This window comes from Engraulis encrasicolus, chromosome 10 (assembly GCF_034702125.1).
Source record: "Engraulis encrasicolus isolate BLACKSEA-1 chromosome 10, IST_EnEncr_1.0, whole genome shotgun sequence".
NCBI lineage: Eukaryota > Metazoa > Chordata > Actinopteri > Clupeiformes > Engraulidae > Engraulis > Engraulis encrasicolus.
Window position 1 is genome coordinate 21666273 of NC_085866.1, and position 72089 is coordinate 21738361.

The 72089-nt window shown below is 43.4% G+C and overlaps 2 protein-coding genes across 2 annotated transcripts; both read right to left on the reverse strand.

Annotated features, from left to right (window-relative positions):
* Positions 1–2917: 2917 nt before the first annotated feature.
* On the reverse strand, positions 2918–22556 carry LOC134457415 (delta-type opioid receptor-like). The gene is made up of 6 exons (XM_063209430.1): positions 22547–22556; positions 19422–19506; positions 15894–15982; positions 14857–15123; positions 4583–4851; positions 2918–3244 (listed from the first exon to the last, which is right to left on the reverse strand). Exons 2-6 carry the CDS (start codon positions 19487–19489, stop codon positions 2918–2920), a joined length of 1020 nt encoding a protein of 339 aa, XP_063065500.1. The 5' UTR covers positions 19490–19506; positions 22547–22556.
* A 10668-nt stretch (positions 22557–33224) lies between these two features.
* LOC134457416 (neuropeptides B/W receptor type 1-like) lies at positions 33225–34235 on the reverse strand. Its single transcript, XM_063209431.1, has one exon. It carries the CDS (start codon positions 34233–34235, stop codon positions 33225–33227), a length of 1011 nt encoding a protein of 336 aa, XP_063065501.1.
* Positions 34236–72089: the final 37854 nt, after the last annotated feature.

Genomic DNA, 72089 nt, shown 5'->3' on the forward strand with positions numbered 1-72089 from the left:
CCAGTTGGGGCAATTTGTTTTCACCAAAGCCCCATGTAAAACATTGCTTATGCATAATACAGTAGAGTTTGTTTGTTTGTGTGTGTGTGTGTGTGTGTGTGTGTGTGTGTGTGTGTGTGTGTGTGTGTGTGTGTGTGTGTGTGTGTGTGTGTGTGTGTGTGTGTGTGTGTGTGTGTGTGTGTGTGTGTGTGTGTGTGTGTGTCTGTCTGTCTGTCTGTGCAATTGCAATACTTAAAGCTTTAATACAACACACACACACACACACACCACAAGGCTAAAAGCAAAGCCAAAGCAGATTACACTTCATTATATCCTCATGCATTTATTAACGCTTCAAAACAATAAGCTCTCATTCAGACACGCGTCCATTGTCTTCCCATTCACTTCACATTGGTTAATGACTGCCACGCCTCCATAAAAAAACTTGAAAATGCGTTCAACTTTTCACGGATTACGCTCTCTCTTTCTATGGTCCTGCAAGACGTGTTGTGTGACAGCACGTCTGGATGAAACACTGTCATACTTCGAAGCATGCACACATGTGTGATCCACCTGTAACATTCACCCTCTCTCTCCACAGCGCTGTGAAGGTGAATTAAGAGGCTTTTTTTGTTCCATCCTGCAGGCCTCTTGAGAATTAAGAATTATTTGTTGCAATGAAAATCCATTCATTGATGACATGGCAGATCCACATGGCTGAGGTGCTTTGTACAGCAACAACGACAACAAAAACATTTTAGAGAAACAAGGGGCCTTCAAGAAAATGAGGACTCCAGGCTCTTCTATGAGATGATTTAACCCTTTAACTTAACCTGGTTTCCTTCTGAGCCAGCTTCTTAGTGTAGGCCCAGGGAGTGGCATGGGCAAAAACAAACAAATCCAGTATGTGAAATATACGAGAGTGTCCTTGCCTCCAAAGCCAAAATTCAATCCAGATACTGTCAGGCTGAATCAGTGGGTTGAAAATCATAAAATCAGTATCAGATCTCATGAGATGATGTATCAAATGTGTTTGTCACATACACTGTACATTTGTCGCAAACTGACTCACTCGAGAGATTCAATAGCTTATAGTAACATTTTCTGCACTCTTCAAAGGAACTATTGTCATTTATAGTGACAGGGCATTACTGTCCTTGTTTGTTAAGGTGCCATACATTGACACTTCCATGTACGTATATTGTTTGCTGTGAAGATGGAAATAACCTCTTCAGGTTTGTGATTTTTTAACATTTGTACGAGTGTAAGAAGCTTATTCTCTCTGTTGTCTAAGCTACAATGTGTTCCACTGTGGAAAAGCTGTTGTCTGAAGTGGCCTCTAAGAGCAACCTCTGCTCTGCTGTCCTTCCACCAACTCCAACCCTCTGTGTCGCACCAAGAGCAACCCATTTATTCTCCTGCGTTCCCCATTCATTTCTTTTTGAGTAAGAAGAACACAGGTGGGGGCACTGTGGCGCAGCGCGCTAAGCCCCCCACATTTTCATGCATTTCGTCTGATCGAGTCCGGATGGGGTCATTTCCCAATCCTCCCCCATCTCTCTCTCCCACTCATTTATTGTTACCATCTCAGACTATCCTGTCAATAAAGGCATAAAAAGCCCCTGATATATATATGTATAAAGAATACATGTTGTCATGTTGCTGCATGAAAAAAACAAAACAGTATGTTCTTCTGCAGAACAGATTTCCTTTGTTGTCTTAGCTTAGCTACAATATACTCTCACTGTTGTTCTCTTAGTTCTTACTGCTGCCTAAAATGCATGTCCCTCTGCCATCTCCGATCCATGGAGGCGAACCAGGAGGAATGCCATTGTCCCTCCTTCCGACTGTATGTGCTAAGGGCTTAGATTGAGAGTACAACAGGAGGCCCATTAAAACCTTACTGGCAGGCAGGGACGCCGACAAGGTTGGACAAAGGGGTCAGCTGTCCCAGGTCCAGTAAGATGGAGAGGCCCAAAATTGAGTCCTCATTACATTAACATTTTGTTTTTGCGGGGGGGGGCTTCTCAGATGACTTTGTCCTGGGCCCAGCCAAAGCTGTCAGTGGCCCTGATGGCAGAAATAACTTGGGGGTGGGAGAGGTTATCTGGTGGTGGTATGGCCATGGAACCAGAGGAGACAGAGTAATCGGTGCTTGGTCAGGGATCTGCCCTCCAATCACAACATGTCCTCGCAACACAAATGTTTTTCTGTCTGTGTAGCAAGTCATTGGAGCTTTAGCATGGTGACAAGAGGGCTGTGCTGGCCTATTATGTTAAATTAAACAGATTGAACACCAACCATTCTTCTTCAGCCCACATCCTTCTGGTTTGCTTATGGTGTGACCCCAAGCTATTAATTTGATGTTATAGTATGGCAAGCTAAAATTACATTATGTACTATATGTTCTCACTGCTGTCTGAAATGTCACTACATACAGTACAACCTCCATTACTCTGTGACAAGAAACCCCATTGCTCTGCTCTTCCTTTTGTGTTAAAGTTAGAGCAGAGATTCAGGTTGACAGTGTCTCTGAAGGTACAATATGTATGCTCTCACTGCTCACTGGTCCACAATGCCGTTTGAAAGTCCCCCCACCATCTCCGTGCCATTGTGACAAACATTGATGAGGAACCCTCATTGTTCTCCTGTTCCTCATTCATTTGTGTTTCAGTAAGAAGGTAACAGGTTCTCCATGCTGTCTGAAAAGGTTCCTCCACTACATCCATGCCACTGTGACTAACCTTGATGAGGAACCCCCATTGTTCTTCTTTTAATCATTCTTGTTCATTCAATAAGAAGGAAACAGGTTCTCACTGCTGTCTAAAAGGTTCCTCCATAATTCCCGTGCCACTGTGACTAACCTTGAGGTGAGGAACCCCCATTGTTCTCCTGCTAATCATTCTTGTCCATTCAAGAAGAAGGCAACAGGTTCTTCTCACTGCTGTCTGAAATGTCCCTCCACCATCTCCATCCCCCCGTGGTGACGGGGAGCCGCCCCGTTGTTCTCGGGCTCGTCCGGCACGTCCATCCACTTGCTCCTCCTGGATGACTTCCTCCTCCCGTCCGGCCCGTCCAGTCCGTCCACCCAGTTCCCGCCGCCGGGTCCATGCGGGCAGGACGCCCGGAAGCAGCGCTTGAAGTTCTCGTCCAGGAAAGCGTAGAGCAGCGGGTTGAGGCTGCTGTTGGCGTAGCCCAGCGCGATGCAGAAGTGCATGGACACCATGCTGGTCTCGCTACCGCCCAGGTCCACACCACCCAGCGCCTGAGAACACAATATGATATAGAGCAGAGTACAGTAGAGTAGAGTAGAATACAGTAAAGTATCCATCCCGAGGGAAATTAAGGTGTCAAGCATACACACATACAGTTCAAGACACAAGGACATTACACACAACATTGCACATATTGTAATATGTAATGTAATAATAATAAAAGTTAGTAATATACCGGTAATGTAATAATAAATAATATATTCCAGCGCGATGCAAAGGTGCATGGACACCATGCTGGCCTCACTACCGCCCAGGTCCACACCATCAAGCGACTGGACATGCAGTGATAATATAATTTATTATATGGTTGTGACGTCATCTGTCGAATGCTCCATTCATTTCAACGGGGCTCCCCAACGTTCGGACGTCTGTTATTTTTCGATAACGGACGGGTTGGTCTATAACAGACCGCTGTCAATGGCAACAAGACTTTTCACTGCTAAAGCGACTTTTCAACAAGACTCTAATCAGCTGCTGTGATAGACAGCACCCGTTGTCCTGGCTACCGCTGTCAATGGCAACAAGACGTTCACTGCTAAAGCCACTGGCTTGTATACAAGTCAGTGGCTAAAGCGAATGTTTCATATCACTCCGTAGGGGGTCCGGTCTTTTGTCACTCTAATCAGCTGCTGTGATAGACAACACCTGTTGTCCTGGCTAGCCTACCTAGCTGTTGCCTAGCGGTGTTCCACAACGGCACTGTTTTGTTTTGCGCAGCAATAATCTTAACATTAAATAGGTCTAAAGAAATGTCCCCGCATGTGTGAATCATTTAAGTATGTCCATATAATAAGCGGGTTAACTTTCGGCGAGTCGGTCGCTTTGTGGAATAGCAGCACTTCAGAGAGAACAAGACCCCTCCGCTCCGCGTCGGGGTCTAAAGATTCTCTCTGTCGTGCTGCTATTCCACGGTAGCGACCTTCTCGCCGAACGTTAACCCTTACATAATATAATATAATATAATATAATATAATATAATATAATATAATATAATATAATTTAATATAATATTCTGGTGCAATGCAGAAGTGCATAGACACTATGCCGGCCACACTGCCTAATATAATATATTCCGGCCAGATCAAGAAGTGCATGGATACCATGTTGGTCTTTAAGAACCACTGCATTATATTATATTGTATTGATATAATAATAATATACTTCACCTGCACCAAGGCCAGCACCTGGACAGAAGGCCAACACCACGGCCAGCACCATGTGGCTGTTATTATATTGTATTGTATTATATTATATTATATTATATTATATTATATTATATTATATTATATTATATTATATTATATTGACATAATAATAATATGCTTCACCTGCACCAGGGCCAGCACCTGCACAGGGGCCCAGCACACCACGAAGGCCAGCACCACGGCCAGCACCATGCGGCTGATGCGGCGCAGGTAGCGATCCTTGTCCCGCGAGCCCGACAGTAGACGCACGCTGTGGAGCCGCCGCAGCATCAGGCCGTAGCAGACGCTGATGATGGCCACGGGGATCAGGAAGGAGAACAGGAACACACACACGCCAAACACCGGGCCCCAGTACTCACGAGGACGCGGGAGAACCACCATGCACTCGATACCTGAGAGAGAGAGAGAGAGAGAGAGAGAGAGAGAGAGAGAGAGAGAGAGAGAGAGAGAGAGGGATAGGGAGAGAGAGGGGGGGGGAGAAGGGAGCAATAGATGTCTGTCATTTTAAAAGGTACACACATGCCAAACACTGGGCCCCAGTACTCACAAGGCCGCGGGAGAACCACCATGCACTCGATACCTGAGAGAGAGAGAGAGAGAGAGAGAGAGAGAGAGAGAGAGAGAGAGAGAGAGAGAGAGAGAGAGGGGGATAGGGAGAGAGGGGGATAGGGAGAGAGAGAGGGGGGGGAGAAGGGAACAATGAATGTCTGTCATTTTAAAAGGTACACACATGCCAAACACCGGGCCCCAGTACTCATGAGGCTGCGGGAGAACCACCATGCACTCGATACCTGAGAGAGAGAGAGACAGAGAGAGAGACAGAGACAGAGACAGAGACAGAGACAGATGAGGGATGGATAGGTGTCTGTCCTAAAAAAGAAACATGCACATCATGGAACATTGGCCCCCAGTACTCAAAATAGTGGAGCGGCTACAGGAAAAATCGTGCAAATTATGATACAAGCGTGAAATTCGGCAGGTATGTGCTTAAGATCAATACAATCAAATCTACCCGATTTGCCACATGAAATGGCGGCCATTTTCCAAGATGGCCGCCAAAAAATACCCCAAAAATTGATTTATTGCATAGAATTGACATATAAAATTATGATACATGCATGATATTGAACATGTATGTGCTCAGGACCAACACAATTAAATCTACCTGATTTGCCACTTAAAATGGTGGCCATTTTCCAAGATGGCCGCCAAAGAAGATCTCAGAAATTGATTTATTGCACAGAATTGACAAAGCAAACCATAATACAAGCATGACATTCAACATGTATGTGCTCAAGACCAATTAAATCAAATCCACCTGATTTGCCACTTTAAATGGTGGCCATTTTCCAATATGGCCGCCAAAAATACCTCAGTAATTGATGAATTGCATAGAATTGGCTTAGCAAATTATGATACAAGCATGAAATTCGACATGCATGAGCTCAAGACCAATGTAATTAAAGCTACCTGATTTGCACTTGAAATTGCGGCCATTTTTCCAAGATGGCCGCCAAGATCTCAGAAATTGATTTTATTGCACACAATTGATCAATCAAATTACGATGTAGGCATGAAGTTCGACATAAATGTGCACAAGTTCAATGTAATCAAATCCACCGGATTTGCCTCTTGAAATGGTGGCCAAAAATACCGTAGATTACCATACCATAGATATTGAATTTTGCACACAGTTGACCAAGTAACTTAAGTTATTATATAAGTATGAAATGTTGTGTAAATGTGCTAACAAACAATACAATAAAATTTACCTGATTTACCACTTGAAATGGTAGCCATTTCACAATATGGGCTCCAAAAAGATTGAATTTAGCGTGGAATCCAGCAAGAAAATTACGCTAAAAGCTTCTAATTTTGTTTGTTTGTGCTATAGAGCAATATAATCAAATCTTCCTGACTTGCTTTGCCACTTGGAAATTTTAACGGTAATATGGCAGGAGGTGTTAGTGTATTTCAGGGGGCATTATCCTACAAAGAGAAGAAGTTGATAAAAGCACTATACACTATTGGGGGCTAGAATAGCTATAGCAGTGGTTCTCAACCTTTTGTGAACAAATGCCCCCTTGACCTCATAACAAGCCTCCCAACTCCCCCCCCCCCTTATTATCAAATAATAGAATAGACAATTGACAACTAGGGGTGAATCCCATTACACCCCTTAGCCCTACGCCGATCCCCTTTGCCTCCGTTTTGCGCGTCCACGTGTAAGCGTAGTGGCATCCCGATTCACGTTCAGACAGATGGGTAGGGGTTCAGCGAAGGGCTTTCACCCCCTCCGTGCGGAGATTTTCCAACACCTCACTCCACGGACGGAGGGCTTCGACAGATTTACCTGAATGCATTGCACGTACTACCTCCTCTCAGCTTTATCCTTCTCAATACCCCCTGGGGGGCTGTAGAGCCCCCATTGAGAAGCAGTAACCAATAGAAAATGAATTTTGGACACAAATGCCTAGATGCACTGTCTGTCATTGAATTCCTTCTAAAGTTAAACTGTGCACTGTCATTTGTACAACACTCATTTTGCACACTGTGAAGTTTGAACAACCCTATGCCTTCCCCTTGCCCCTCGTCCCTTCAAACCTTGAAACGCAACCCCTACGAATTGAGACACCCCTTCAACAATCCCGACATGACAACCCATAGCATTCAAAAAACAGCCTCTCGATGGTTAAACCAACAATATTACTTGTAATCACTCGGACAACAATTTTAAAAAAGGACAACGGTGCCCCTTACCCCTACCCCTCTGTCTTAACGTGAATTCGGACAGCCCTACGCCTATGAACGTGCAAAACGGAGGGTAAGGGGAAAGGCGTAGGGCTCACAGTTATTTTTACCACCTCTGCCGTCACTTGGTGTGCACCTGAAAATGTGACTGCCCGCAGACAGCTACGCGGTTAACGGCAGCAAGAGCCGCTGAGATTGGTTTGTTTCATTTATTTACACGAACCAAAGACAACATGTGCACTTGCAAGTTACGATGCTGAAGTTATATCGGGACAGTAGTGTTTCCATAGTTCATTCTGCTTTGTGCGACCTGTTCTCGACAATGACCCACTTCCTTGTTCCAAACTACGCGGTGGATAGTGCAATCAAAAAAAAAAGGTTGACATTTATTGCATGTTTCATTTCCATTGTCGTTGAGTCTGTGTAGCTACAAGGCAACAGACATGTATAGTTTACTCCTTGTATTGAAGGCAGTTTGAATCCTCTCACAGCGCAGACCAGATCAAAACGGTCTGCGTTGACCTCTGTGCGACAGGCGGCAAAGAGAGTATACACAGCCCTCAAGGGGGTGAAATGAGATTCAGCCATAGACTCCTAACTAACCTCCTCAAAAAGACAGTCACACTTTGCTGGAAAGACTCAACTACATCATAACAGCATTGCTAAGACATTAAAGAGAGCCTTAAGTAACAGATAAAGACTTCAAGATAAAGATCACTGCAATTTTGAAGACAATACGGGTCTAATATAGGGTCTTTGCAAAGGGGTTATAACTGTATAAATGTCCATAAGACAGTATCAAGTATAAGTCAAATCCACCTGATTTGCCACTTTAAATGGTGGCCATTTTCCAAGATGGTCGCCAAAAATACCTCAGTAATTGATGAATTGCATAGAATTGGCTTAGCAAATTGTGATACAAGCATGAAATTCGACATGCATGAGCTCAAGACCAATGTAATTAAAGCTACCTGATTTGCCACTTGAAATTGCGGCCATTTTCCAAGATGGCCGCCAAGATCTCAGAAATTGATTTATTGCACACAATTGATCAATCAAATTACGATGTAGGCATGAAGTTCGACATAAATGTGCACAAGATCAATGTAATCAAATCCACCGGATTTGCCTCTTGAAATGGTGGCCAAAAATACCGTAGATTACCATACCATAGATATTGAATTTTGCACACAGTTGACCAAGTAACTTAAGTTATTATACAAGTATGAAATGTTGTGTAAATGTGCTAACAAACAATACAATAAAATGTACCTGATTTACCACTTGAAATGGTAGCCATTTCACAATATGGGCTCCAAAAAGATTGAATTTAGCGTGGAATCCAGCAAGAAAATTACGCTAAAAGCTTCTAATTTTGTTTTGTTTGTTTGTGCTATAGAGCAATATAATCAAATCTACCTGACTTGCTTGCCACTTGGAAATTTACGGTAATATGGCAGGAGGTGTTAGTGTATTTCAGGGGGCATTATCCTACACAGAGAAGAAGTTGATAAAAGCACTATACACTATTGGGGGCTAGAATAGCTATAGCAGTGGTTCTCAACCTTTTGTGAACAAATGCCCCCTTGACCTCATAACAAGCCTCCCAACTCCCCCCCCCCCTTATTATCAAATAATAGAATAGACAATTGACAACTAGGGGTGAATCCCATTACACCCCTTAGCCCTACGCCGATCCCCTTTGCCTCCGTTTTGCGCGTCCACGTGTAAGCGTAGTGGCATCCCGATTCACGTTCAGACAGATGGGTAGGGGTTCAGCGAAGGGCTTTCATCCCCTCCGCGCGGAGATTTTCCAACACCTCACTCCATGGACGGAGGGCTTTGACAGATTTCCCTGAATGCATTGCGAGTACTACCTCCTCTCAGCTTTATCCTTCTCAACACCCCCCAGGACTCCCCAATACCCCCTGGGGGGCTGTAGAGCCCCCATTGAGAAGCAGTAACCAATAGAAAATGAATATTGGACACAAAATGCCTAGATGCACTGTCTGTCATTGAATTCCTTCTAAAGTTAAACTGTGCACTGTCATTTGTACAACACTCATTTTGCACACTGTGAAGTTTGAACAACCCTATGCCTTCCCCTTGCCCCTCGTCCCTTCAAACCTTGAAACGCAACCCCTACGAATTGAGACACCCCTTCAACAATCCCGACATGACACCCATAGCATTCAAAAAACAGCCTCTCGATGGTTAAACCAACAATATTACTTGTAATCACTCGGACAACAAATTTTAAAAAAGGACAACGGTGCCCCTTTACCCCTACCCCTCTGTCTTAACGTGAATTCGGACAGCCCTACGCCTATGAACGTGCAAAACGGAGGGTAAGGGGAAAGGCGTAGGGCTCACAGTTATTTTTACCACCTCTGCCGTCACTTGGTGTGCACCTGAAAATGTGACTGCCCGCAGACAGCTACGCGGTTAACGGCAGCAAGAGCCGCTGAGATTGGTTTGTTTCATTTATTTACACGAACCAAAGACAACATGTGCACTTGCAAGTTACGATGCTGAAGTTATATCGGGACAGTAGTGTTTCCATAGTTCATTCTGCTTTGTGCGACCTGTTCTCGACAATGACCCACTTCTTTGTTCCAAACTACCGCGGTGGCTAGTGCAATCAAAAAAAAAAAAGGTTGACGTTTATTACATGTTTCATTTCCATTGTCGTTGAGTCTGTGTAGCTGTGTAGCTGTGTAGCTACAAGGCAACAGACATGTATAGTTTACTCCTTGTATTGAAGGCAGTTTGAATCCTCTCACAGCGCAGACCAGATCAAAACGGTCTGCGTTGACCTCTGTGCGACAGGCGGCAAAGAGAGTATACACAGCCCTCAAGGGGGTGAAATGAGATTCAGCCATAGACTCCTAACTAACCTCCTCAAAAAGACAGTCACACTTTGCTGGAAAGACTCAACTACATCATAACAGCATTGCTAAGACATTAAAGAGAGCCTTAAGTAACAGATAAAGACTTCAAGATAAAGATCACTGCAATTTTGAAGACAATACGGGTCTAATATAGGGTCTTTGCAAAGGGGTTATAACTGTATAAATGTCCATAAGACAGTATCAAGTATAAGTCAAATCCACCTGATTTGCCACTTTAAATGGCGGCCATTTTCCAAGATGGCCGCCAAAAATACATCAGTAATTTATGAATTACATAGAATTGGCTTAGCAAATTGTGATACAAGCATGAAATTCGACAAGCATGAGCTCAAGACCAATGTAATTAAAGCTACCTGATTTGCCACTTGAAATTGCGGCCATTTTCCAAGATGGCCGCCAAGATCTCAGAAATTGATTTATTGCACACAATTGATCAATCAAATTACGATGTAGGCATGAAGTTCGACATAAATGTGCACAAGATCAATGTAATCAAATCCACCGGATTTGCCTCTTGAAATGGTGGCCAAAAATACCGTAGATTACCATACCATAGATATTGAATTTTGCACACAGTTGACCAAGTAACTTAAGTTATTATACAAGTATGAAATGTTGTGTAAATGTGCTAACAAACAATACAATAAAATTTACCTGATTTACCACTTGAAATGGTAGCCATTTCACAATATGGGCTCCAAAAAGATTGAATTTAGCGTGGAATCCAGCAAGAAAATTACGCTAAAAGCTTCTAATTTTGTTTGTTTGTGCTATAGAGCAATATAATCAAATCTTCCTGACTTGCTTGCCACTTGGAAATTTACGGTAATATGGCAGGAGGTGTTAGTGTATTTCAGGGGGCATTATCCTACACAGAGAAGAAGTTGATAAAAGCACTATACACTATTGGGGGGCTAGAATAGCTATAGCTGTGGTTCTCAACCTTTTGTGAACAAATGCCCCCTTGACCTCATAACAAGCCTCCCAACTCCCCCCCCCCCTTATTATCAAATAATAGAATAGACAATTGACAACTAGGGGTGAATCCCATTACACCCCTTAGCCCTACGCCGATCCCCTTTGCCTCCGTTTTGCGCGTCCACGTGTAAGCGTAGTGGCATCCCGATTCACGTTCAGACAGATGGGTAGGGGTTCAGCGAAGGGCTTTCATCCCCTCCGCGCGGAGATTTTCCAACACCTCACTCCATGGACGGAGGGCTTTGACAGATTTCCCTGAATGCATTGCGAGTACTACCTCCTCTCAGCTTTATCCTTCTCAACACCCCCCAGGACTCCCCAATACCCCCTGGGGGGCTGTAGAGCCCCCATTGAGAAGCAGTAACCAATAGAAAATGAATATTGGACACAAATGCCTAGATGCACTGTCTGTCATTGAATTCCTTCTAAAGTTAAACTGTGCACTGTCATTTGTACAACACTCATTTTGCACACTGTGAAGTTTGAACAACCCTATGCCTTCCCCTTGCCCCTCGTCCCTTCAAACCTTGAAACGCAACCCCTACGAATTAAGACACCCTTCAACAATCCCGGCATGACACCCATAGCATTCAAAAAACAGCCTCGATGATTAAACCAACAATATTACTTGTAATCACTCGGACAACAATTTTTAAAAAAGGACAACGGTGCCCCTTACCCCTACCCCTCTGTCTTAACGTGAATTCGGACAGCCCTACGCCTATGAACGTGCAAAACGGAGGGTAAGGGGAAAGGCGTAGGGCTCACAGTTATTTTTACCACTTGGTGTGCACCTGAAAATGTGACTGCCCGCAGACAGCTACGCGGTTAACGGCAGCAAGAGCCGCTGAGATTGGTTTGTTTCATTTATTTACACGAACCAAAGACAACATGTGCACTTGCAAGTTACGATGCTGAAGTTATATCGGGACAGTAGTGTTTCCATAGTTCATTCTGCTTTGTGCGACCTGTTCTCGACAATGACCCACTTCCTTATTCCAAACTACCGCGGTGGATAGTGCAATCAAAAAAAAAAAGGTTGACGTTTATTGCATGTTTCATTTCCATTGTCGTTGAGTCTGTGTAGCTGTGTAGCTACAAGGCAACAGACATGTATAGTTTACTCCTTGTATTGAAGGCAGTTTGAATCCTCTCACAGCGCAGACCAGATCAAAACGGTCTGCGTTGACCTCTGTGCGACAGGCGGCAAAGAGAGTATACACAGCCCTCAAGGGGGTGAAATGAGATTCAGCCATAGACTCCTAACTAACCTCCTCAAAAAGACAGTCACACTTTGCTGGAAAGACTCAACTACATCATAACAGCATTGCTAAGACATTAAAGAGAGCCTTAAGTAACAGATAAAGACTTCAAGATAAAGATCACTGCAATTTTGAAGACAATACGGGTCTAATATAGGGTCTTTGCAAAGGGGTTATAACTGTATAAATGTCCATAAAACAGTATCAAGTATAAGTCCTCATAAGTTATTCCATTAGGCCATTGGGTAAAACTGCACTGATGAATAAACCAGTGTTGTTGTGTTCATGAATCTGGGATTCTATGTGATTGTTCACTTAGGCTGTTGTTTCTCATCAGGATGTAGCTATGTTGATGCTGCTGATGAAGCTTTCTTCACATTTTAATTATTTTGGATTTTTCTAGTAGCATCATCACGCACCACCCTCCCTCGGCATCAAGAACTGGCATTATTAGCTATTACCATGCTACCGCCACGTTAGAGCAACATCGCCACATTATGTAAGAGCAACATCGATAAAACCATGAATTAGCATATTATTACCACATTGTCATTGCATTATTAGCATGTCATTAGCAGTCATTTTTTGTTGGGGGGTGGGGGTGCATAACTGGCGTTATTGGAATGTTATCAACATTTTAGGCCTATTATAAGGGCTTATTTGTCATTGGAGGACACTCTGTATCACCTCATCATCTGAATTAAGGATAATGAACAATTTAGACCACATTTGCAATTCTATACAACAGACGCCATCTTGGAAAATGGCCACCATTTCAAGTAGCAAATCAGGTGGATTTGATTGTATTGGTCTTGATCACATATATGCTGAATTTCATGTGTGTATCATAATTTGCTTGGTCAATTTGGAGCAATAAATCAATTTCTGGGGTCTGTTTGGTGGCCATCTTGAAAAATGGCCACCATTTCAAGTGGCAAATCAGGTGGATTTGATTGTATTGGTCTTGATCACATATATGCCGAATTTCATGTGTGTATCATAATTTGCTTGGTCGATTTGGTGCAATAAACCAATTTCTGGGGTCTGTTTGGCGGCCATCTTGGAAAATGGCCGCCATTTCAAGTGGCAAATCAGGTGGATTTGATTGTATTGGTCTTGATCACATATATGCCAAATTTCATGTGTGTATCATAATTTGCTTGGTCAATTTGGTGAAATAAATCAATTTCTGGGGTCTTTTTGGCGGCCATCTAGGAAAATGGCCGCCATTTCGAGTGGAAAATCAGGTGGATTTAATTTCATTGGTCTTGTGTACAAACATGTCGAATTTCATGCCTGTATCACAATTTGTTTTGTCATTTCTGTGCAAAAAATCAATTTCTGAGGTTTTCTTTGGTGGCCATCTTGGAAAATGGCCGCCATTTCAAGCGGCAAATCAGGTACGTTTATTTATGCTGGTCTTGAGCACAAACGTGTTGAATTTCATGCTTGTATCAGAATTTTATATGTCAATTCTTTGCAATAAATCAACTTTTGGGGTATTTTTTGGCAGCCATCTTGGAAAATGGCCGCCATTTCAAGTGGCAAATCGGGTAGATTTGATTGTAAGGGTCTTTGGCACATACCTGCCAAATTTCATGCTTGTATCATAATTTGCACGATTCTTGCCATATTGGCCTTGTAGCTGCTCCACTAAAAGGCCTCGGGAGAACCAATATGCACTCAATACCTGACAGAGAGAGAGAGAGAGACAAAGAGATACACAGAGAGGGAGGAGGGATGGGTGTCATTTTAAAAGAGGAAGAGAAGCCTTCATACTAACAAGAACCACCATGACTCAATACCTGAGAAAAATGGAGGAAGAGGGAGGGACACCTGTCACTAGATGGATGGGCATCTGTCATTGACAGCAGTGGAGAAAAAGGACCTGGCTGGGCCAATTTCAAAAGTATGACATGTAGCAACACCATTGCAGAACAGTGCACAATTTGGCCAATCGATGACGAAAAAGTAGCCAACTCCAGCTGTAGCCAACCAGTGCAGTGGCTGAACCCACTGATTGGTTGATTGATTGATTGATTGATTGATTGATTGATTGATTGATTGATTGATTGATTGATTGATTGATTGATTGATTGATTGATTGTTTGAGTGCACTTGATGACAGGAATAGGGAGAGAGGGAGGAGAGAGGGAGGTGTGAGGGATGTCCGCTACTGGGCAAGAAGAAGAAAGACCTGAACTGGCCAGTGCATGTAAAGAAATTGACAATAAAGCCGACTTGACTTGACTTGACTTGATATTATTGAGAATCTTTAATCTCCCCATCCATCACAAAAACGTATCACGTACGTACCGCTGGCGCAAATGGTAGGGCACTCGCTTGCTGTGCAGCCAACCCGGATTCGATTCCCAGTCCGGGTCCTTTGCTGACCTTTCCCTGTCTCTCTCTCCCCACTCACTTCCCGTCCCTACCTTCACTGTCCTGTCAAATAAAGGCAATTTGAAAAAAAAAAAAGTATCACTTCACGTACCACTGGGCTCCACCTCCAGGTTGCCCATGACCATGACGGGCACCCCGACGGCCGATGACAGCAGCCACACGCCCACGTTCACCACCTTGGCCTTGGAGGTGGTGCGCACGGCCAGCGAGCGCACGGGGTGGCACACGGCGATGTAGCGGTCCACGCTCATGACGGTCAGCGTGAAGACGCTGGTGAACATGTTGTAGTAGTCGATGGCCATCACCGTCTTGCACAGGCCCAGGTCGAACGGCCACGAGTCCAGCAGCACGTCCGCACCTTATAACAATAACAACAATAACAATCATCATCATCATCATCATCATCATCATCATCATCATCGTCATCATCACACAGGCTCTAGATGAACGGCCGGGAGTCCAGTAGCACGTCGGCACCATAGGAGGAGCTATCAATAGGCTAGGGGAAGCTTAGCTTCCCCAAAGTTGTCATAAGAAAGAATTAAAAGGAACATTTAAAAAGTTTTGGATATGGATATAAAATGGATATGTTTTTTTATATCCAGGGATGAAGTGTGGCAGGCACACACAAGGGGTCAGTTATCCCGGGCCGAGGGAGAGAGAGGGTCCATATTGGGTCCACACTACATTCTATGTATTGATGGGAGGCCCTTTCATTTGACTTTGTCCAGGGCCCAGTCAAAGCTGTCGATCCTGATCATCATCATCATCATCATCATCATCATCATCATCATCATCATCTGTGTACATGAATCATACAGGAAATGTTTTAGAGAGTAACAGTCAGTCTCGTTTTAAATAGGCCTGACTGCTTTAGCTGCTTTTCAACAGCCTCCTGTTTAACAGTAACGGTACAAGACAAAAAATAATGATGATAAAAATAAAATATTAAAACTAAACCTTGGTCTGCCATTTTCATTTCAACTGTATGTACTATATGTGTTATGTGTACCCTTGGGTGGGTGGGATCTGGGTTGCTGTTTGTATAATTGTGAAAATATAAATAAATTCACAATACAATACAATACAATACAATAAATAAATACATAGATAAGTAAATAAATAAACCTTGGAAGGGCAGAGTGGTCAGCACCAGGAAGTCAGCCAGGGCCAAGTTGAAGATGTAGATGTAGGTGGCCGTGTTCATCTTGGTGTACCTGTTGGGGACACAGTTATCATATTATGATTAGTGGACATAACCTTCAATATCAACAGAGAGAGTAGAGGTCCACACACAGCAACTCAGATTTAAAGATTTATATAAGACATACAGTTACAGCACTGATGAAGACCCTGAAGGGTTGAAACATTGTGCTGTATGTCTTACATAAATCTTCAGATCGGAGCTGCAGCGTGTGGACTTCTGTCCTCTCTGTTGATAGAGACGCCTTTGTCCTGCACCTGGCCACAGCGAGGTGGGATGTGCATACTTTTACTCGGCAACCAGAGGGTTGCAGGTTTGAGACTCACTCTGCCTGACCCCATCGATGTGCCCTTGAGCATGATACTTGACCCCAAAATTGCTCCTGGTGGCAAGATGGTACCCTGTGTGGCAGTCAATTCCACTGGTGTGTGAATGTGAGTCTATATGGAAGAATTTGAGGCATGCAATGGGTGTCATGGGTGTCATGGGTGAGCGGTTAGGGCGTCAGACTTGCATCCCAGAGGTTGCCGGTTTGACTCCCGACCCCCCAGGTTGGTGGGGGGAGTAATCAACCAGTGCTCTCCCCCATCCTCCTCCATGACTGAGGTAACCTGAGCATGGTACCGTCCCACCGCACTGCTCCCCATGGGGCGCCACTGAGGGCTGCCCCCTTGCACGGATGAGGCATAAATGCAATTTTGTTGTGTGCAGTGTTCACTTGTGTGCTGTGGAGTGCTGTGTCACAATGACAATGGGAGTTGGAGTTTCCCAATGGGCTTTAAAAAAAGCTTTAAAGCGATTTGAGTGCTCGAAGGAGTGGAAAGACGCTATATAAATGCAGTCCATTTACCAATTACCATGTATGGATGAAAAATCTGTGGATGGTGGTAACTTTCCATTTTTCCAGGTTTAAGATGTAGGCTATGTAAGTGTTAGAGCACCTGTGTAGCTACTTGTATGGAGACATGTACTGTACTGTAGATAACTGCCTTTTACAGTATGTAAATGCATAATGCATAGAGTCGGTACTGCACACAGTAAGTATAACAGTAGGTGTAGACTACCGGTACTATTGCGGGGCCTGTGTGCAAGTCTGTGGAGGGAATGTAATGCAATTTCATTTATTGCAGGGTAACTTGGGCCTCTTGACAGCTCTGATAAAAATGAAATGTGGGAAATAGTTTGTGCTGTGTATGATCTGTGGGCGCTGTGAAGGCGTATGACGTATAGCTCCATGTAATGTTCTTGCCCCCGCGCCCGTCGCCTTTTTACAACACAGACCGGGTGTCGGGAGTCTTAAGACTTTTTCCCGGTCCAAAAATGCCCTCTGATCACAGACTGCTCTCTCTCTCTCTCTCTCTCTCTCTCTCTCTCTCTCTCTCTCTCTCTCTCTCTCTCTCTCATTCGCCCCCCGTCTCTCTCTCTCTCTCACACACACACACACACACACACACACACACACACACACACACACACACACACACACACACACACACACACACACACACACGTTCAACACCCTCCATCTATTTTTCTCCACATCCACCCACACATAATTGCAGCCGTCATTTCAGCCGAGCATTACCGTATATCAAACAAGTAACCAATCAGCATGGCCCTCTTAAGTAATTATAGGCCTAAATGTGCATGCACACACACACACACACAACACACACACACACACACACACACACACACACAACACACACACACACACACACACAAACACGCACACACATGCACATACACAAACGCGCGCACACACACACACAGAGTCTCTCTCTCTCTTTCTCCCTCTCAAACACACACACAAACACACACACACACACGCTCTGTGTCTGTCACACACGCGTCGCACACACACACGCGTCGCACACACGCACACACGCACGAATGCACGCACGCACGAACGCACACACACACTTGCGCGCAGGACACATGCACACACACACACACACACACACACACACACACACACACACACACACACACACACACACACACACACACACACACACACACACACACACACACACACACACCCCAATGCACCCACAGGCGTGTGGACGGGGGCTGTAGGCTAGTCTAGCCTCTATGACAGGCTGTCAGGCTGGTTTGCCACAGGAGGTGTACAAAAGCCTTCATTTGCATCTGGTAACTGTGCTGCTGGACTTGGCACAGTCTCCACAGAGCTTCTAATGGGCGTCAGCAGAATTTCGCAGGACTGGACTGGCCATCTAGCATAGCGGGTATTTCCTGGTGGGCCCCACACCCTCGTGGGCCCCTATTCTCTTTTACATTTCTGAAAATGGGGGCCCACAAGGGTGTGAGTCAGTTCTGTGCCGCTAATTATAAGGGGCACCTTTAAGCCAAAAGTGCCCGGGCCCTGTTTCCCCCCCGGTCCAGGCTAGGGTATGGGCCTGGGAGTGGAGTTGCAGAGAAATCAAGGGAAATGTCACACTCTCCATAAATCCACAAAGAAATGCTAAGGGATGCAGTGCAATGGCAGTGCAATGGCAGTGCAATGGCAGTATTGCGAAAAAGCTAAGCTGTAGACTACTGCTTGCAGTAAAAGACCTGTCATGTACTTAAAGGAGCACTTCTGCCAATTTCAATACTCTGTCGTATTGCTCACACTACCCTTGACTTGTCAGTACCCGGTGATGCTACATTTTTCAGCTCAGCCCTTTCTGAGATCTGAGCTATTCTAATGGGGGTAGACTTTGTTTGTACATTTAAAAAAAAAAAGAAAACATAGACCAACTCCAAATATTATCCCAAAAGTTATGGCTGTTGGATGTTATTGAGAATAATGCAAGATCTTTTTTAAAAATGTAAACAATACTCTGACTCAATTACAATGACCAGGATCTCGGAAAAGGCTGGGAAAAAAATCTCAGGTACTGACAAGTCCAGGGTAGTGTGAGCATTACAACTGCATGTCAGAATTGGCAGAAGTTATCCTTTAATGATGCCACGTCTTAAGACTTAGCACATGCATGCATTAAAGACAAGTAAAGGTGTGATGGGCATCTCCAAATGAATTATTTTCTTAATGGAACATTTTCAAATATACAGTATGCATATTATACAGGATATGTTAATTACAGGTGCCATTTTTTCGAAGCACATTTTGCAAAGTGTATTCAACAATTAGAAAGTATGACCAATTAAAATATAGAGGAGTTACCACTGCAAAATGTACTGTGTATTTTTGTTGTCTTAAATGGAATTTCTACACGTGCTGTGCGTCATTTATGGTGGCACGCGCTTTTAACTCCCCGGTGGCAGCGTATTAGTGGAGACAAATGGAGACACTTTATCCTGTCCTGTGGCCACATTAATGATGATATCTAGTAATGTCTAGTCAGAAATTGCAAATTGTCAATAAGAGAGTTCAGCTTGCCAGCCTGCGGGGCGTGTTTTCTAATTTGCCCATAAGAGAAGCTTACCTTATGATCACGTACATCACCAAACTATTGCCGAGGAGACCAACGATGCAAACTACCATGTACACCATTGCTATGGTGATCTTAACTCCGGTAGGTAGAACTCCAACATCGTCGAAGTCGGTCAAGTTGGTATATGATTCGTTGTACAAACTTGGGCTCGAATCGAAATAATCCATGTTGATTGCGTGCAGTAAAACAAAGCCGACTAATACGCAACTACGAGCCTAAAAATAGCATGAGGGAAACAATTCCTCAAAAGCAATTACTGATAGTCTACGTGCCCATAGTGCATTCTCTTTTAAAGATTTAAACTGGTCTCTTCAAAAACGCAAAAAGTCGAAGATGACCAGATTAAGATTAAGTTGTTTTGAACAGAAATTGCCCATGTCCATCTCTATCGTCAGACAAGTAAAAACTGTCATTGGTGAAGTATTGGGAGGATGGACACGTGCCCTGCACCTGAAGAACCCTCTCGGCAGACTGCATGATTTTATTACGCGAGGAGGGGGAGCAATCCTAGATGTCTTCATTGCCCCAAGACAGAGCCCGACGACATCTCTCTCTCTCTCTTTCTCTCTTTCTCTCTCTCTCTCTCTCTCTCTCTCTCTCTCTGAGACAGTCGCCCACCCCACTCGCTCGCGTCCACGCGTTGTAGTGTATTCCTGGAGACAAGGTTAAACTGTGTGGAGTATACACTGAATACAAATGAGGTGTGTACTGTTTTATGGCTAATTTGTCATCTGAGCCTCTGTACTTGCTGACATAGTGCCGTATGCCTATGGCCATAGCAGGCTATCTTTATTCTCTTGCCTGTGCTCCCTTTTTCATTAGAAATGTGCTGTCAAGAAAGAAATGTTTTTTTTTATAGAAAAAAAAACATAACAAATAGCAACAGATAAAAAAAATCAAGTCTAGATTCGTGTGTAGCTTCCAAACCTTAAACGATTGCCATTTATCCACTTGGCTTAGTTTCAAGTAATTGAGCTGTGGGTTTGTAGATGATTGTGTACAAAGTGGTCATATCCATTTGTGTGTGTGTGTGTGTGTGTGCACGCGGCGCAAGCGTTTGTGTGTGTGTGTGTGTGTGTGTGTGTGTGTGTGTGTGTGTGTGTGTGTGTGTGTGTGTGTGTGTGTGTGTGTGTGTGTGTGCGCGCATCAGGGATTATGCTGATGACTTTACATGTATATACTTACATGTGTGTGCATGCAAATGTGATTCACATGTGTACATGACTGTGTATGCTTCATTGTTTGCCACAATAACCTTGTGTCTCTTTCAAGGTCTCACTCTGTGTGTGTGTGTGTGTGTGTGTGTGTGTGTGTGTGTGTGTGTGTGTGTGTGTGTGTGTGTGTGTGTGTGTGTGTGTGTGTGTGTGTGTGTGTGTGTGTGTATGAGTGTGTGTTTACATCCATTTCTGTTTACGCTGTGTCAGTGTGTGTGTGTGTTTATGCATGGTAATATGTAGACATTACGTTTAGTGTGTGTGTGTGTGTGTATGTGCACCTATTGGTTTGTTTGTCTTTATTTAAATGTATGTTTGTGACAGAGCACTTTTCTCAAGGGCAATGCTTGATGGATGAATTCACGTCCCACTGTCCCACCCTACTGTCTGATGTGGTACATTACAACACAACAGAAACAACGAACGGAACACTAAAATACCCAACTCAAGGTTCGTACCCAACACAATGTATTACAGCACACATACGTATACAGGACAGCACAAATACACAACATATAAACATGACACAGCAAACAACTGTGATTTTACAACACAGCTACACATGACACAATTCAAATATCAAGCCTCATACACACAACATACTGCTGGACAAATATACAAACCACAGACATACGTAGGCCTATACAACAATACTCCACCTGTAATACACAACACTATGTGACAGAAATATAAATGAAAACACAACAAGACATACAACAGAAATATGCATATTATTACAACACAGTACAACAATACACACATATTTTCAACACAAAAACAACATAAAATACACAATACATCAATGTACACAATACAGCACCCAAGCACAAGACAACAACACACACAACACAGATACTGTATGCGCAACACCATATTTCTGTTGTATGTCTTGTTGTGTTTTCATTTATATTTCTGTCACATAGTGTTGTGTATTACAGGTGGAGAATTGTTGTATAGGCCTACGTATGTCTGTGGTTTGTATATTTGTCCAGCAGTGTATTGTGTGTATGAGGCTTGATACAAACAAAACAAACAAACAAAGCTAATGCTATATTATATACCGCAGTGAAGTCTGACTAACGACTAACAGCTTGTGCCCCGGCTGCTCCGCCTCCAGTGGCCTGCCAGGCAGTAAAGCATATCTGCTGCCCTGCCCTGCCCTCAGCAGCCAGGAGCTCAGTTCGGTTTTAACACAGCCGTTAAATGGAGAGACTGATATTTAAGTACCCGCAGTGCAGAACAGAGCAGAGCAGAGGAGAGAAGAGAAGAGCAGCAGGGTTGTGACGTGACCGACTGCTTGCACTCTAGTCACAGATGAACTGTTGCTTTAATATCAACTCAAGTGGTGCGATGGGAGTGTTTTTTGCCATGCAGAGTGAATTGAAAAAAGCTACAATACGTGTGTGTGTGTGTGTGTGTGTGTGTGTGTGTGTGTGTGTGTGTGTGTGTGTGTGTGTGTGTGTGTGTGTGTGTGTGTGAGAGAGAGAGAGAGAGAGAGAGAGAGAGAGAGAGAGAGAGAGAGAGAGAGAGAGAGAGAGAGAGAGAGACACACACAGACAGAGAGAGACAGAGAGAAAGATTAGTATGTTTGAGTTTTCTGTGTGGCGAGTCTGTGTCTGTGCCTGTGTGCATGCACTGTATGCGTGTGTGTGTGTGTGTTTATCAGACCCTGAACAGACATGTGAACTGTCATGCTTCCCATTTCTATGGTTTCGTATTGGTACACTTCTCATTCTTTCCACTGTAAGTCCATAGCCGCTGCCGTATAGGTGGTGATGTCAGTGGGGCTGAGAGAGTGGGTTTTGGGATCCTTAAGTCTTTGGTAAATCAAAATACCATCATGCCTAGCCATTCTAAACCCACATTGAAATGGGGTAGGGTCCAGAAAAGAATGTTGGTCACGGAGTGGGCTTAAAGGTTGTCTTTCGTCAGCACGAAATGGGATTGTACTACAAACAATCTATGGAAAAACAACTTTATTTAACACTTTATTTCAGTGGCATCATACGCCTGACATAACGTTGTCATAAGAGTGTCAAAACAGTGTCATGACACAGTCATAAACATTATGTCAGTGTCATAAACTTGTATTTATAGTCATGAAAAGTTGACATTGTTTGGGTTGTCTTTACCATAACCAAATGCCACTTAAGGATATTTATGACATTGACATAATGTCTATGACACGTGCATGACTGTGTTACGACATTGTTATGACACTGTCTTGTCATAAGTATGACACTGGTGTCAGGTAAAGTGTTACCCAAAGAATTCTACTCAGTTAAACCCAGGGCTAGGCTGGGTGAGAAATAGGGCCCGGGCACTTTTGGTTTAAAGGGGCCCCTCATAATAAGCGTTGCAGAACTGATTCACAAATTTTCTTTACATTTCTGAAAATAGGGGCCCACGAGGGTGCGGGCTAGGGGTGTGCAAAATAATCGTCATATCGATGCATCGCAATACTTACTTTCACGATACAATGCATCGATTCATGACAAGGTATCGTGATACTTATTTTCTCAATATACTGCATGGATTCATGACAATTGATTATTTGATAACAATAAAATTCTATTTGCCACAGGTTGATTTTGTTCAGTAGAGAGTAGGTAATATTTCTGTTGTGATGTAAGCTCTCTCCCAGATGATAAAATGCTTAAATAGAATGAACTGTCTTATGAAAGCTACACAGCAACTGACAAATAAGCTGTATTTTACACATTTACTGAAGTAAATATCGCAATGCATCACAGTAGTACATGAATCGCAATGCATCGTGATAGAATCACATCTTGGCATGTGTATCGTGATGCGCATCGAATCGTGAACCCTTTGCCAATACCCACCCGAAGTGCGGGCCCACCAGGAAATGCACGGAATGCCAGATGGCCAGTCCAGCCCTGGTTACACCTGCCTTTTGACTCTGCAGTGGCTAGTCAGTCTTTTAGGCAGTCACTCGCAAGCCATGTGGGGCTCTTTCCATTATCCAAACTCCCGTCCTCCCTTGTGCTTGTGGCCTTGTGATGACGTCACAAGACGTCATTGACGACAGAAGTTTAATTCAATATCTTGCAAAAGCGCAATTCAAAGGTCATTTTCTCATTTGCAATCGGGAAGTTGAATGAGGAAAAGTCCCCCTGAAGTTGTGGCTATAGGCTGACTAAGTCACGCCCTCTACTTCCTGGTTCATGGGACAGAGGGAGTCAAAAAATGATTACCGGGCTTGAAAATTTGTGATTTTTGGATTTGTGGTGCATAGGTGGAGGTCCAAGGTTTGGATTGGTGTCAAAAAAACACTCATTTTCAAGCCCAGTAATTATTTTTTGACTTCCCCTGCCCCATGAAGCAGGAAGTAGAGGGCGTGACTTAGGTGCCCCATAGGCTGTCTAGTGGGGAAACGTTATTGTTTTCTCCACGGAGGCCGAGGAGGCGTCAGCAAAGCGCAGGGCCACATAAGCACAGGTTGAGGACGGGAGGTGAGGAGAATGGAAAGAAGCCACGGACTGCACCTAGACACCTCTGGCAATGAATTACTGTTGCTGCCACCAGGGGCAGGGCCGTATTAATGCACACAGGCTATATGGCTGCAGCCTAGGGGCCCCCACCTGCCAGGGGGGGCCCTGATTGGCCAAAAGTGAAAAATTGCAGAATTGTGACAAGATTGTAGGCCTACTCTGTGGTGCTGAGTACTGTCAGCAGACATGTTATCCTTAATTCCTATCTTGTAATTATGACACTGTCTATGTAAATTTGGCACGAAATTTGTTCTCCGTGGGGCCCCACAACGGCCTGTAGCCTAGGGGCCCCAGGCCATCTTAATCCGGCCCTGACCAGGGGCGTGTAGATTTCTTGGCCAGACAGTCGATGATGGCTTTATTCCCCTTCTCAGCACTCTGCAGAGTGGAGACATATGTCTCATCCTTTCACCACCGGCTCTGACGGGCGTCTGGAAATGAATAAACCTGAACACAGTGTTGGCATCGGGATGGTGACACAGGAGAGAATGACACACATACACACACATGCACACGTACAGTACAGTACACACATACAATACACACACATGCACACAGTACACACATACAGTAGGCCTACACAGTAAATGTTGCGGTGTTAATTCAACACTTAGAGAGTTCATTTGAGTCCAAATGATGTCAAATCAACTCTCTAAGTGTTAACTGAACACTGCAGAATTTACTGTGTACATATACGCACCCACACATGCAGCACACACACACATGCACACCAGTGGTGGACGAAGTACACCAGTTATGTACTTGAGTAAAAGTACAGTTACCTTGCATTGAAAACTACTCAAGTAAAAGTGAAAGTATTCACCTCACTTTTTTACTTGAGTAGAAGTACAAAAGTATTTGCCGTCAAAAATACTTAAGTACTAAAAGTAAAAAGTAAAAACTTAAAAATGAAGCCTTTGGTGCAATTTTAATATTTAAGTGTTGTAGGCCTAGTTTGGTCATATCTAATTAAATATCCTCTGATTTGCATAGGCTATAGGCTACCAACATGTTAGAACTAGGCCATAACAGGCCTCAGAAACACTGTGGAGTAAGTCCATGGATGTTGTAGCATCAGAAGTTCCTTTTCACCTCTCTAAACATTTAATACATGCCCAAAAGAACACATGAAAGGGCCATTAATATTAAGAATGATTAGGCTGAAATTGATTATATGCCTATTAGAACAACTACAATAATACCCCCCAGCCGTAGGCCTACAGTCCAGTATAGGCCTACTTTTTTGTGACAGCAAGGAGTTAGAGTAGTAGCCAATAAAGTACTTTATGTTTATTTTTTGTTATAATTATGGTTTCGGTAGACCTCTTCTTCTTCTTATTATTATTATTATGTAGTGTTTGGTTATGTTAAGGTTGGCTTAGGCCTATGTATGAACAAACAGACGTCTTGCGACTAAGCTACCTTTAAAGATAGGAACATCTTCATATACTTGTAATGGTCTCTATTTGCTAGATGCCAATGATTTGCAATAGCCTACTTGATACAACTTAATTGGAACACTTATCTGTCTGATCATGAAAAAGCCTTTTGTGCCTGTGCACATCACTGGGCCAATATTTAGCCAAAGTCCACTTTTTTCCTTTTTTTAAAAACTTTGTTACTGTTGTTTTTTACAACCTCACTTTGGTGGTATTGCCAGTGCATTTCATATCCACTGTAGCCTACTGACCTGACTTAAGGATAAATGTTGCAAGGATACATGTAGCCTCACTTTGCAACAGGTGGGCATGGCAATGCTCATGTAAAGATACAAACCCTTTACACAAGCCTCTTATCCATAACGTTGAAGCAAATATTTTTTTTCTATTAGACAAGTAATTGATATCCCCAACTACTTCAGAAAATACTGCAATGTATTGAGGGGAAAGAATGCTATCACGGAGTTGTGTGCCTGGATGGTTTGGAATAAGCAGCATGTTTAGGCATCATGTGTAGGCCTACTTGACTCAAGAAACCAACACGCTACAAAAGCGGCAATTATGTGACTCTATTGTAAGCCATTACACAGATATAGCACAGCAAGTCAAATAAGCAGTAGGGCCTACATTAAGTATCAATTCGCTGATTATTCAGTTCAAACGCGAAGTCTATCTGACAAATTTCGTCTTGTCAGGCGAGTGCAGCCTGCGAGCTAAACCTCTCCCCCCTCACACAACGAATGCGCTAATATGCCGCCTAATATGCCTACACTCTAACAACGTTATTGTCGCCTGCTTTATTGTTTTGCTGTGCTTTCCGCGTGTTACTAGAAAGTATCGTTTCTTCTTATTTCAATTCGTCTCGCAAGTCACAACAGTGGACACATCAGTGGTCTTGCTCTGCTCATTTTCCTTCTAAATCTAATTCTGTACAGTAAAGCTTGTTGTCACGTGACACATTACAACCAATCACAATGGCGAATCTCTGAGTCTGCCAATCGGATTCAGTTTCACTTTCTTCACACAAGCGTGAAATCTCAGATTTCATTTGATCAGGGCATTAAAAGTGAATTAATTCACCTGCCTTGTGTCGCCTTAAATTAAATAAAAAAGGAACGAGTGTTTCTGTAAATGTAACGAAGTGAAAGTACTAAATTTCGCTTTGAAATGTAGTGAAGTAAAAGTATAAAGTCTTACCAAATAAAAATACTTGAGTAAAGTATGAAAGTATGAAAATGTTACTTAAGTACAGTAACGAATTACATTTACTTCGTTACTGTCCACCACTGATGCACACATACAGTGCAGACATACAGTACACACACATGCACACATATAGTACACACACACAAGCACACATACAGTACACACACATGCACACATACAGTACACACACATGCACACATACAGCACACACACATGCACACATACAGTGCAGACATACAGTACACACACATGCACACATACAGTACACACACATGCACACATACAGCACACACACATGCACACATACAGTACACACAAGCACACATGCAGTACACACACATGCACACATACAGTGCAGACATACAGTACACACAAGCACACATACAGTACACACACATGCACACATACAGTACACACACATGCACACATACAGCACACACAGTACACAGATGTGCGCACACACTCACATGCATGCACACACAGATGTGTGCATACACACGCACACACACACAGACACACACACACATAGTGATGGAGAATGTTAGAGAGAGAGACAAAAACAGAAAGTATGAAAACAATAGAGAAACTCAGACATGCATGCACACATAGGCCTATGTAAGTACTCGACCACCACCAAAAACACACAAACACACAAACACACATACACACACACACAAACACACACACACACACACACACACACACACACACACACACACACACACACACGAGAAAAGAAACAGAACAGAAGGGCAGAAGGTCTAGCATAAGGTGTGAAGAGAGAGAGGGGGGGTGTGTGTGTGCAGGACCCAGGAGTAGCAGCAGGTAGCAGGCAGCGGAGGAATATTTATTGCTGACTTTTACGGTAAAGCCAAGGGGTGTTTACAAGGCAACGCACGCAGCTCACAGAGCAGCATCTCCACACAGAGATTAATGGAGCGCATCCACATCCCATCCCACCCCCTATCGCAGACCACACCACTATTCTCTTCTTCTGTTGGACCGCGCTTGAGGTTTAGTACTAGTGTTGTCTACTAAAGTTGGTATGGCTGGTACGCTTCTGTTTTTGTGAAGCACTTCAAACTGTTTACTAGTTTACTATGAAATGCATAATAAACCAACAATACATTTGCCTTGTCTTGATTGAGACACATTTGTTTGTAGTGACATGCTCCAGTTGCAAGTCTACATCCCCCCCACCCCACATCGCACCCCAGACCACTATTCTCTTCTCCTGTACCATAGGACTGATCTCAAGTTTTAGCTCTAGCGTTGTGAAGCGCTTCAAACTGCCTCTTTCTATGAAATGCATAACAAACGTACGTACAATAAATGTATCTTGCCTTCATAGTGACACATTTGTTTGTAATGAAATGTTCGGGATGCAAGTCTTTGTTGGTAACATAGCCTAGTGTAGTGTGATTTAGCAGGCTGACCTCATAGATGGACAATTGTGGGACTTGTGACACATATTTTTCCCTTAATATGGATACTGTACATGCATTGTGTGTGAGTGTGAGATAGTCAGACAGGCATACAGACATATAGATAGGCAGAGACACACAAGCAGGCAGACAGACAGAGGGAATCAGATAGATAGGTAGCCAGTCAGTCAGTCAGGCAGGCAGGCAAGGAGACAGACAGACAGACATTAATAGGCCACATTGCATCCCTTATTACAGAGAGCACCCGTGTGTGTGTGTGTGTGTGTGTGTGTGTGTGTGTGTGTGTGCGCGCGTGTGTGTGTAAAGGAAGAAGGCAGGTGAATCGACAGAAACAGAGAGAGAGCAAGAGAGAGAGAGAGAGAGAGAGATTTATGGATCTGTGCTGTAGCTTGTTGTTCTCTTCTATTCCTCTTGTGTGTGTTCTCTTCTACTCCAACTGTGTGTGTGTGTGCGTGTGCGCAGAGGCGGACTTTCCATTAGGCAAACCTAGGCAATTGCCTAGGGCCCCGACCAAATCTGTCCTCCATAGGGGCCCCAACTGTCACACCAGTCGCAGTAAACACGCAAAAATGCAGGCTTGATCTTAAAGTGTCACATTAATGTGTCACATTACTTTACTTATGTAAAGTAATCAAAGATCTGTATGAGACAAAACGTTTGAATGGCACCAAAACACAGAATGTTGTGTCTACATAATGACTTTTGAGGGCCCCTTGTTAATATTTGCCTAGGGCCCCAAAACGACTAGATCCGCCCCTGCATGTGCATGTGCGTGCGTGTATTACGCAAAAAGAGTGCAAAGTCACTTGCCAAATTCTGTTCAATTTCTGCCATAATACGAAGCTTGTCCATTTGGAGACGGAGATGCCATATCTATCCATAGAGACTAATGGACTTATTATTCTGATTTCATCATACTTGCCAATCTGCAGAATATTTCCTTTAATGTTTGGATCTGTAATCCTTCCTTCCCTCTGTGATCCAAATAAAAGCCTACTAAACTGTGTGTGTGTGTGTGTGTGTGTGTGTGTGTGTGTGTGTGTGTGTGTGTGTGTGTGTGTGTGTGTGTGTGTGTGTGTGTGTGTGTGTGTGTGTGTGTCTGTCTGTGTGTGTGTGTGAGAGAGAGAGAGAGAGAGAGAGAGAGAGAGAAACGAGACAGAGGAGGTGATGGTGGTGTTGTAGTTGTAAATACATCAATAAAAATGTTGGTTATTATATAGTAATATATGTGATGAATTCGGTGCCCACAGATGAATGATGAGCGTGCTTATTTCAGAGAAAACTAGGAAATCAATTTTAAAGCTGTCGTAAGCACAATCCACAATACAGCCAAGTATTCAGATGATTACTGGACACTTCTCAATGTGTGTGTGTGTGTGTGTGTGTGTGTGTGTGTGTGTGTGTGTGTGTGTGTGTGTGTGTGTGTGTGTGTGTGTGTGTGTGTGTGTGTGACAATATCTTATCTTAAAAATAGAACCATATACAGTAAGACCAATTTAGCTCCCTCAGCAATCTTGAAATCTTCTTTGAATCACCAAGATCTTGAAAAAAAGCAAACAAGACAGGACTTCCAACCTGCTGTGGTGGGAGTGTGTGTGTGTGTGGGTGAGTCTACTGCTACTGAGGATGCTGACGCGGCATATTTGGAGTATAGTGGCAATTAACGATGCTATTGGCCTATTGGGGGCGTACGTTTGGGATGGAGCAGCCAAGACTGGCCTGGGTCACTTGGCTGCATCGAAATCAGTCAGGTCTTTTATTTGGAATGCTGACTCGGCTGGAAAAAGGCAATTCAAAAACGGGGTTGCATAACAGTGAAACTATATTTAAGTTGCATCTCACCAAATAGAGATGGGATTTATGGCTCTGTGTGACGGGATCCGGATCATAGTTGCTCGTTCCTTTCAAAGAGCTGTCCAAAATGTTTGGTTTAAAATTTGGCTTAGCCTTTTCTGCCCTCGACCAGTTGCAAACCAAGGGAGGTGGGTCAACCATGCCGTTTGAGAATGTTAGTTGTTATGGTCTTGGTCAGACCAAGTCTCGAAGAGATTTGAAAGTCATGATAATCAGGCTAGCACTGCAGGGCTGCAGCATACAGGTGGTAAGCAGTTGGTAACTAGAAGGTTCTCTCTTTGGCGACCACAAAAATGTCCTCCTCTTGAAAAACACCTCTTTTTTTAAAAAAAGGCTTTAATGTAACTTACTGTTTGTTCACTTTTGCCCTGATGAAGGCTCTGTATGAGGCTGAAACATGTTGGCAGTGATTTTAAGTCTTTTAAGTTCATATATGAATTTGTGCTTATATTAAAACAGGTTTATTTTCATAAGAACAGTACCTTGGCAACCTGCATGTTTTTGTGAAATTACATCCAGTCTTCTTAGTTTTAGATTCCACAAATGTTGAGTAAGCAGTTTGATACGCTTGCGAACTGGGCTCTCTGCTGAGGGTTTTTGGCTCCAAACATACAGATTGCATTATAAGATGACACTGTATATCTCTCAATTATTCTTACATTATCAGAGCCAAAACTATATACATTGATTTTCACTCAACACATGATCTACTACCAACAGGAATGAATAGTGCCCAGGGCCGTAACCAGACATTTTCAAATACTGAGGTCAAATACTGTGTGCTGTACTGCATACTGTACATTTAGAATGCGTCAAACTCTTCAGCCAAAAAAAGAAATACCGAGGACATGACCGCTGTGTCCTCAATGGTAGTTATGCCCATGATATTAGTGCTATTGCTCATCGTTACCATAAGCAATTCCTTTTCATCACTGATTACATAACCTCAATAAATAGCAGGAATGTTTGTGAATTTACCGTAAGTTTTTATTGGTAGAAGGCATCAACGCTGACTTAACGTTGATTACTGATTTTACAAAAATGTTGCAACATTTCACAATAGTGGTACTAGAAATACAGTAGATAAAATCACATAGCCTACCGTACATGTAATGCACATAGTAGCCTATGTCATTTGGGCCCAGTCCCAATTATGACTAATAAAGCCCAGTTCACACTAAAGATTTGCGACAAGACGGGGCGAGGCAGAGAGTTGCAGCGATGAGTTGCAGCTGTGTGAATTAATCGTTGCAAGGAGTTGCAAGCAGTTTTCAAATATTGGTCATGTCAAATCGCAGTCGCAAGGTTTTAGAACATAAACCACTGTGATGTCTCGTCACCTGCCTAGAGGACACGCCTTGTGGCAGGCATGTACTTTTCATTTTATTTTCTTAGTTATTGCCTCCATAAACTGGGCTTCAGCTACCAGTTGCTACAAGAGCAGGGTCATCCCTCTCAACCTTCAAGAAGCTATTGCAGCTATTTGCTTCCCTGCATAATATAACTAACTCTACTCACCTCTAATCATGAATACTAACCTGCACTACATTTCCAGCCTGACACACCAGACTAAATGTGAGATTTATGTGAATATTTAGTCTAGGCCCAATCAATTAGACATCGGAAGATTGTTGATGGGAACAACCCATTGTTTTTCAAACTGTGTCTGTGCTCATAAATACAGGGGTGTCACCAGACATGGGTCCCTTGAAAGAAAACAATTTCGATACAACTTTTACATGTCTGAAAATTTAGATGTTTGGTCCCTGGTCCAGTTTTTCCATAGCCTCTAACCACTGTGCTAGTCCCCTGTCCTTTCCTCATCTGTGCTCCACAGCACAGCAGTAACTTTCAGTGAACTATCGTTATATAAACACCAGTCCACCAGTGATGGGGCAGAATCCAAATAGCCTCTTTATTTTGTATTTTACAATACAATACAACGTGTATTTATATAGCACAGACAGAATCACAACTATGAAGTTCATGACTCAAAACGCTTTCAAAATACACCCACATACTCACATACACACATACATACACACACACATACACGTTCCCACATTCACACAACAGCTCAGGAGGCTGCCGTGTGGCGCCAATTGATTCAAGTTTGCCAAACTTATTATGGATTAATAGCACATTAATGCATAGACAAAACACTTGGTAACACTTACCTTGACAACGGCGTCATAAGCATGTCATTAGAGTGTCATAATAGTGTCAAGGCACAGTTATGCTATGCATGTGTCATAGACATTATGTCCATGACATAAACATTTTATGATTGTTGGCCTTAAGTGACATTCGGTTAAATGCAAAGACAAAGGTTGTCTTTGCCGACAAAGGTTGTCTTTGTCATAACCGAATGTCACTTAAGGCCAACAGTTAAAAAATGTTTATGATAAGGACATAATGTTTTTGACTTATCTATGGCTGTGTCACGACACTATTAAGGCACTGTAATGACATGCTTATGACACCAGCGTCAAATAGAGTGTTACCAAACCCTTTTCAGGGTAAAGTTGTAGTAGGCCTACAGATGTCACAGGCAGATCCTGGTCTTATTTTAAGAGCTTTGCTGCTCTCTGCTGGCTACATAGGTTATTGACAGAAAAACGACAGGTGTTGAGTTGGCGCAACAGTATTGCAATGGAAGACTTTCACTCAGCAGTCTTAAATTTGTCATATCTTGTAACTTAACTGCTTGGTTACACCTGCGACAACAATACTGATGTATTAGTGTATGCATATATTAGTTATCTACACAGTACATTTATAGCACAACCACCAAACAATTACATGCCACACTACTAAGTTTGTCATCACATTTTGTCACTGTATGCCAAAAGAGTGCAATATTCATATGCCTTGCCATATAAGATATCTGTTTTACCAGTATAGATGTAATAATTCCAACGATGACGCGTATGACGATACGATTGTTTTCTTCCTAGTCTTCATAGTCACCGTTGGCCCATAACGGTCGGTTTTAAATTGTGTCCAGCGTCCAGTCACTTACGCAGAAAGCACTTTCGCACTTGAGCAGAAAGAAAACGTTGCTTTAAAGAGTAAATTCAATGAAATTCGTTTCCAAAACGTGGTTTCACTTCTTGACAAACTAGAATCCTCGTTTCAAAATTGTCTTGAAAGCCTTTCGAAAACTCTCATCAAAGAAGGCGTACAGGAATGGGTTGAGGCAAGAGTTGGCGTAACTCAGACAGGTGATAAAATAGGACATCCCAATCACCAACGGACTCGGGGACAGATCTGTGCTGAGCACGACAATGGTGCTCAGGTGGAACGGAGTCCAGCAGAACAAACACAGCGCTAAAACCATGAACACCATCAGGGTCGCCCTCTTCTTGGCTTTCACCAGCGCCCTGGCGTTTGGGTTAAGCTCCATGGTCCTCAGTTTGTACAGCATGGCAATGTACAAGACACAGGTCGTGGACACGGGGATGACGAAGCCGAGGACCAGCGTGTAAATGCGGCTGGCCTTGAACCAGAGACCCTCCGGATTTGGGAAGAGGAGGACGCAGCTTGTCCTGTTCCCTGCGTCATCCGGACTGACGTAGATGCCCGCGAAGACGGTGAACGGCAAGACTATAACGATCACCAGCGCCCACACACAGATGCTGACAGCTTTGGCGAACCTGTAGGTCCGATGGGGTATCTGCTGCAAGCGCACCGTGGATAGCACCACCAGGTACCGGTCCACACTCATGACCGTAAGGAAATAGATGCTGGAGAAGATGTTGCAGTGGTCTATGGAGAGAATAAGTTTGCACAGCGTGTCGCCAAAGGGCCAGCTGTTTAACAAATGCTCGGCAATGTTTATCGGTAGAACAAGTGTAAAAAGTGCATCAGCAATAGCCAGATTCAGGATGAATAAGTTTGTGACTGTTTTCATGTTGGGCGCTTTTAAAATCACGTAGATGACTGCTGAATTGCCCGTCAGTCCCACCGCACAGATCAACGAGTAAACGACGGGTAAAACGACGTAGAAGTCCGGATAGAGGGGCCAGGGTGGAGAAGAGCAGTTTAGTTTGGTTTGGTTACTCAGAACGTAGGGCTCCTTGGAGATAGTCCAGTTGGAAAAGAAAGTGTAGTTTACACAAATGTCCTCCATCCTTTTTAACATCCAATGACACAGCCTACAAATACAAAAAGAAAACAAAGTGAGAACGTGTGAAACACACAAAAACCTTTATTATGTGTACATGAACAATTTGTATATAAAAATGGCACGTAGATTCAGCCAAAGACAAGTGGACCATAAATGGCATTCTTGTGCGTAACCGGTGACTATAACGTTACCATTATTGTAATATATATATATAATTTGAAACAGACATGTATTACCTTATGAGAATTCAGAGGCAGTGGAATGTTCACCCAGGTTTCCTGATCCGTTCGGCACGGCGCGGTTAGAGTTGTGAATGATCTCTGGTTGGGTACAGCAAGACTACAGCGGGGCGCCTCTTTTACGCACAGAGCGCGCACAGGGGGCGTGCTGTCCAACGAAATTATGGAGGTAAATGATGACATGTCTGTTTATATTCATTGTCCTCGGAAGTTCCAAGAGCGCTGAAGGAGGTCTGATTTATTTTGGAAGTGCAAGTAGCCCAAATTGATTAACACGAACCCCATTAATCACAGAACTGAACTTTGTAGAAGTTTAGATTTTGTGTTCGATTTACACACAGTGCTGCCCAATTCGTTTGTGCTGTATTCATAAATACACTTGCATTGCATGTCATAATATAGCGGCACAAAACGAATCCATACATTTTTCATATTACCTGTATTATATTTAGTAATAATTATTTAATCAGCCTTACAAAGTGTCAGGTTTTCTTGATCTTAGCGCATTGGCACACCTAGACTCCCACCTCCATGGGCACTTATAGCGACATTATTCGCTTCTTATCTTTCAAACTGTGTGTGTGTATTCGCGAGAGGCAGTTTTACTTCAGCTTTCATTGGTCTCTACTGACAGGGAGTAGACTGCCATGCACCCTGAAAAAGGGAGGTCTTCCTGTCACTGTGTTGCTGCTCCTCTGACACTCCACTGAGCAGTTTTATCACTGCCAGGGTCAGGTTGATGGCAGGAGACTTGACGTTCTCATACTTCCCCTTTTCCTTTTGAGAGACAATTCATCAAAATATCAAAATCAGTTCAAAATCAAAAATCAAAAGCAGTTGTCCCCTTTTTCTTTTTCTTTATTCTGCTCTGTTAACATGTAACAGAACCCAACAGTAGAGTAGAGTAGACTAGAGTAGAGTATCATTTATTAATCCCGAGGGGAAATTAAGGTGTCCTGTAGCATACATAAATACAGAGGCCAATTAGATCATTGTGTCTGATGTCTGGTTTTAGACACACATAGGCAGCTTTTAAACAAATATTAAGCCACAATGTTTACCCTGCTCCTAAAATACACAATTTGAAATGGACTGAATCTATGAACGGCTCAGACCAACCGTACGCTTTTCTACTACACTAAGTGGTTCTCAACCTTAAATGCCCCGATGAGCATAAGCCTCCCAACGCACTCTTGACCTCATGCAAAGCTTGCCAATAAAATAGAGTCAATTGAGGCAACTAAGTACTGCCCCCTCTTAGCTGCATCCTTAACGGGGGTTGTAGAGCCCCCATTGAGAAAGACTACTCTACGTCATACTGACTTGCAGGAAATGTTCTGAAAGGGTACAAAAGATGGAATTAGTAAACTACTCACGCTGGTATCTTATCGCCGGTCTCTCCGAAGGGGTTTGGCCAGGTAGTATAGACTATTGCTATGACGATGTGTGTGTGTGTGTGCGTGTGTGCGTGTGTGGTCTGCAGGGGGAGTCATACACACACTCCTGGGTAAGTACATGTGGCTGAGGTGTTCCTTCCTGTGCAGTCCGCCCATTGGGTCTCAAACTCGCCACCTCCAAGGCAATGCAACGGTTGGGGCATGGGAGGCACATCACGATACCGCTGAGCTAAAGGACCAGTCCGATAGCTCAGTGCTACTGCTACCGTTTGAGGCTTCGGGAGGAAGGATTACTAACGTTCCACGGTACACTCTACTAGTTGGCCTCCGTTACACTCACCACCCAGTAAACCTCACTCCCTCTGGGTCATGGCACCAGTGTAACTGAGGTGTTCCTCCGCAGTCCACCTGTCGGATCTCAAATTGCCACCTCTTAGTCAACGCAATGGTTCTGGTACGGGAGGCACAGCGTGGTACCGCTGAGCTAAAGCAGTGTTTCTCAACAGGGGTGCCGGGGCACCCTGGGGTGCCGCAGGACTCCCTCAGGGGTGCCGCGGAAATGTGACTGATGTAATATAATACATATTTGTCTAAATTGATAAGTTAATGTTAGTCAGTGGAATCCTTCATCTGCCATTTACACACAATAAAGTAAATATAGGTTGCCCCAGTCAGCTGCAACTTAGGTCGTGTGACGTCTCCAAATGGGTTAATTTTCTAAGATTGTGGTATCGGATGCGGTGCCATGTTACGGCTTATTGGTTTGGGGTGCCTTGAAATTTTTCATGAATTGAAAGGGTGCATCGCCTAAAAAAAGATTGAGAAACACTGAGCTAAAGGACCAGTCCGATAGCTCAGTGCTACTGATACCTTATGAGGCTTCGGGAGGGAGGCTAACTAACATTCCACGGTACACTCAGCTAGTTGACCTCCGTTCCGCACACACATATATCACCCAAGATACAATTAAAACAAGTCCGACAGGCGGACAAAGATACGTTTGTCATTGCACTTTACTGCCTTGTGGACACAGGATTGAATTATAATCAAAGAATTCATTTCAGACGGACAGACAGACGGACATACCCTCTTATAGAGATGCTAGGAGGCATCTTAAAATGGACTGCAATGTTGGCCAGGCTCAAGGTTGCCATCTGTTGTTTAACCTTTTTTCAAAGCTGTATTATTGCTTTCACCAACTGCAGCATACACACCCACTCCCTTTTCTTCTTCTCCCTCCTCCTCCTGCTCCTCCTCCTCTTTTTGTCCTCTGTTTTAAATGCATGGTTGCTTCTGAACCTCCTTTTTGTATGATATTGTCTGTTATCTCTGGTCTTCATATCTCCACCATCCTTACGGTGTCTGCTGTATCGGACCACCACCCCCTAGGAGAGATTCTATGCATGATCCATTCCATATTCCGTGTGTATCTTCAGGGCCACTGACAGCTTTTGCTGGGCCCAGGACAAAGTCATCTGAAAGGGCCCCCTATCCAATAGCCTACATACAATGTAATTGGGACCCAATTCCCTATCTCCTTGGGGGGAGATCTGGGCCCGGGACAACATACCCCTTTGTCCCCTCCCATGTCGGTGGGCCTGTGTATCATCGATAGATACGTTTTTTTTTTCTTCTTCTTCTTTATTCTTTTGTCATTTGCATGCATGAGCAGGGAGCTCATTTCCTCCACGGTGTGTTTGGGACACATTCATACCATAGTTTTCAATTACAAAGGATATTTTATAGGGGAGCTGCGGATGTGCTCAGCTACCTTCTCTGCAAAAGAGAGGAGGTGTAATTTAAATGAAGTTTAGTACAAAAAAAAAGCCGCACTCTCGGGTGTAATTCTTTCAGTTTTAATCTAGAAACGTCTCTGTGTCATGCTAACGCAGTAGATTAAAACGGCAAGAATTACACCCGAGAGTGCGGCTTTTTATTCTAAAAATTAAATTTTCTTTTTGCTCGCACCCGAAGACCTTGTAAGAAACAGTTGGGAGTTGAGCGAACTCTCTCAAAAAAAGACTTAATTTAAGGCAGGACGTGCTCTAATATAATCATGTCCCAACCTTACATATTTATGCCTCTTCTGTCTGGCATGAGGGCCTGATTTGTCACCCCAAGACGCAGGACCGTACCTGATAATATACAATACCTGTGATGATGAGCTTGCATGTCTGGGATGACTTTGGGACTTTGATTTAGAAGGTAGACAAATTTGAATGACTTTTAATTTGAAGGTAGACAAATTTGGATGATTTTTTTATTTGTTGTGGTGTCAGAAACTCACATATATTTTTTTTCTTTTTACAGAGTCTCAAGAAGAATCCACTCTGTTAATTCACCACTTTCTCACACACACACACACACACACACACACACACACACACACACACACACACACACACACACACACACACACACACACACACACACACACACACTTAATTCAGTTAATGTTAAACTATGACCAGAGGTGGAAGAAGTACTGAAGTTGTGTACTTAAGTAAAAGTAGAAGTACCCTGCGACAAAATGACTCAAGTGAAAGTAAAAGTTGTATACCAAAAATGTACTTAAGTAAAAGTCCTAAGTACTAACTTTAAAATGTGCTTTTTGAGTACAAAAGTACAAGTACTTGCGCAATGGCTGTCTTTCTCCGTGTCTGTCTTTCTCCATGTCTGCCTACTTCATCCAATAGAAAAAAGTTTCTGCAACGGTTTTCGGTTCTATTAGAACATGACTATGGAGTCCTGTTAATGTTTTTTAAAGTATCTTTTCTGTCTGGGTGTCAGTTTGGAAGAGGGGCTTGGTCCCACCTCCCTGCCCGCAGCTGAGGCTAGCCTACTCAAATATCCACGAAACACCACAGGAAAACGTAGGATAAATGTACCTAGTAACTAAGTCTTCCTCTAGAAATGTAAGGAGTAGAAAGTACAAGTAATTGTCAAAAAAATGAATTGAGTAAAAGTAAAAGTCTGCATTTTTATTTTTACTCAAGTAAGTACAAATTCCAGAAAAAACTACTTAAGTACAGTAACGAAGTAAAAATACTTAGTTACGTTCCACCTCTGACTATGACAAGGGCATGCAATATAATTGCCAAGAGTATGATGCACGTGTTTCTAAATGCCACTTGTTGAGTGCTGTTCTCTGCACATGCTCTGATCCCCAACAACCTCATGTTAATCATGACCTACAGGGTCTTCAAGTCAAGTCAAGTCAGCTTTTATTGTCAGTTTCGCAGGTCATACAAGGAAATACGTTTTCTCTCTTATACCATGAAAGGACTGACATTCACAGACTGACATCAAAGTGTAAGACAGGACAAGTAACAGAGATGGTCCAATACCTATAAAGTGATGAAGTAATGAATAATACTGATAGAGAAAGATAGAGGCAGGCCCTGCAGTGGCTCAAATGGTAGGGCACTGCACTGTCACACCGGGGAACCAGGTTTGATTCCCGCCCGAGGTCATTTCCTGATCCTCCCCCATCCCCCTCTCTCTCTCCCACTCGCTTCCTAACACCATAGCCTTTCTACCTATAGCCGTTCCACATGCTATTTGCCCTATTATACAAAATTTGGCAGCAGTTCAATGGATTTGCATTAGGGGCGCTGTTCAGACAGAGCAGATTGGGGTTCCCCTATTGGGCTGGGGCTAATCACCCACAATAAGTCCTCGCCAGCAGCTGAAACCTGAACATATTACGGTCGTCTCTGACTGCAAATTAAACATTAAAATTAAAAACACAGTAACCTAGGAGTTATATCCGTCTAGTTTCTTACAGCTTTGACATTTGTGAGTCAGTCTTCACTAGCTTCTAGCTAAGGAAATGACGACATCCGATTGGTGAATGGGGGAACTAAACCGGATGCTAACGTTGGCGAGATGTTGCCTAGCCACAGGCTAACTGACAAACGTGAGGCCAACAACTCAGCCGATCGTGATGTACGCCACAAATAGACCAATCGACCTCATATTTAGACACTACAATGTTGATTTCTGCCTTCGATTTTCATCAGTTAAGAAATCTAGCGTCGGATTAACACATTCTTAAGGTAGTAAGGCGAGTTGCCGCCATGTTTATTTTCCAGAATCACCCGGGTAGAGAGCTCACGTGCAGCATTCTGGGTAATTGAGTTTCACGTTATTCATGCACAAAATGCGTGTTTTTTAAAAAATGCAGTGAGTTTAAAAAATCAAACCAAGTGCCATTTGGAAGGGCAATTTACACTTCCTTTAGGAAAAATAAAATGAAAACTGGTGACCTTCCATATCCGACACATCAGTTGCGTCTATTGTGGAGCTTCATAGGACCCCCATTCATTCTGACGGCTCTCCTCTGCTTGAACATCGCCGCCTCGTGGACAGTACCACCCGGAAAAAGCTGTCAGTTTGGTCTCTCTTCTATAAATCCTCTCTGCTGCCACCATCTCAAACTGTCCTGTCAAAGGGGTATGCCACTATTTTGGGGCTTAATACAGTTGTAATCGTTGGCTGGGGTTTATAAAGGTGGTAAAGTGTCTTATTTTTCATGTTAAGCGTTGTCTTGCTTTAAGACAAGTTAAAAGAGGGAATATGTCGCTAAGCTAGTGAAAGTCAATGGATCCGTGTAGCAGCACACGGATCCATTGACTTTCACTAGCTTAGCGACATGCTCCCTCTTTTAACTTGTCTTCAAGCAAGACAACGGCTTACATGAAAAATAAGACACTCCACCACCTTTATAAACCCCAGCCAACGATTTTAACTGTATTAAGCCCCAAAATAGTGGCATACCCCTTTAAATAAAGGTACAAACCCCCCACCCCCCAAAAAAGAAAAAGAGGAAGCAATGCCAGGTTTCACTGCAGACCATACAAGCGAAAGCCTGTCACCTTAAAACTTCATTGTTGCATTAAAACTTCATTGCAACCATAGAGGTAGAAAATAACACTAGAGGTGACACAGCAATTCACAACAGCACTGGGAAATGGCACATGGAGCTTCCCAACTTCCGTAGGTAGTGTAGGCACCTTCAGTCAATGCAAGTCAATGGAGAACACGCCCACCCCTGTCAAAAAATGACTAAAACTGTGTGAATATGAAGTAACACTTTGATCAAAGACCAGATTTGAAATGTCAGGCTAAATATCTACTTAAATCATGTGAGTCGATAAAATACATTTAAAAATCAAATTATATATTTTAAGAACATATTTAGCAACACACTTCAACTATTGTCCTTGTACAGTGTGTTGGTGGACATTTTCACATGATTAAGCCATTTTCGACAGAGGTGAGCCTCCTTCTCCATTAATTTCCATTTCTCTGGTCTACCTACCAGTGCTTGACATTAACTTTTTCACTCACGGGCCACTGTGGCTAGTGTTTTTCCCCAGTCACTAGCCGTTCTGCTATTCTATTAGCCACATTTTTGATATTATTTTCTTTATCATAATACTGTACATCTAACTTCACAAGATAAGTTGCTACAGAAAATGAGTGCATAGCTTTCTACTGCATATGGAAATGAATCAAACAAATAGAAACAGAGTAACTTAGCTTTACTTTAACTTAAGCTTAGCTAACAGAGTAACTTAAATACAAACAATTGATACACAAGGGGCAAAATATATGAGCCAATCAGCTAGTGACACCGAAATTGTTAGTAACCGAATGAAAGAATGCCGTAAAAAGGGGGGCGGGGTCACCTCTAGTGTTATTTTCTACCTCTATGATTGTAACTGTTGTAGCTTAAATCATTACCATGTAGTGTTTTATCTTCAGTTGCCTGCAGGTTACATGAAGAGAAGAAGAAGAAGAAGAAGAAGAAGAAGAAGAAGAAGAAGAAAAAGAAGAAGAAAAAGACGAAACGCTGCAAAGGATGCGTGATCAGACTCAGAAATGTTTGTATTAGCCTATTTCACTAATTAAAATTATGACATCAGCATTGGCATTCACATACCAAAAATAAGATGCATCCTTTGGATAGCCTTAATTACGACAGGAAATATAAATAAAATTTGTATTGACAGACAATATTACATTTCATCATGTGTTGTTTCATATTTCTTAAGGTCTCTGCATACTTCACGTGCGCACTTTGGCGCGTGTGGACCGAGAACCATTAATGACGTTGTGGAAAAGCAGAGGCTTCTCTCTATCAGGATAGACCGTCACGGTTGAGTTCAAGAGGTGGATTGTGAAAGGCAACTTCAGGACTCCAATTTATCCCAATTTGGACCCATAGGCTGCGGCCTCTTCGCGGTCCTCTTCTCCCGGGTCTGCACCACCTCCAGGTCGTCTCCATTCTCGCAGCCATACGCCATCTCTCGCCGAGTTGTAGTTGCCACCGCTGACTTCTCTTGACTCACTCTGTCGGCGTCGAATCCCACTTCTGACACCAAATGTGGAAAAGCAGAGGCTTCTCTCTATCAGGATAGACCGTCACGGTTGAGTTCAAGAGGTGGATTGTGAAAGGCAACTTCAGGACTCCAATTTATCAAAAATATAAGCGCTTTTTATTTGTAGCAAAAATAAATGTGCACGTGGGCAAAAACATAACACGACTTGACATAAACTTCAGACTCTTATTTGCATCACTGTTTCAAGACCCTGCTAAACTCGCTGCTCACATCAACAGCTTCAAGGACACTGCTCTCCGGTTAACAGCAGTTCCTAATTTCGCATCTTGGAGTCAGCTTCCGATTATCAGCTGATTGCTCCCCCCTGCTCATCCCCACTCATCTGGGGTTTTAAACTTTGCGCACTAGCGCCAACCAATTACACTTCAATTGGTCTGTACTCTTGAACCAATAGGCTCACTCGAGTCTTAAACTAAACAAAATCATACTCTAACATTGTACTGCACATCATAATCATTACAGAAATCAAAACAACAAAACACATACATAAATACATTTTGCCACGGCACTTTACCCACACAAAATCGCCACAAATCCCCGACAAATATTGCACAACACCCGACACATAACTCCCGCCCCTTCAACAACACATTTCCCATTCCCAAAGTCAGATGATGGAAAACTTCTGCCAACGCGGGCGCGCTTCCACGTGACAGTGCGGCAAGGAAACAAGAAACGTTAGTGAAGTAGTCCAATGCTTGCGAGCTCGCTGGAATATTCAAACATTCAAGAGTCACTGTGTTCGCGGGCCTGCGTGCCCGTGTGTGAATGTGTGCGTGTATGCGCGTTCGCTTCTTGCAAGTCTCATGTCTCCCAGTGCGTAATAAGCACCAGAAATAAATAGCGCAATCGCATAGTCTTTAAAACGTAAAACAGTGAGAAGGGAAGATCACTTTCTCACAGACGTCATCACTTGCGACAGACTATTCATACTTCAGAAGGCTTTCGCTCGCATTGTCGGAAGTGCCCTCTGCTGTTCATGAGAGAAACGGCAGTATCTTTCGCAACTCGCAGCTTGAGTTCTACGGATGTATAAAATAGAAAGCCAAACACGGCTGCTGTAGGGCTACTGAACGTCTGACTTGTGACTTACCACATTGAAACATATATTTTTTGTTGTAGCCTACATTGCCAGATCATTCCAAGACCATGTGAGAGCATTGTTCTGGCGGCAGAATTTTTAAATATATCGCCGAACACAACGTGCTTCTGAATAAAGTAAATAATTGTTTCACTGAACAACATTTAAGAGAGAAGATAAAATAACTCTCTAGGACATTTTATTATCCTCAAAATGATGCATGATCCATTCTGTAGTAGCCTACAGTAGTTGTAGCCTCTCTTCGCAACTCCTGCTTTGTCTGCCTACCTGTATGGTCGCTGGTGGCGCACGACAAGTTACAAAATATCTGGGGTGCACGACGTCGCGCCACGGCAGCTCACGACACGGCGTGTGACGTCATTTTGGGTCACGTGACGGCGCGAGTGAGGTCGCGAGTGAAGTATGAAGGAGGGTAGCGCCAGTCACGACAAGTATGAATCCCCCTTTAGGCTGCCTGCATTTTGACTTTTGGTGCTCTTACTTCAGTGGCCACTGTGGACTATCCTGGCAACGCCGTACTCCACCCAAAGATTTTGTCTCCACACCTAGTCTGGCGAAACCCTCATAGCTCGTTTCGCTCACTGTTTAGCCAATCAGCAAACAGTTGAGAGTGGTGACGCAAAAGTCCGTTGCTGATTGCTTAAGGTAGCACTATTCACACTTTCGTTTTGTTATTTGTATGCTTCTGCAACACTATATTATAACAGTCATGCTAATAAAGCACAATATGGGTTTTAATTTGAATTCGGAACTCAAATTAATTTAAATGGCAGAGTAAGATCAGACCATCTCCCACCCTCCATAGAGACGGATACCTCTTAGCTTTCGCCAGACAGTTTGACGGAGTCAACAGTCGGCTTTCACCCAGGCTAACTCTGGACTCTCATAAGATCTCCTTGGACACATCATGTCTCATTACCACAGGTATCTACAGGTACCACAAAACTACTGTAGAATAAAAGTCCACTATCATGGCACTGCCGTGGCCTAACAGTAAGGCACTGGGTAACTACGCCGGTGACCAGGGTTCGATTCTGGCCCAGGTCATTTGCCCATCCCTCCCCGTCTCTCTCTCCCCACTCATTTCCTGTCTGTCCTTCACTGTCCTGCCAAGAATAAACGTTATAAAGTATAAATGCCCCAAAAAATCCACTATCATCAATGGGGCTCGAGGCTTGCAACTGGAAAATCGTCTCTGACCTTGCTGCCATTGTCTACTCAGCATGCAGACAAGAACGACACCAGACAAAAACACTCACCCTGAGAATGTATGATGGCTTTCACTGGAGTCAATGAGAGCAGGGATAAATGAACGGCAGGCTATGGGCCAATTAATATGCTGTAGCTGTGCATGGCATACAAAACAGCTACTGTAACGAGTGTATTGACAGGCAATAGATTGTGACTTTGGTAATTGGTATCACAAGGGCAAACATAATTAATAGCCAAATGGGTGGGGTTCACTAAAAGCAGTATAGTCTTAGATAACTTTAACAAAGTCAGCAGAACAAAAAGTTTGACACTTCTCTGTATTCAGTGTAGTCTTTTGCCTCTGAGATTTATCTTTTTTCCCTCTCTTTTTCTTCTTTTTTTAATCCATATTCTTTTATCTTACCATTTTTATTACACTAGAATGCCCTCTATATCTTATGTTTTATTCTTGCTGTTTGACTTTGTCTTGGTTTAATCTAAGTTTTTATTATTGTACATTCTACTATTTTAGTTTGACACTGTACAGCACTTTGGTCAGTTCTTGCTGCTTATACATGTTATATAAATTAAAGGACCACTCTAATAGAAAACTATAAGTTTACATGGTTTCAAACGTGTTTTCATGTGTCCAGAAACAGAACTCTAATGTACAGAAGTTGTTTTGTTCAGTAGTAAGGACTGTTTGTAAACATTGTTTTAACCGTTTTTCAACACTCTTAGTCCCGCCCCCCCAAAAACAAAAACGAGCTGGAATTGATGTCAAAAGATGAAAAATCACGTCTCAATTCACGCACTTGTGTCAGCCAAAATATCTGCACTTATTTGCCGTTAAACTGAGGGTGGGAAGTGCACTGCATCTCAGTACACAGTGCACAGTGCGGGGATTGGAACGCACACCGGGTCATTAGCAGCGCCTTGGCTAACTGGATCTGTGCACACTGTGGGAGCTGTGAAATTTGAGTGCGGATATGATAGTGATGTTATAGTTCAAATATACTATCTCTTTGTGTTATAGAGTGCATGGTGTTCATTATCCAAGACGGCGAACAGTTTGCAAAGAAATGTTTTCAATTTCAATAAAATAGAAAGTCTAACAGCACAAGTTCTGCAACTACAAGGCTAGCTTATTAGCTTTCCCCACGTCTCCACACTACCAAGCAAACTTCTAAACACAACACCACTATATAAAATGTAGGACACCGTCCACAGACATGGAGTGAAACAAATAGCTCTGATACCAAATCTGCCCCCCGACATTTTCGCTGTTGGGGTGAATATCTAATACCGTTACATTGTAAGCTTGACCTCAAAAGACACGTAGTAGCAACAAGGGGTTTCTAAACAGTCTGGAATAGCCAGTAGCACCAAAAGAGTAGAACATGTCACACGGAGATTATGTATCTGACACACTTACAATCTATGTTCACGCCGGTATACGGTAGCTGAACGGTCAATCAAGGGAGCCAAAGTTACGGAAAGTGTTTAATCTGTTACTTACTGTATCACATTAACAGCTATTCCACCCACCCAACCCTGAAAGCACAGTAGGTCGACGAAGCTAGCAGGCTAGCTAGTCCTACTCACCGATGTGTTGACTGAGACCCAGGCGAGCACCATTAGCAGTCTCACGATCCGTTTCCAAATACAGTATCTGTCAGGGCTCCTATGAATTATAATTTCAACGATCGAACACCCCATTCTTGCCTGCCGTCAATCCCATGTCTTCGTGCTGCTATCGTTTCACATTGTTAGCCTTGTCATTTCTCCAGCTGCTACTGTATGTTTTTGCAATGGCCAGGACAATAATCGCGGTCTTTACAAATTACATCAACATACTGTGTTTGAAAAGTGATCAAATCTGTAAGAACTAAGTTGTAATGTAGACTCGGAAGTACATTTTCAAACTTTATAGTCAATCAGGACAGCGTCATGTCTGCAACTCATCTCGAGTCACACTTGGCTTGCTAGCTCATCCGTAGCCTCGTCTCGTTGGAGTAAAGTAAACAACAGTCCCCATGGCTCTGAAATATGAGGTAACGGTGCCACCTAGTGGTTTGCCAACATGTAGGTACAACAACTACCGGTACCCACAGTAGGCCTACAATGCCATATAAAACAGCGTTGAAGCATTACAAAAAATCTTGTTTTAATTCTTGTAAAAATCGATATTTCCGGAGTCATGAAATTCGGCTTGTGACGTCACATATGTGATATCCAATCAGAAATGTTTATTTTGTAAATTAACTAAAAACTATAAAATTATAAACCCAAATTATTTTTTACTTAATTAATGATTCAGGTTTATGGGTTTTGAATAATGGTGCACATAACATGTAAGAATGGTTTTCTATTAGAGTGGTCCTTTAAACTTACTTACTTACTTACTTACTCTACAGCTGTGCGATAATGAGTAAATTTCAATCCAATGAAATTGACGTCAACGTGTCTTAAAGGGGGATGCCACTATTTTGGGGCTTAATACACTCTCAGAAATAAAGGTACAGAACTCGTCGCTGTGGCAGTACTCTCAAGGGGAGTACCATTGCGTCACTTGATTGGTACCCCAAAAAAGAGGTGCGTTCAGTTTCTTGCAATGTCGACCGATATGCATCTGTCACCTCTTTTTTGAGGTACCACCCAAGCGACGCAATGGTACTCCCCTTGTGGGTACTGCCACAGCGACGAATTCTGTACCTTTATTTCCGAGAGTGTACAGTTAAAATCGTTGGGTGGGGTTTATAAAGGTGGTTAAGTGTCTTATTTTTCATGTTAATCGTTGTCTTGCTTTAAGACAAGTTAAAAGAGGGAATATGTCGCTAAGCTAGTGAAAGTCAATGTATCCGTGTAGCATGCTAGCGACACAAGCAAGAAAAGCCCTCAAAAATACTTTCAAAAGCGTATAAGGACCTGACAGGTGTGATTGGCACATGAAATTGAATCTTGCTGCAAAACAGTTCAAAAGCCTTTGAGTGTTTCTTGAATGATGACAAAGCCAATCAGTGAGTAGATTTGTAGGCCCAATGCTGCAACTCCCCAGAAAGGATCCATCTTTGAAAGTGTTCTGTAATTGTTTCGCGCTCATTAGCCAAATAATGAAGTTTGTAATTCATAGTAATTCATCATCTGTAATGATGTGGGATATTGGAGAAGAAACAAGGCTTTTGAGAGCCATTGAGCACATGCAAATGATGAGTTCTTTTTTTTCTGAAGAACAATATAATCATGCTGAACCTGCTGTGCCTTCATCAAATAGTAATATAGTATGCAGAGCATTGTAATCAGTTTTCTATTGTACTAGTGTGTGAGCGTGTGTGCGCGCGTGTGTTAGTGTGTGTGCATGTGCGTGTGTGTATGTGTCATATTATGCCAGAGAAAAATAATGACGATGAAAAAGAGAACGTAGAGACTACAGACAGAGAGGAAGAGAGAGAGAGAGAGGGGAAGAGTGAAGGTAGCATAGCATAGGCCCTCAATAATAAAGGACAGTGGATCTGTGTGAGGGGTTGGTCTAGCCTAGAAATCTAGATGCCCCTAGAGGCCGCAAATTGAATTTGCTCCCGGTTCCTGAATCTACAAGCGGTCCAAGGTGGACCGGCCAAGGTGGAGGGGCAGGATCAGGGGCCGGGCTAGCTATTGACGACACAACTGGGCTTTCAGAACATACACGCCCCAGGTGAAAACTAGCGTAGCGTAATGCTAGTGTAGCATTGCACCAGTCTAGGAGGAAATGCATCTGACCACCACCGCCACAGCCAAACGAGTTGCCGTAATAAATTGTGTTTTCACTTACAAAGTTTTCACTTACAAAACATGCCTCATATTCAACCACAGGGCCCTCCTTCACCAACCAGCGAAATGTTGAGCAATTTTGGGCTTGTGTTCTCAGCCCCCTGCTGTTCACGCTGCTGACACATGACTGCACAACGACCCACAGCACTAACCATCTAGTGAAGTTTGCGGATGATACAACACTGGTGGGCCTCATCACTAAGGGCGATGAGACCCACTACAGAGAAGAAGTAGACCTGCTGGCCAGATGGTGCAAAGACAACAACCTCCTGCTGAATGTCAACAAGACCAAGGAGATTGTTGTCAACTTTCAGAGGGTCCAAAAACAACTGCCACCACTGACCATCGACGGTGATGCTGTGGAGAGAGTGAGCAGCACCAAGTTCCTTGGAGTGCACATCAGCGACGACCTCTCTTGGACCACCAACACTACATCACTGGCGAAGAAGGCCCATCAGCGTCTCTACTTCTTGCGCAAACTAAAGAAGGCAAGTGCTACACCCTCCATCATGACAACATTCTACAGAGGAACCATAGAGAGCGTCGTGTCCAGCTGCATCACAGTGTGGGGAGGAAGCTGCACGGAGAAAAACAGGAAGACACTCCAGCGTGTTGTGAACACAGCGAAGAAGATCATTGGAGTACCACACCCTCCCTGCAGGACATTTACACCGCACGCCTCACCCGAAAAGCACTGATGATCATCAAAGACACAAGCCACCCTGCACACAAACTGTTCAGCCTCCTGCCCTCTGGAAAGAGGTACAGGCGCCTCCGTTCCCGTACCACCAGGCTTACAAGCAGCACGATGCATCAAGCAATCAAGATACTGAACACTCAACCCACTCTCCCTTCACTGTCAGCCTCTAGCCAGCCAGGCCACTGACAACGCTCCCCCCCCTCATCCCCACCACCATATCTGCGACTGAACACTCCACCTGCACTACTACATCTGTGACTGAACTTTCAACCTGCACTAACTCAAAACATACACATGCACACACACACACACACACACACACACACACACACACACACACACACACACACACACACACACACAAGCACACTGCACTTTCTGCACTAAACCCAAACATACACACACTGACACACAACTCATACTCACACACACACACACACACACACACACACACACACATACACAGGTACACACACACAGACGCACTCCGCACTTTCTACCTGCACTAAACACACACACACACACACACACACACACACACACACACACACACACACACACACACACACACACACACACACACACACACACACACACACACACACGCACACAAAACACATACAAACACACACACACACATACTGCTGCTGGTGTATTTAAATAAAAAACCTTTTTTTTTTTTTTTTAATTATTTATTTCTTCAAATGCTACTATTACTATGTCAGAACGCTATAAAGGACTTTTAGGAAAAAGAACAACAAAATACCTCCTCTTAATGTATGTTCTCTACAAGTCTTCTGTTGTCCAGTCTTGCACTTTAAATGTCTGTATGAGCAATGTCTACGTCCATACTGTCTATGTCCATGTATGAGTACTGTCTATGTCTATACTGTCTATGTCCTTACCTAGATTAGTCTATGTCTGCATGGGAGAGCAAGAAACGCAATTTCAAATTCTTTGTATGACCAGTGCATGTAAAGAAATTGACAATAAACTTGACTTGACTTGACTTGACTTAAATGGTTGCATAAACGAATATGATTGTTGTCAACATGACATGTTCTGTGTAAGCTAGCTAGCTGGATACCAAGCTAGCTGTGTTATTTGACGAGAGGTGGGCTAGCCGCTAGCTCGACCGACAAGGTCTCATTCCCATCTATTTAGTAAGCCATTTATAGATTTCCAAAGCTCCCAAATGTCTTGTTTTAATGCTGTGGGTCTTATTATAACTGTCACTAAATTGGCAAGCCCTTTCAAGCATTTTAAAGGTTGAAAAGAGACCAGTTGTAGTTGTAAACAAAATACCAGTTGATCTGGTTAAGATGGCCCGTGCTATGTCATTTCAAATGTTTTGATAAACAACTTCTTAAATAATGACATATAACTTGTCTGCTTGCTGACCATATGTTTAGGACTTTGTAAATGGCAATTTGATATTTGATTACAGTCAGAAAGCCGAGATGCACCGAATCTCTGCCATGAACTGACGGGGGTAGCCGGGCAAGTTACTGTTAGCATTTTACAGATCCAGTAGACCATTTCTTTTAGGTGTAGAACAAAATCGCAGCCGTTAAAAGTTACCAAAGATCCAAACACGCTAATCGTTAACTCATAGACATTGTGTTTTGATACTGAGTGGGTTAGTTGTGCAAACAGCCGTCAGTTGTATTGTTCGTATTCTCTGAGTCTGAAGCCAGCAGCCTGCTCTCTCTGCTCTGTTCGTGCAGCTGGCAGCTGCAAGGTAGCTCCAGGGGCTGTTCACTCACGGAACTTCCTGTTAGCCACAATTGGCTAACCCTAACCACGGGACAGTGCAAAATGAATGGGTGTCAATGGAGTTTTTTACCATTATCATTTTTGTGATTTTTTATAATTTTTTGTCCTGAAATATTAATATTAAGTTCGAAGCTAGAAATAATAAGACTCCATTTGAGTAGCGTTTCGATTATTTTGCGCCACTAGATTATTATATACTGGGTCACAAAGCTCAATTTTTATGAGGCCAAACCCATAAACATTAGCGCGATGCTAGCGAGTACAGGTTGAAATCTTCTAACCTGCTGTAAAACTACACACCTGTGCGATTTGTCAATACAGCCTATTGTTAAACAACAGTCATAGTGCTTACCAGGAATGTTTTGTTGATGATATTTGTGACTGGAAATCGCAGTAGCAATGTATTTAGCATGGGTTCCCCTTTCCATTCCATACATTTTCCCACATGAAGGACTGGCCCACGCTCGTTACTGCATTATGCATGCAAAGCTAACTGGCTACAATGGGAACCAATGAGACTGAGCCTTCTCCCTGTTAGAGGTTCTCTGGTAGCTCCAACCGAAACTATTACTGGCCACGCCCCTACAGTTTGCTTTGTGGGGATTCAATGTGATTGGTTGTTGCACCATCCTATTGCGTGGCATTGAGTGCCGAGGTGTTTGATAGACAACCGTTTATCCCGCCCACACGGCTTCCTAGCTACTCCACACCCATGTCAGCTTTCAGCTCGCTAGGCTAGGGTTGGTCTATCCCACAAATGCCTTGACTGTTTTTCGATCCCAGTCCAGCCCTGTGTGACCTACATATTATATTATATCATGTCCTGCTTGATTGAGGATTGTCACAAATTGTCCTGCATCTATTGCGAAACGTATTTGTACTATATCACACACTCTCATTTTCTTTCTTTCTGTGCTAGGCGCTGCCCAAGTTCAATTATAGATTCTGATATATATAGCTGTGAAATGAGTGTAGCATGATAGGTTCCTCAGCAATGAACGCTGATGAGCTCAGAGAGTACTTAGGCTCAATGACACGGCTGAAATGACAACGCAGTCAGAGGTCAATGGCAGACTGAAGGAGTTTTTCCAACCTCATTTTCAGCAGTTCATGAGCTTGTAAGAATGTGAAATGCAGACGACGCTGAATTCGCTTTGCCTCCTTCCCTGGGATAGAATTGCACTCAGCAACACATGAATGTGATTTGCAGGTAAACTGACAGAATACTGTCTGTCACTACAGAATAGTGATTGTCATGGCTGCCTCAGTGGCAGCTGCAACAAGTCATTAATGAAGTTCAAAAGTTTCAAAATAGCGTTATTGTCTAACATGTTGCCATATTAGAACATGGTCTTTTGAAGGCTTTCCTTTAAATGGGTATGCCACTATTTTGGGGCTTAATACAGGTAAAATCGTTGGCCAGGGTTTATAAAGGTGGTATAGTGTCTTATTTTTTATGTAAGCCGTTGTCTTGCTTTAAGACAAGTTAAAAGAGGGAATATGTCGCTAGTGAAAGTCAATGGATCCATGTAGCATGCTACAATGCTACACGGATCCATAGACTTTCACTAGCTTATCGACATATTCCCTCTTTTAACTTGTCCTAAAGCAATACAACGCTTAACATGAAAAATAAGACACTTTACCACCTTTATAAACCCCCAGCCAACGATTTTAACTGTATTAAGCCCCAAAATAGTGGCATACCCCTTTAATTGTGTGTGAGGTGTTTGTGTAATAAGTGCAGGTCAGTCTGGTTGAGTCGTAGCTGAACAGGGCCGCTGACAGGGTTGGCCATGCAGTCCAAGGACAAAGTAACCTAATTTGAAAAGGCAAGGGCCCCCCTACCAATAACTACAATGTCTTGAGAACCGAAATTTAGTAGCCTGATTATCGTCGATTTTCAAATGTCTTCGTTACTTGGTCTGACCTAGCCTGGTCCTGACCACCCCATAATACTACCATTTCATTTCGCATTCATGGTCAGGAGGTTGTGTGATCTGACACGATTGCAGAAAGCGGGAAGTTTGCACTCAGTTATGATTTGAATTTATTGGACAGCTCTCACCCAATTGCAGACAGTTACTCAACAACAACATAGCGCAGACGTTTACATCATCGTTACGAGCGTCCTCCCCTTTCGCCCCCCTCGTGGGGCACTTATTCACTTATTGGCTGTTTTCTAGGGAGGGTTGGCCGGCCAGATCCTGCCGGCCTACATCGCTCCACAGAAAAGAGTTACCACACTAGTACGGAGCCAATCTTTTTGATGGAAGTGGGATGGTGCGCCAGGCTTGGTTAACATTTCCCAAATGGCATGGTTGACCAGCCTCCCTCGGTTTGCTACTGATCGATGTCAGAAAAGGCTGTGCCAAAGTTCAAACCAAACATTTTTTTAGTCCCTGGCCCTACCATGTCGCTAACAGTAGGGCACTCGCCAGCTACGCTTCTGACCCGGGTTCGATTCCGGCCCGGGTCCTTTGCCGACCCTTCCCAGTCTCTCTCTCCCCACTCGCTTCCTGTCATTGCTTCACTGTCCTATCAAAATAAAGGCAAAAAAGCCCCCCAAAAACATTTTCTTAGTCCCATTAGAACGTCTCTGCTTAAATCCCGTCACTGCCTTGCACACGCCTTTACATAGGGCCGTTGGAATTGCTCAGAGTTGATTGGTTCCTGAAGTGGGTAGAGTTCCCGTTTTTTGCAGAGATCAGAAATAACATTTACATTGCTCGTGGCGTGACTAGAAGCAATGCCGAAGGTGTTGCGTCACGCAGAGGGCGTGATAGGTCTACAATTGTAGTCTTCCCTCTCTCCTTGGGCACAGGACAACTGACCTGTGACACCCCCCCCCCCCCACACACACACACACACACACTCAGCTTCTCTGGAGATGAATAACAATCATTGTTGTTTGCAAAAGTGGCTGCAAAATAGTTCATTAATCTTGTCACATGTTTTTAGCACAGTCAATGGCTTAGCACTAAGTGCATTGGTCTGTCATATCACCTGCCAAGCCCACACACAGCCATCACTGTGATGCGAGGAGAGCCTGAAAGGAATGCAGGTCATAAAACATTGACATGCAATTACGTTTGAGTTGAAGGTAGCTTGAACATTGAAAAATCTGACCTGGGAGCAGCACCAATAAATAGCCAGATAAAAAGATAGAAAAGTCTGTTCAGTGTTGCCAGATTGGGCTGTTTCCCGCACAATTGGGCTGCTTAGAATAGCTGTCTGGGAGTAAAAGTGGCATTTTGCAGGAAAACCCTCCCAATTTTGCCCATAGACATCGATGGAATTGGGCAGGATTTAGGGCTTCCGGGCGGGTTTTGAGCATTTTTTTTGGGCTAGAAATCATCAGCCTTATCTGGCAACCCTGAGTCCGCTACAACCAGGATTTTTTGCTCCCACTTATTTATTAATTTTCCGTGAGGTTTTCCGTGAGGTAGAAACCTTTCTCTCTTTTTATCATGCAATTAAGTTTGAACATCAGTTTAAGTGGATTACACATTTGCAGCACAGTATTTGCAGCACAGTATTTTTTCCACCCTGAAAACAAACAGACCGTTTGTTTGGTTGTTAGATACATTGGATTTCGGAGTTTCACGTTTCTAGGACTTTGAGAATATTGTACTGTCAGGTTGATGGGACGTGTTGGCTTGTTTGAATACATAGCCTATCCTAAACGTGGTTTGTCCTTGACAGAGCGTACAGTAGTTGCATATACAGTAGCCTGGGGAATCCCATGCTGCTTTGCACAATGTTAACCAGACAACATGCACAGTGTATTCCAGTTTCAAATAGAATATTGTCAGTAACCTATTCAGTTTAAAACAGGTACCAGTAGCCTACCGACATGTGTGGAATAGCGTTCTGCAGCCTGAATATTCCCTGAACACGACCACATTGAATAAAGAGTTTAACCACCCATGCATAAACCGCATGCTGCCATCCCATTTAAAATCTGAATATTGTAACTTTGGTCACTTTTCCCATACATTTGGTATAGTAGCCTACTGAGGAGAATACAAATCTGAACAATTGTAGAGATTTTAGCATACACCAGACAGAACTGACAGACCTCAAAGACTACAGGTATGGTACAGCTTCAAAATCTGCACAGTATCAATGTGAGGCAGCTAGCCTGATAAACCATCTTAAATGTGAGATTATATGTGTAATTTAGTCTGGCCCCGATGAATAGTACATCCGAAGATTGTTGATAAGAACAACCCGTTGTCTTTCAAACCGTGGCCGGCAATCTGACCAATCAGTGCTATCTTTCTCGTTGTTGATGTGCTTTCCCAACCTTGCAAGCTTCGTCGTCACTCCTTCAAAACCCCCCCTGCTTTGATTCAAAACACATCTCTGCGTTGTGATTGGTTTGCCAGATTCTTGGCAAGCCTGGCAGACCACTCAAACGAGACCCTGGCCTGAATTTCCCCCTGGGGATTAATAAAGTTACTCTTCTCTACGATGCGAGGCCAGACCAGTAGGGGCGTCTATTTCTAGGCTAACAAACACCAATAACTCAAAATTTGTTGTAATTAAGCATCAACCCCATGACATTGCCATATGAGCTTCACAGTGTAAATTCAAACACTCTTATAGCTTGTCCTACTCTTCGCACCAAAAATGGCTGTGTATCTTACCAATTTTGCAGATTAAAGGCTTTCGGCTTCCTTCCCTCTCCTTGAACGTATTACGTTGTACGTAATAAAACTCTCCTGTTTAAGCTCTATCTGTTTGCTACCAGTTAATGGACTGGCTTTCAATCTCCAGGGAGAGAGTTTAATTAGAAACGGGTCGGCAAACATTACGGAAATTACATTATCCATCGTATTTATGGGTTTTTAATGTGCATGTGCTCTGTGGGTGAGAAGCACCCTGTTGCTGTGTGTGTGTGTGTGTGTGTGTGTGTGTGTGTGTGTGTGTGTGTGTGTGTGTGCGTGTGTGTGTTGGTGCGTGCATGTGTGTGTTAGTGTGTGTGTGTGTGTGTGTGTGTGTATGTGTTGTGCTTGTGTGTGAGTGTGAGTGTGCGTGTGTGTGTGTGAGGTAAGTTGAATGATTCATCAGCGGTAGGTAGGTGGAACAGTATTTGCCACTTGTGTTCCCCATCCACTGGAGACCTGGGGTGCCTTTCTCGAAACCATTGGCTACTTTGTTGTTTGCAATGCCATTTCCCATTGACAACTACCAAATTTGCTAACTGCTAACAACTACGCTTTCCAGAAATGCACCCCTGTTTTGTAGAGGGCAGGCCCGCCGACAGGTGGGCGACAAAGGGGTATGTTGTCCCGGGCCCAGCGAGATAGGGCCCCCAGAATTCGGTCCCCATTACATTGTATGTATTGGGTACAGGGCCCTTTCAGATGACTTTGTCCTGGGCCCAGTGAAAGCTGTCAGCAGCCCTGGTAGAGGGTACATTATTACCGGGGCCACCGGAGGAGCTACAACCCAACCCAAATCTGCTTTGTGTTCCCAGTCCTGTTTGTATGTCCATTTGTATTGACAGTTAAAGGAAAACAGATATTAAATCCATTCATTTATGCTGCATGCACCACCCAACGCTGCACACAACTATGGGAGAGCATCCACACATGTTGAATGTTCATGGTTTAAACCTGTGGTTCCCAAACTTATCCAGAGAGACCCCTTTTGGACCTAAGAATATTTTTGCGACCCCCCCACCTCCCATTTTCAAAAATTATAAACATATTTTTGCTAAACTGTAGTGTAAAAGTGAAAAGTGAAAGCCCATTGGGAAACTCCAACTCCCATTGTCATTGTGACACAGCACTCCACAGCACACAAGTGAACACTGCACACTGCACACAACAAAATTGCATTTATGCCTCACCCGTGCAAGGGGGCAGCCCTCAGTGACGCCCCATGGGGAGCAGTGCGGTGGGACGGTACCATGCTCAGGGTACCTCAGTCATGGAGGAGGATGGGGGAGAGCACTGGTTGATTACTCCCCCCACAAACCTGGCGGGTCGGGAGTCGAACCGGCAACTTCTGGGATGCAAGTCTGACGCCCTAACCGCTCACCCATGACTGCCCATGAAATCACAGGAAAGGTAAATACATTCATTATCCATTGAAGTGAATATTGTTATTAACAATATATGGAAAGGTTATTATAAAAGTAGGCCTATATTCAAGGGTATATATAAACAGTCCTTTCTGTCCGCAGCCCCCTGCAGTCTGTACCTCTGTGACCAAACGCCCCACCCGCTGGGGTCCTGACTCCAGTTTGCGAACCACTGGTTTAAACTGAGTATGATCAACAGATGGTGCGAGTCTGTGTTATAATGGTGTGAGGATAATGTCTGGCATGTTTTCAACACTATGTTTTCCCCTTTATATTCTTTCCACCCATCCTCTCCAGCTGCCCTCGGGCTGTTTTGCAATGCGCTCCATTTTCCCATTGCTGTCTGTGAAAAGGAGGATTCCCCGCTTTCACGAATTCATGGTTTTAATGCAGTGACGTGCGGTCAACTTTATGGCTGGTGAGGCAAATATATAATACTACAGCTACAGTATAAGTACATTTTAGTAAATTTACCAAATAGGCCTACCGATAAGTTTCATATGTCATAGCTTTCTTAACATAAGGTAGGCCTACAAAATAAAACATGCTGCATTTCCGTAGAGAAAATGCTATTAGATCTCTCTCTCTCTCTCTCTCACATACACACACACACACACACACACACACACACACACACACACACACACACACACACACAGGATTCAAACAGTGGTCTCACATAAACCACATAGCAGCAATGTGGAGAAACAGCAGCATCACGGCTGAGAGAGCTGGAGTGCAGAGCAGAGGAGAGGAGAGTAGTGGAGAGGAGAGGAGAGGAGGAGAGGAGAGGAGAGGAGAGAAGAGGATAGGAGAGGAGAAGAGAGGAGAGGAGAGGAGAGGAGAAGAGGGAAGAGGAGATGGGAAAAGAGAGGAGAGGAGAGGAGGAGGGGAGAGTAGTGAAGAGTGTACGCTCCTTCACAGCCCACTGCTCTCACACACGGCGGATGCTCAATGAAAGACACACACACACACACAGGATTCAAAACATGGTGTCATATAGACCGCTGAGCACCACGGCGAACAAACTGGTGTGATAGCTTTTGTCATAAGCACCGGATTCTCGCGCAAATGTAGGCCTACATCTACTTGTACGAGGCTACGGCAAACGATGTGGGACAAAGGTGTGGCAGGAAGCGAATGTCAACATTTAAACAGAGATTACTACACAAGCTTCGATATGGTCACCAAATATTTTGGGACTGTCCTTTATGTTATGCCTACACTTTGGAATTAGATCAGAGTCTTGTAGTTACACGGGTATATTTGATTTACCTCAACGGTACCCTGTAGGCTACTCAACTTTACAAACAGTTACAGGGCACATGAGAATCCTGTTCAGATCACAAAAGCTACCACCACACCACCAGTGTTGCCAGATTGGGCTGTTTCCCACCCAATTGGGCTGCTAAGGGTGGCAGTCTTCGGGTAAAATAAAAGGATCAAAAATGGCATTTGGGAAGGTTTCTCTGCAGATTCATGACCATAGAAATCGATAGAATTTAGTTCAAATTGGGCGGGATTCAGTGCCTCCCTCCAAGCAGGTTTCAAGCCTTTTTTGGGCTGGAAATCATCAGTCTCATCTGGCAACCCTGCACACCACACCAGACAGAATCACGTCGGATTTTCTCTCTCCCCACGGGTCTCACAAACACAGGCTTCACACACATAGGAAACACTGATCTTACCTTTAACTCGTACATCAGGTCCATGCGCCGCTCTTTTCCTTCACTTTGGCATGCTAACGTTACTTTAGCCGGTGCTGTCCATCCAAAGTCACATCTATTCGAGACGCCCCAAACGTCCAAAGCAATTTGGCATTGAATATGAATATGAGTAGCCGCGAGGATTTGTGTTTCGTGAGGCTCCTTAGTCCTTAGTAAATTGTTAAGTCGTAAAATTCCATGCGAATGGTCTTCCACACATTCTCGCCGGTTGCAAACAAGACACAGGGGAAACAAAAAATAGTTTCTGTTGTACCACTCACTTTGAAATGATCGGGTAGTTATAACCTTCTGACCGTCACCTGCAGTAGCAAACCCTTCAGCTCTGTCGGTCCTCCATTCTTTATCACATATTTTCCTCTTGGAAATCCAACTTTGAGAATGCTCTTAGTTTCGTTATGAAATCCACTTGTAGCAGACAAAGTGAACAAGCTAGCCAACAACACCGACTGACTGTATTGTGAACTTCAGATTTGCTATGACGTAACTGGCCAGCAATACTCTCAACGCCAGAAGGAGTCTGCGGCCAGGCTACTGCTGGCCTCACCACTGTATATTTCAGTGGGCGTTATGCCAAAGCGTTCAGAGTAAAGAAATGATAATCACACGTAGAAAATAGTAGAACATTATCAGGAATTGAGGGCACACCATACATACTTCTATTAAGTGTATAAAAACGTTTAATACAATATTACCAGGTTGCATTCACAGAACGAGCAAAATGGCGCATGCGCTCAAGCTTGTTAACGAGGGATTGCGCAATCCGGGGTGAGGCCAGTTCAGAGTTGCCCCAAATTCACCGTATTCGGAGCAATTTGACATGAAATGGGCAAATATTAGGATTTTGCCCACGGAAATGATTGAAAATGAGTGAAACTGTTTAAATACTGCTCAAATGGTAGTTATGGTGCAGATGCTCGAAAACAATAGCTGTTATTGTTACTATTATTCACATTTACTGCAGCTCATCATTCTCAGGTCTGGCTGGTGAGGCCGTGCCTCCCCTGCCGTATTGGAGTGCACGTGCCTGTTTTAATGTCACTTATGAAGTGTGTGTGTAATTATAGCCAAGTTGGCTGGCGCTTTCGGTGCTCTTTGAGAAGGCATGTGCTCTGGATTTCACATATGATGGCAGTGCATTTTTAAGGTTTGGATTTGCGTTGTAAGACCACTCATTTTCGGCAAGCAAGAAAGGTTATTTTAGCTTTTGTGCAAAACGGTGTTAGAAACTACAAAGTGCGCATCACATATTTGACGTGAACCGAGGCACAGCTAACCCTACTGCTGCTCCGTGGCTGCACGTCGGACATGCGACTTCTGTTGTGTAGTCCAAATAATTACATAGTTTTGCACGCACACAACTCAAAAATCACTTGCCAAGTGAAGTCAACAAGCACACCATTGGTCATCATTAATTCTGATGTACAGCATAGCCTATGTGTGATCGACGGGGGAATGCGAGGTGGATCGGAAAATAGCTTTGATCAGTCCATTACAAACCAGTCAAAAGTTTTGGCTTTCCCAGCCCCATGAGCCGCCCGGAAGGGGTGGAGACTTAGGTGCCCCATTCCTCTTTTCCACTGCAGGTTTTCTGGAAGGCCTACAGCTCAACACAGCGTGACTCGGCCGCCACTCTTAGCTTTTCGAATAGGCACAACACAGCTCAATCCTAAAGCAAAACGTGACTGCAGAGGCGAGTTTTGTCGAGCTGTAGGCTTACCAGAAAACCTGCAGTTCTGCTGTTATGGCTGATAACATCATCAAGGATACAACATAAATCAGTTTCCTGCAGTGTGTGTGTGTGCGTGCGTGCGTGCGTGTGTGTGTGTGCGCGCGTGTGTGTGAATACTGTATGTCATCCTGCGGGCGACGTGTTATGTTTTAAAGGTATTGACCAGGCTTTAAGTGGTTATACTCATTTACTCACTCACTGACTCGATGAATAAATATGGGGGCTTTAGAGGTACATCTAGTCCCTTTCAGCGCCCAGTGTCAGGGCTATAAGCCATAACTCAGGATAGAGCCAGTGGGAACCTGTGATTTAGGACAGGGCTCCTTTCCCCATAGCCTACATAAATAACAGGGAACTACTGGAGCAAACATGTTGGTTTTGCAGATAGTCCCAGATGCACTGTATGCATATGCATACACCTTTCTGGCTGAGGCTGCAGTGTACAGTATTTGACATTATGTAATGTGTTTATAATGTGTGAGTTTTTGTGTGTTTGTCTTGTTAGTTCATTGCTTCTCTTATTGGCCATGTATCACTTGCAAAAGAGATTACATTCTCATTGTTGCTACCCTGTTAAAATAAATAATAGATCAAAATAAAATGTATAAAATGTTATCGATGAAACTTTCAGAAGTGCTGCTGTGTGTTAACATGGCTCTCTAGGCTTATGAGTCTACAATGTTAATGTCTTAACATCTTCACACGTTTGTGCCACATCCTTAATTTCCCTCAGGATTAATAAATGATACTCTACATATTGCTCAGTGTATCTGCTTGCAACTGGAACTGGAACATGTGTGGCATTCAAAGTCCCCATTTCCCAATAGTATATAATTTTATTTTCATTATAAAATGAATGACTTTACTATCATTCTGGAGTGTCCTCCTCAAAGGGCCTTACACAGTTTACGCCTATTGCATGCGCCGCTGGCTACGGATCACTACACTTCCACCATTATGCGGTAATGCACAGCCAAACAAGACTTAATTCTTGATGCGTACTTAAGTACATTATGGGGGATACACTTGGATTGCTGGGGAGAATGCTGTGACATTACACGTCGTGTGCGTTACACGAGTTTGCTGAAATTTATCGCGTCAACTATGGAAGTCTTCTCTTTCTGACATAGCCTACCGCCACTCAGCCAGTCCTCCACCAACACCAATGTCCCTTAGCAATGGAGTTTCTGGCCTCCCTTTAAACTTACTTGTGAAGGTCCTCATTTTATGAACTTTATTAGACGACACAAGCGGTGTCTGGTTGAGGTTAATGATGATATAAAACTTGAAACGACTAACTGAGGAGGATCATATTTCCCATAAAAAGGCAGTATTACTGTCATGGCAGAAACACTTTATGGCGATAGATAGCAATGCAGATGGTAGATGGATGCTCTGGGAATAATACAGACTCTTGTTCAGTCATATCTCTTTGAACTTTAAGCTTTCCTTAGATTGCTTTATATGGAAGAATATACACTGTACCTGTAGTAGACTTTTAGTCATTTAAAGTTTTTCCTGTTTTGTGCTACTTTATTCTACCTGAGGGGGTACTTGCAGGCTTGGCCTCATCTGCTCTGTTTCTGATTAGCCAACATTTGTGCAGAAATGTGCAAAAAGCTTTGTGGATGCCTGCATTCTCTTCTGTCTGGAAGTTTGAGTTTACAGTAAGACAAATATCATTTACTGTATCAGTAAGCAACTGCTGTGTACAGATGACTGAATTATTAGGCTATACCAACTTTGTTATCCCTGTTTCGTCATTTTGTTAAGTGGAAAAGATTCTATGAGAGGTCTATCAGAAGTTTCTTCCTTAATTTGTTTGATGCCTTGAAGTCTGAAAATGTCAGCAAAAACATGGAAACAACCATATTGAATAATTAAACTTTTACAAAGACAAACCAACCCCCCCCCCCCCCACACACACACACACACACACACACACACACACACACCTTTACTAATCAGTTTTCAGAAACACTTTATCTGCAGGGGTCTACATAATGTTGTAACTGGCATAAGAATGGCTAGCCTAACTGTAATTACAAGGACTGTTTGGAATATTTTTTAAAGTGTCTCCACATGGCTGAAACACTCTAGGCCAGGGGTGTCAAACTCAAATTGACTGAGGGCCAAAATTAAAATCTGGAATGAAGTCGTGGGCCAAACTCCACAATTATTATTTTTTAAAAATTGACTAAAATTGTGCAAGCATGCACTTAATACTCATAGTTAAATTTCACATACACTCTTTCCCATCATATTTGTTAGTTCAAATGTGTCTACACATCCTGTGTTAAAGCAAATTTCTTGTTCAAGTCATATAATGCATACATTGATGGTGTATGTGGGCCAACTGTAATAGACATTTGAAATGATCTCGCGGGCCAAATAAAATGGCTCCGCGGGGCCAAATTTGGCCCCCGGGCCTGAGTTTGACATCCCTGCTCTAGGCTAACTAGGAAATAGGGCTCTATATCACTTAAATCAGTGGTTCTCAACTGGAACAGTCTTGGGAACCACCATTTTCCAGTCTCATTCGGTCGCGACCCAGTTTTTTTTGCGACACTCGAATGACTGGTTGCACACTACTATCTCGCATAAACATTCCGATTTTATCTATGACGACAGATGACACAAGTTCAATCGCCTATAAAAATAAACGTTGTAAATTGTTGCAGGAAAAGTTGGATTTTTTTTTTTTTTTTTAGCAAATGAATGAATTATGATTTTTTTTTTTTTGAGAAACACTGACTTAAATGACATGTGTATAGGGCCGGATTAATGCATTGGCAAAGTATGGCTGCAGCCCAGGGGACCCCCACCTGCCAGGGGGCCCCTGATTGGCCGAAAGTGAACAATTGCAGATTGTGACAAGATGCAATATTTAAAAATGCATCAGTCGTGTTGAGTTTTAAATCCGTCTAGCTAAGTGTAATGTAATGTAATGTAACACATATTTCCTTTAAATGCAAAGGTCAGCTATATAAGGTGTAACTGGACTTCCACTCCATCAGTGGTGTGTGTGTGTGTGTGTGTGTGTGTGTGTGTGTGTGTGTGTGTGTGTGTGTGTGTGTGTGTGTGTGTGTGTGTGTGTACGGGTGTGAACTTGACAAAGCAAAAGCAAAACAAAATGTTAACCTTTATTACATTACACTACATTACATTGCATTTGGCAGACGCTTTATAACCAAAGCGACTTTCAAAAGAGGACATAATCAAGCCAACATCACAAGCAAATACAAAGTGCACAGGAGATAATATACAGAACAACAAGTGCAGTTGCAAAGAGGGGTTAAAGAGTAAATAATGAGTACACAAACACACACAAACTAAACTAAACATCATGTCAGGAGTCTGCCCTGGGGCAAGGCCAGCTCAAGCATTAGTCTAGTAGATTCTCTTGAAAGAGGAAGGTCTTTAGTTGTTTCTTGAAGGCCGCAAGAGATGTGCTTAGTCTTGCTGCCTCTGGGAGACCGTTCCACCACTTGGGTACCACAACGGAGAACAATCTTTACTGGGAGTACCTAGAGCGACTGGATGGCAGAGCCAGACGGCTTGCGCTGGATGAGCGCAGTTCTCTTCCAGTAACATAAGGCGTTAGTAGGTCCTTCAGATAAGCTGGGACCGTTCCTGTGATGGTTTTGTAGGCAAGGGTCAATGCCTTGTGCTTGATCCGGGCGGCGATCGGTAACCAGTGCAACTCAATAAATAGAGGAGAGACATGGGTCCTCTTGGGTTGATTGAATATCAACTGTGCCGCCGCATTCTGTATCATCTGCAGCGGCTTTAGCGCACAAGCAGGTAGACCTGTCATGAGTGAGTTGCAGTAGTCAACGCGGGACAGGACCGTGGCCTGGACCAGTCGTTGTGTAGAATATTGTGTCAGCACAGGTCTGATATTCCGTACGTTGGACATCTGGAATCACCAGGTATCAACCAGGGTATGAAATGATAGCCAGGCCAGGCCAGCTGATATATAGATCCATACATGATGGATATATTGTACATCATAACAACATGGGGCCATCCATGATTTAAGTCCTTAGCAGACTGGACGTGTAGACATAGTCAAAAGCCTTTTCTACATCAGCATTTATGAAAACACTGTCACTTGTCACATCTGTCATATTTACCTGTGCTGTCAAGCAGGCCAAGCGCAAGAATGTGTGTATGATTGATGAATGTCCTACTCTATGGGACACTGCTGGGTCTGTTGATGACTGCTGTGCTTTTCAGAAATTTTCAAATTAAAAGTTTTCAAAAGTTTGATTAAGATTTAAGATTAGATTAAAAAAAGACAAACATTTGGCACAAGCTGAGGAATGCCAGGTGACTTGCTCAGAAGCTAAACATCGTGGAATAACAAAGTCAGTAAATTACATTTAAATTGGAGAAAAAAAGAATGGCATAAAATCTTTGCCCAGTCATGTGAAGTGGTGGTGCGCACATCCAAGACGCAGGTGCAAGACAAAAAAGGCAAAACTATGAACATAAAGATGAATGTCCGCACCCTGCTCCCGTTTTGCTTTTATTTTATTTTCAAGTGAACGCTTTCGAGCTAATCGCTCTTCATCAGATTACCTTCCTGAAACACATTTATCACAGCTCTGTTATCTTCTACCCAAAGTAAATGAGAAAAACGTGTCATTTCAGGAGTGGGTAATAATCAAAACTGGACACTGGAACCTTTCTGGAATGGCATTTCATTTCTGTAAGCATGAAGGCACTTTATTTAGTCATCACACACAAATAGATGGATGTATGCAGACCACGTACTCTCTCTCTCTCTCTCTCTCTCTCTCTCTCTCTCTCTCTCTCTCTCTCTCTCTCTCTCTCTCTCTCTCTCACACACACACACACTCACACACACACACACACACACACTCACACATACTACAAACACACACACAGATAAATACATCGCCAACTTGGAATGAACATTTTCAATTCGCAGTATAACCCACAAGTCAGATGACTTGTGCATTGGCTCAGACTAAAGACATACAGTAGTTCACATGCAGAGGCAGTTTCATTATGGCATTATGGTACTGAATCACATTAAATGCCCGTGTGGCATTGCGTATGTAGGTAAGACGAGCAGACCATTACGCACACGCATCTCGGAACATCAGAGTAATATTCGATGCGGTGACACATGCAACCCAGTAGCAGCGCACTTCCTGGCAGCGGGCCAAAATGTCTGCACACTCAGATATACGAGGATTGAAAAAGTGGAGAGGCCTCCTAGAGGCAGCAATCACGACCGTTTGCTTTTGCAACGTGAGACTTACCACATATATGCGCTGAATATTATGTCACCCCATGGGCTAAATGAAGAGTTCGATATAAAACCTTTTTATAGGCTATTTATCCTGACTTTGGTATATTATGGATTACCCCCCTTTGTTGTGTACATATTTATTGAATAACTTGACATGAGACATGTCTTTGGTGATGGATCTCACTGTGTATTTGGGCACTTGTCATTTTTGTTTCTATTGAGTGGTGTTCTTTTCTCTTTATGTAATTTTCTTTATTTACATGTGGGTTTCTGTGTAATTCTCTTTTTTTCTGTTTGTGTTTTTAACTATGACCTCACTTGGAGGAGATGTCACTCAACAGCCCATTGCGCCCGCCCCTTCCTTCAAGAGTCTTTAAAAGAACTGTCATGTTACACAAACTCACATAGGCCTACACCTGACGAAGACCAGACTGCATGGTCGAAACGCTGTGTTAATAAACCTGGAGCAGCCACAGTGTGTGGACCTTCCTTCTTTTCATGTTTAATCGTGTTTAAGTCCAGCACCTGTCTAATCTGGATGTGCGCGCTCTCCAAAACGCTACACTGCATCACATTGGGACATGAGAATGGGAGAGTAGGGTGGACATGGAGGGTGTGTGTGTGTATATGTGTGTGTGTGTGTGCATGTTGTGCGTGTGTGTGCGTATTCTTGGGCAGTCATGGGTAAGCGGTAAGGGCGTCAGACTTGTATCCCAAATGTTGCCGGTTCGACTCCCGACTCGCCAGGTTGGTGGGGGGAGAAATTAACCAGTGCTCTCCCCCATCCTCCACCATGACTGAGGTATCCTGAGCATGGTACAGTCCTGCCGCACTGCTCCCTTCCGGCGCCAGTGGGGGCTGCCCTCTTGCACGGATGAGGCATTAATGCAATTTTGTTGTGTGCAGTGGACACTTGTGTACTGTGGAGTGCTGTCACAATAGCCTTGGTCTCATTAGCCGCGCTTCAGCGGCCCGGGCCGCCCGGGGCTCAGGAGAGTGGCCGGCTCGGAGCTGCCGGCCCGGGCCATTTTTTGCCTGATCGGACTCATAGCCGACCCCAGGCACATTCAGGTACACGCCTTGTTTGTGAAACGTCAGTCGGGCACAGCCCACTTTCGCCCCAAATCACAGAAGGACAACAACAGAACAACGACAAAGAAGGAGAATAAAATGGAGCAAAACTCTGCTGGAGCAGGTCGCCGTTTGGCTCGTAGCCTACGGACAAAGACGACAAGAACTGCAAAGAAAATGGCTTGCCTTTCAAGAACAGTTTTATTACATGGCAAAGTTGTCGATTCAGAAGCTGTATGGGACGCAGCGCATGTTAAGAAGACAAAGACGCATGAAAATACGAGCAGCTCGACAACTGAGAGTGAACAGAAGGAGACGTGCGAACATGCCCAGTTAATCCCCCCAATCGCGCACAGAAGCATGAGCCCCGGACATAGCGAGACATGAATGTGCAGGTAATTGAATAAGTTACCATGTGAAATGAGACCAAATCCCGGAGACATAGCACCTTCATCAGTTGCTATAGAAAATTATGAGCCCCGGGACATAGCGACACCACCCCCTCGTTGCGGCGTGCCACCTGTCTATTCATTCATGTTATTTCCATCCATTTGGACATTAAAGCCCTTGTGTAAATTTCAAAACTGTGTTTGGCGATCTGTCTGAAACGTGCGATATAGCCTACCAGACCTTCGGCGATAATAGCGCAAAAGCTAAATAAGCCGACATAAATGTCATGTGTGAGTATTTGTGAGACACTTTTTATTGGTGTCCAGTGGAAAACATGCCAAATCACGATAATGGCACAAGAGTTGGCGGCTAAAAGCAGAAAAAAGCCGACATGACTTAGCTATGACATTCCAAGTTTAAGTGTAGTGGTGCCCATGATGCCCTGATAACAACAAAAAAGTTATGTTGGCTAAATAACTTTAAAAACACAAACAGAAGTGCCAAAGTTGCATCTTATGAAATTATGCCATAAGAAAGCCAAACACCCCAAACTAATGCTTAACCATAATTTGCCCAGAATTTAGCGATAAGTCCCCCATGCAGCCACATTATTACACAGAGGTTGACCCCGCCTCCGAGCCTCAGCGGTGCTTGATGGCCCATCGAATTCGACGGGCCAGGGAAAGCGGCCCTTAAGGGTGGTTTATGCCTCGAGATCAGCGTCACTGCATCATGATGCAGTGAGCCGCGCAGTTAACGGAGTGAAGCCCCCCCCATCACGCAGGTACTCTGGGGCACCTCCCCGAAATTGTGTCTCGACGCAGGGAGCGACGGCGTGAAAGGGCGAAAATAGGTCTCTGATTGGTCCTCTCGACCAGCCTGCTCTGTCCTCGAGTCGAGAACAAGCGCTACTTCCTTGTTCTAACCTTCGTCGGTCTACGGACTGTGAGCTCTTCATTAAATAAGTTGCCCGTGCTTTGTTGTTTGATTTATTTACACGAACCAAAGACAACACATGCGCTTGCAAGTTACGACGCTGAAGTTATTTGGACAGTTGAACAGTGGTTCCGAGGTCGAGGAAACATTCCGCTTCGTCCTCGACAAATGAGCCACTTCTTTGTTCCAAACTACCACTGTGGCTGCCAGTGCGATCAAACATGCACGTGATATAAAGATTTAATGTTTCATTTTCATTCTCGTCGAGTCTGTGATGCTAAAAAACAATCGACACGTCTAGTTTACTCTTTGTATTGAAGGCAGTTTGAGCGTGGAATGACATCGCACAGACCGTGCTTCAAAACAGGGCATAAACCAAAATTAACTGCATCATGGCTGCGACAAGCTCACTCTGTGGCACAAGTAGGAAGCATAACCCGCCCTTTAGCCCCACAACCTGGCCCGGCGGCCATCTTTAGCACCTAGCCCCCTTTTGATGAGATCACCGTCAGCCCCCTTTTGTCCGGGCCAGCCCGGGGCTGGCCCTGCAATGAGACTAAGGCTAATGACAATGGGAGTTGGAGTTTCCCAGTTGGGCTTATACCACTATTGTGAGGACCACAAAAAAATGTCACCTTTGCTGTAGACATTTGTGGTTGTGAGGACATTTTGGTCGGTCATCATAGCCATTAAATATATTGTTTTGTTGTTGATGGAAAAAAAACTATAAGTGCAAAAACGTGTCTTTACTGACAGGTTAGGGTTAGGGATTGCTTTGGTCAGGGCACAGTTTTTTAGTAGTGGGGCAGCCATGGCCTTGTGGATGGGCTTTAAATCTGAGGGCTAACAATTTGAATCCTTCCCTTACACTCCCTATCTCACTCCATGACTAAGGTGCCCTTGCACAAGATACCTGACCCCACACTGCTCCAGGGACTGTAACCAATACCCTGCACTTAAAATAACTGTGAGTGACTTTGGATAAAAGCGTCAGCTAAGTGTAATGTTTGATGTGTGTGTGTGTGTGTGTGTGTGTGTGTGTGTGTGTGTGTGTGTGTGTGTGTGTGTGTGTGTGTGTGTGTGCTTTAGGTAAACTTGAAAGAGTTTGTGGCTGCCGTCAGCCGAAGGATTTACTCGGGTCAGTGACTATTCCAAACACAGAATCCCCCACAGCCTGGCAGTCTCAGAGACTCACGGGCCAAACACTACGGCCAATGTGTGTGTGTGTGTGTGTGTGCGTGTGTGTGTACGTGCGGGCGCGCGTGCATGTGCGTGCGCGTGCTTGTGTGCGTGCGTGCCTGTGTGTGTGTGCATATGTTTTACAAAGACTGCATCCAATTTCCAACTCATTTGTTTAGCCTGTCAGGCAACTAAATTGGACATATGACATTGGCCCTCGGCCAAGGGCTGGGTTGATGAGTGTAAACAGGAGAAAACTGTGTGAAGCACATTTTAATTATGTAATGTGTTCCCTTCTTTGAAGTAGGCTATCTGTTATTTGTAACACAGAGACGAAGACAAAGACAAAGCCGCAGAGTTACTAATTTATTGCAATATGTTTCAGGGCCAGGCAAGGAAATGCAATGGATGGGACAAGTGAATATCACTGAAAAATGTAGGGTGTCAGACTAAAGTATATTGCATTACATTACATTGCATGGCATTTGGCAGACACTTCATAACCAAAGGGCATAATCCTAGCCAATATCACTAGCAGATACAAAGTACTCAGGAAATATACAGAACAAGTGATGCAATGTAAGTAACCAATGTCCTGGATAACATGGGCCACGGCTTATTGAAGCATCCATCCTCAGACTATATTCATGGCCTACCCCCACCGTCTATGACCCCTTTTAGCAGGGAGACGGGACAAGCAGTTTTACATCATGAAAGTCAGATGACAGTTCCTCATTTTCAAATACCCATTTGGCATGTGAGTTTTAATGTTTCAGCAGGAAATAATGTCCAAGGATATTCCACTAAGGAAATTAAATAAGGTTAAGTACTTAAAGTTATATATAAATAAGGCTCAGTTACGTATATAGTATATATCCATTCCTGCATTGATGGACACCAGGCATTGAACATTACACCAGAAAAAAAAAACAGATTTTTCCACATTGTCACATCAAGTCTTGCCTCCAGCTCAAGGTTACTTTGCTTTGGCAAAACTCTAAACAACAGAACAGGGGGAAATATCCCTTGAATCTGTTGACATGTTGTCTTCCGATGGGAATAATGGACGCAAATGGTAAACAAAGCCAAGATCTAGATCTGACAGGGAGATAGATACAGTCAATAATCCTCAGACAGACACCCCAGGCAAGGGCAGGGCACTGCTCGGCCCAAAGGCCCGGTATATGTGATCTCCAGAACAGAATAGAACAAAAGCTGAACAACAACAAATCTACAGGGCACCATGTGGATGTGACGAATGGTTGATGTTTCAAAAGCCTCGAGTGGACATATAGATTGTGTTTTTTAGTTTCACTGTACTTCAGCTTCAATTAAACACAACAATTGTTAAGACATTTAATCAAAAGAACAAACAGGTACACTACATCAGATTAAATCGCCTCAAAACGTTTTTTTTTTTTTTTCAACACAATAAAGAACGATGACTATCACTAACCAATCAATATTCTGAAAACAACACTCGCCACCACAAATACTAAAAAGAATGATACAGCTGTACCTGTAGAATCACAATAGTCTAACGACCTTCTGGTTGGCTGTAACACTGATTTAACCCCTTAGCACAGAGCCTCTGTTATAACCTTACTGTCACCAAAATTGTGATGGCTATGTCTTAATCCGTTACTCAAAGCTCTCGGTAATGTCATAGCAATGTTGTTATGATGTCATTGAGTATTTCCAGCAAATAGAATAGGCCCGCCGGCGACCCCATCTGCACAAAGAGGCTAAATTCCTTAATAGTAGGAAGGGGCCTAATCGTTACGCGCTGGATAGAAGCACCAAAATCGGTGTAGACCTTCCTTAGGGTGTTCTCAATCATTTCAGAAGGGGTGCCCCAAATTTCAATGTCATTAAGGTTATTTTTATGGGGTAAATGTAAGATGGCTGCCCAAAACGAGCCAATAGTAGTAAAATGCTGTACTGCCTGACATATTGGTGTTATGGGCCAATCCACCTATTTGTGTGTGATGTATACAAACTGAACTTTAAAAATATGTGCAAAACTTACCATAAAAACAATGTTATACATATCTTATTTAGATTCAAAAACAGGAAAATCATAAAAACCATGGTCAGAATGAGATGACCCAACAATTGAGTGCTCATTTCCGGGCAATTAGCTATTGAAAGAACATTCATTAAGAGTTTTAAAAACTTGCAGGGGGTCATATCTATTACATCCAAAAAGAAAATTGTGGTTAGAACATTTAGGGGAGAAGAGATAAACCCTTGAACTGGGTCACACATAACTGTCCCAATGTTAGCATGCTAGCATTAGCAGGTTCAGACACTCAGTCTGCTCTTCAGATAAAGATGGCAAACAATAATTTTAATCCCACTTACACACGCGCGCACACACACACACACACAAACATGTACATACAGAACACACACAAACGCACACACACACACACACACACAGACACGCACGCACACACACACACACACACACACACACACACACACACACACACACACACACACACACACACACACACACACACACACACACACACACACACACACACAGACACACACACAAGGAAGACATATTGTCTCATCTGGTCATTCTTCATCAGTGCCAGAATGCGACCATGAGGAAGCAGCTGTAAAGAATGGTTCAAAGTTGATACAGGCAATGTGGTGATTGTTTTTGGGGTGTTTGGACAGCTTCTTGCTCAGTATCCAGATGTCAATATTTGGATAGCTTTTGGTGTGGGTAAGAACTATAAGGAGTTCCATGAATAGCATTTCCAAGGCCCTTGGGAAAGACAGCTGACAAAAGCGTGACATTTTGAATTAGG

Bases quoted from the DNA above. Each gene is read 5' to 3' on its own strand.
- LOC134457415 (XM_063209430.1), bottom strand. From the start codon at position 19,489: ATGGTGTACATGGTAGTTTGCATCGTTGGTCTCCTCGGCAATAGTTTG. The intron at 15,983-19,421 runs GTAAGCTTCTCT...TGTCCCCAACAG, and splicing joins GTGATGTACGTGATCATAAG to GTACACCAAGATGAACACGG. The intron at 4,852-14,856 runs GTACGTGAAGTG...TCTCTCTCTCAG, and splicing joins CCTGGAGGTGGAGCCCAGTG to GTATCGAGTGCATGGTGGTT.
- LOC134457416 (XM_063209431.1), bottom strand. From the start codon at position 34,235: ATGGAGGACATTTGTGTAAACTACACTTTCTTTTCCAACTGGACTATC.